Source organism: Hypanus sabinus (genome assembly GCF_030144855.1).
Source record: "Hypanus sabinus isolate sHypSab1 chromosome 1 unlocalized genomic scaffold, sHypSab1.hap1 SUPER_1_unloc_11, whole genome shotgun sequence".
In the NCBI taxonomy this organism is placed as follows: Eukaryota; Metazoa; Chordata; class Chondrichthyes; order Myliobatiformes; family Dasyatidae; genus Hypanus; species Hypanus sabinus.
The window spans coordinates 123,582-195,670 of NW_026778905.1; the positions used below are offsets into that span (position 1 = coordinate 123,582).

Genomic DNA, 72,089 nt, shown 5'->3' on the forward strand with positions numbered 1-72,089 from the left:
TCATCACTCTCTCTTTATTTCCTGTCTCTCTTGTTCTTGTCATTTCAATTTCTTAAATCTCTTTCCATTCTCTCATTCCCTTCATCTCATTCTCTACAATTTCTCAGCTTTGCTTCTCTCTCTCTCTCTCTCTCTCTCTCTCTCACTCACTCTCTCTGGGACCCCGTGCCTCTCCATCAGGGACTCTGCATCTCCCTCTGTCTCTTTGGGACACCGTGCCTCTCTATCAGGGACTCTGCATCTCTCTTTCTCTCTCTGGGACCCCGTGCCTCCCTAGCAGGGACTGTGCATCTTTCCCTCTCTGGAACACCGTGCCTCTCTATCTGGGACTCTACATCTCTCTCTCTCTCTCTCATCCTCAGATCTGCTCTCACACCATTCCTCCCCAACCCCTTTCAAGCAGAGAGTCCAGGACCACAACAGCATCTGGTCGGGTATGGGCAGATGGGAAAGGTAGGGTATGGGTCAGATGGGAAAGGTCGGGTATGGGCCAGATGGGAAAGGTCGGGTATGGGTCAGATTGGAATGGTCGGGTATGGGCCAGATTGGAAAGGTCGGGTGTGGGTCAGATGGGAAAGGTCGGGTATGGGTCAGATTGGAAAGGTCGGTACGGGCAGATGGGAGAGTTCGGGTACGGGCAGATGGGAGAGTTCCGGTACGGGCAGCTGGGAAAGGTAGGGTATGGGTCAGATGGGAAAGGTAGGGTATGGGTCAGATGGGAAAGGTCGTGTACGGGCAGATGGGAAAGTTCGGGTACGGGCAGATGGGAAAGGTAGGGTATGGGTCAGATGGGAAAGGTAGGGTATGGGTCAGATGGGAAAGGTCGGGTACGGGCAGATGGGAAAGGTCGGGTATGGGTCAGATGGGAAAGGTCGGTACGGGCAGATGGGGAAGATCGGGTATGGGTCAGATGGGAAAGGTCGGGTACGGCCAGATGGGAAAGGTCGGGTATGGGTCAGATGGGAAAGGTCGGTACGGGCAGATGGGGAAGATCGGGTATGGATCAGATGGGAAAGGTCGGGTACGGCCAGATGGGAAAGGTCGAGCACGGGCAGATGGGAAATGTCGGTAAGGGCAGATGGGGAAGATCGGGTATGGGCCAGATGGGAAAGGTCGGTAGGGGCAGATGGGAAAGGTCGGTAGGGGCAGATGGGAAAGTTCGGGTAGGGGCAGATGGGAAAGGTCAGGTATGGGCAGATGGGAAAGGTTGGGTACGGGCAGATGGGAAAGTTCGGGTACGGGCAGATGGGAAAGGTAGGGTATGGGTCAGATGGGAAAGGTCGGGTACGGGCAGATGGGAAAGTTCGGGTACGGGCAGATGGGAAAGTTTGGGTACGGGCAGATGGGAAAGGTCGGGTATGGGTCAGATGGGAAAGGTCGTTACGGGCAGATTGGAAAGGTCGGGTACGGGCAGATGGGGAAGATCGGGTATGGGCCAGATGGGAAAGTTCGGGTACAGGTCAGATTGGAAATGTTGGGTACGGGTCAGATGGGAAAGTTCGGGTAAAGTCAGATTGGAAAGGTCAGGTATGGGTCAGATGGGAAAGGTCAGGTATGGGTCAGTTTGGAAAGTTCAGGTATGGGCCATATCAAGGCAATGGGTCCTGGGCCCAAGAGCATATCAAAGCGGCATGGCCTAGGTCAAAGAGCGAAACATGACCCACTGTTAGGCCGATTTAAACTCTGGGCCAGATTGAACACTAAAGGTGTTGGGTGAGTGTTCAGCTCGCTGCTCGGTGAGGGTCACTTGTCTCTGCGGTGAACTGAGATTGCAACCTGCAACTAACGGCCTGGATCGACTGTGACCGGCTTCGTGACTGTGGACTCACTTCTGTAACTTCAGTTCTGGATGACATTTCCCTACTTTTACAGTTTGCATAATTAGTCAAGTCACTTTTTATTGTCATTTCGACTGAAACTGCTGGTACAGTACGTAGTAAAAATGAGACAACATTTTTCAGTACCATGGTGTTACATGACACAGTACAAAAACTAGACTGAACTACATAACAAACAACACAGGGGGAAAAAACAACTACACTAGACATACTCCGGTCGTGAGAGCCCGAATGCTTTGGTCCCTTTTCCCAGACGGCAGGAGGGAGAAGAATTTGTATGAGGGGTGCATGGGGTCTTTCATAATGCTGTTTCCTTTACAGATGTAGCATGTAGTGTAAATTTTGCGAGAAGAGAGACCCCGATGATCTTCTCAGCTGACCTCACTATCCGCTGCAGGGTCTTGCGATCCGAGATGGCGCAATTTCCGAACCAGGCAGTGATGCAGCTGCTCAGGATGCTCTCAATACAACTCCTGTGATGAGGATGGGGTGTGGGAGATGGACTTTCCTCAGCCTTCACCGAAAGTGGAGACGCTGCTGGGCTTTCTTTGCTATGGAGCTGGTGTTGCGGAACCAGGTGAGATTCTCCATCAGGTGAACACCAAGAAATTTGGTGCTCTTAACGACCTCTATCGAGGAGCTGTCGATGTTCAGCGGGGAGTGGTCGCTCCGAACCCTCCTGAAGTCAAAAAACATCTCTTTTGTTCACATTCTGAGACAGGTTGTTGGCTCTGCACCAGTCCGTTAGCAGCTGCACCTCCTCTCTGTAAGCTGACTCGTCGTTCTTGCTGATGAGACCCACCACGGTGGTGTCATCGGTGAACTGGATGATGTGGTTCGAGCTGTGTGTTGCAGCACAGTCGTGGGTCAGCAGAGTTCAGAAATTAGTGCTTTTGTCCCCCACATTGGGTGTTTGACGGTCTTTTTCTAATGGGGCCCATTGGGATTCTTTGTTTTGTTGCTGCCTGTAAGGAGAGAAATCTCAAGGTTCTATACAATGTACATACTTTGATAATAAATCTACTTTGAACTTTGAACCGTAACCTGCAAAGAACGTGACGACAGAGCACCAACGAACATAAATATCATGAACACACTCTGCCAGATACACAAATATTTTGGCATCAATACTGTAAATACTGTGAATACCAGTCCCGTAATGTACACTCACTGGCCACTTTATTAGGTACCCCTGTACACATGATCATTAGTGCATATATCTAATCAGCCAATCATGTGGCAGCAACTCAATGCATAAAAGCATGTAGACATGGTCAAGAGGTTCAGATGTCACCCAGAACAAATCTCAGAATGGGAAAGAAATGTGATCTAAGTGATTTTGACAGATTGTTGGTGCCAGAAGGGGTGGTTTGAGTATCTCAGAAGCTGCTCATCTCCTCAGATTTACATGCACAAGTTTACAGAGAATGGAGTGAAAAGCAAAACAGAAAAATATCATTCAGCGAGTGGCATTTCTGTGGGTGAAATGAGAGAGGTCACAGGAGAATGGCCAGGCTGCTTCAAGCTGACGTGAAGGTGACAGTCACTCAGATAAACGTGTGTTGTAACAGTGGTGTGCAGAAGAGCATCCCTGAACACCCAGCACCAGCAGACCACGAAAGGACACCCAGTCACCACTTTATTATGCAAAGGAGGAACGGAATAAAGTGGTCTCTGAGTATTTATACCCGAATTATGGTACTGGTGTCATACTAAATATCATAATGGTGAGCCAGCTTACCGAATACCATAAATATTGCGACCTCACTGCATGAAGTACCATAAAGACTGGGAAGTAACCTCACAAAATACTGTAAATGCTCTAAACACACAGTAATACACCACGAATATTGCAACGAGCCACACCGTGTCCTCTCACCGAATTCTGCAAATATTGTGGACACAGAGCACTGTTGGTCGTAAATATCATAATTGAAGAGCAGGAAATAGCGGAAACACTGATGATGTCACACCAAACGCTACAAATATTATGAACCGGGTCCTATAAACATTGTGAAAATAGTGCCGTTCACAAGTTAGAGTGGCTACCGTAAATATCAGGGACACGGGGCAACAAAAGCCGTAAATATTGACCGGGTCAATCGCAGTGCTACTGTCACGTGAGCGCCAATACCGTAAACATTATAAACAGCCCGCGCTAAAGATGATCACTATTGGTACAGTGAAATTGTACCGTGGTTAGACTGGAAAGAGTACAGGGAAGATTATCGAGACATTGCCGGGACTGGAACGGCTGAGTTACAGGGGGAGGTTGGACAGGCTGGGTTTTCATTCCTTGGAACGGAGGAGATGGAGGGCGAATTTATAGAAGTGATGATAGGCATCGATAAGGTGGGCGGTAACTGGGTAGGACAATCGAAAGCTAAAGGGCACGGGTTTAGAGTAAGAGAGGAAACATTTAAAGGGGATCCGAGGGACAAATTCTTCACACAGATGACGGTGAGTAACTGGAACGAGCTGCCAGAGGAAGTGGTTGAGGCAGGAACATTAGTATCATTTTCGAAGCGCTTGCATCGATATGTAGAGGGGCAGGGGTTGGGGAATATGGGCCGAATGGAGGAAATCGTGATTAGCTGGTGGCACTGTGGTCGGCATGTATTGGTGGGACCGAAGGTCCTGTAGCCGGGCTGTATCGTTGTGACTCCTCGCTGACCCTGTCCAATCTTCTCTCTCTTTTAACACCGCTATACAACCCCACCCTTCGTTTCAGATTCCTACATCTGCCCACTCACACAACCTGTCCAAGTCACCCTGCATTCTCCTAACATCCTCCTATTTCACACTGCCACTCAGCTGCAGTTGCAGTTTAATATAGATAAATGTGAAGTTATCCATTTTGGTGGTAAGAACAGGAAGGCAGATTACTATCTGAATGGTGTCAAGTTACGAAAAGGGGGAGCACAACGAGATCTAGGTGTTCTTGTACATCAGTCAATGAAAGCAAGCATGCAGGTACAGCAGGCAGTGAAGAAAGCTAATGGCATGCTGGTCTTTATAACAAGAGGAATTGAGTATAGAAGTAAAGAGGTCCTTCTGCAGTTGTACAGGCCTCTGGTGAGACCACACCTGGAGTATTGTGTGCAGTTTTGGTCTCCAAATTTGAGGAAGGACATTCTCGCTATTGAGGGAGTGCAGCGTAGGTTCAGAAGGTTGATTCCCGGGATGGCGGGACTGTCATATGTTGAAAGATTAGAGCGACTGGGCTTGTATACACTGGAATTTAGAAGGATGAGAGGGGATCTGATTGAAACATATAAGATTATTAAAGGATTGGACACGCTAGAGGCAGGAAACATGTTCCCGATGTTGGGGGAGTTCAAAACCAAAGGCCACAGTTTAAGAATAAGGGGTAGGCCATTTAGAACGGAGTTCAGGAAAATCTTTTTCACCGAGAGAGTTGTGGATCTATGGAATGCTCTGCCTCAGAAGGCAGTAGAGGTCAATTCGCTGAATGCTTTCAAGAAAGAGTTAGATAGATCTCTTAAAGATAGTGCAGTCAAAGGATATGGGGAAAAGGCAGGAACGGGGTACTGATTGTGGATGATCAGCCATGATCACATTGAGTGGCTCGAAGGGCCGAAAGGCCTACTCCTGCACCTATTGTCTATTGTGCTCTTTCACTTTAAAACTATACCTTCTCGTATTTGACTTCTCTACCCTGTCGAGGAAGACACTGTCTGCCTACTGCCTTCTGTGCCGTTAAAAGTATCATGAAAAGTTCAATTAAAACCTCCCCTCAGTCTCCGCTACTCCAGAGAAAACAACCTCATCCCCTCCAGTCCAGGCAGCATCCTGATGAACATCTTCTGCACCCTCTTCAAATCCTTCCGATACTGGGCGAGCAGGAATGAACACAATACTCCAAGTGCGGCTTGACCAGTTTTAAACAGCTGCGACTTAACTCCCCGATGTTGTTCCTTTTCGTGTCTAGTGGCGCATCGGGCGGCATTTCCCCCCGTTTCTGTAGCGTTTGACTGGTGTTTCAACCCAGCCCAGTACGGATAGAAAGCTACAAAGTGCCGGCCGGATTCGAACTCGGGACCATCCGCATCTGATGCCACCACACCACCGGCCGGATTCGAACTCGGGACCATCCGCATCTGATGCCACCACAACACCGGCCGGATTCGAACTCGGGACCATCCGCATCTGATGCCACCACACCACCGGCCGGATTCGAACTCGGGACCATCCGCATCTGATGCCACCACAACACCGGCCGGTTTGTCGTCCACAATATTAACGGCATCGGGTACCGTAAATGTTGTGGAATACAGTTCCGGTATCGTAAATTGTCGGCCGGTCGGGCACAGAAATATCATGAAATACACAGTAATGAATCCTGTCAATATAGTGGAACTCACCATAATGAGTATCGCAAGTATTGTGGATTAGAGCGCTCTGTACCATAAGTATCCTGGACACACGGCAATGAGTAAATATTGTGGACACACAACACTTAGTACCGTAAACATTGTCAACACTCTGCATTGCGTACCGTAAATATTGTGGATGCAGCTCTGAGTGACGGAAGTATTTGGAACACTCAGCACTGAGTACCATAAATATTAGAAACATACAACGTCAAGATGTAATTATTCTTTTTAGCTCTCTCAAGGGGCTGCTCCTCAGGTCCTGGCTGCACACCGGCCCTAGGCTCCTCATCTCCGGTCACCCGGTGTCACCAGGTGCGGATAACGGCCCAAGTGCGGAGCGAGAGACACTGAAACAGGTCGATAGTTCACAGACTTTAATGCGAACAGTGTTAAAGGAAAAAGAAAACAATAAACGCCAGACCAAACAGGACCGTTAACTAAAACTCTCAAATGGAAAATGAAGCCTACACTGCAGCTGGAAAGAGCAACTATGAATAAAACGAATACCTCTCGTCTTCAGAGCCAGTTGACCCGACAGTCCAATTTCTCAGGCAAGGCTGAATGCAAGAGGCATTTTGGGCCAAGACCCTTCATCGGAGTCTCAGCTCGAAACCTCGACTGTTTACTCTTTTCCATCGATGCTGCCTGTCCTACTGAGTTCCTCCAGCAATCATGTGCATTACTTTGATTACTAGCATCTGCAGATTTTTCTCTTGAATAAGAAGTTGGTGTTCTGGCACCACTCAGCCCGATTTTCAATCTCCCTTCGATATGCTGATCCATCACCACCTTTGACAGTGGTGTCACCAGTAAACCTGAATATGACATTGGAGCTGTGCTTAGCAACACAGTAAAGTGAGTAGAGAGGGGGCTAACCACACAGCCTTGTGGTACACCTGTGCCGATGGAGTTTGTGAAGGAGATGTTGTTGCCAGTCCAAATGGACTGAGGTCCAAATGAGAAATAGTGGACCCAGTTGCACAAGGACGTATTGAGGCCAACGTCTTTGAGCTCACTGATTAGTTTTGAGGAGATGCTGGCACTGAATGCTGAGCTGTGTCGATAAAGAGCATCCTGATGTTTGCATCTTTGCTGTCCAAATGTTCCAGAGCTGAGTGAAGAGCCAATGAGATGGCATCTGTTGTGGATCTGTTGCTCCAGTAGACAATTTGGAGCAGATCCAACTTGTTTCTCAGGCAGGAGTTGATATGTTTCATCACCACCCTCTCAAAGCACCACATCACTGTAATGTACATGCTGGTGGACAATAGTCCCTGAGGCAGGTTTGCTGATTCTTCTGAAGCACCGGTATAATTGAAGCCTGTCGAAGCAGGTGGTACCTCAGGCTGCTGAAGTGAGAGGTTAAAGATCTCAGTTGATCAGCACAGGTCATTAGTCTTGTGTGTTGAGACCTCTGGTGCTACAGGTTATATGCTGATGGAAACTGAGCAAGGTTTTCTTCAAACAAGCTTGGTTGAAGTCCCTGTCTATGATTTGAAATGCATTGGAATGGACTATCTTTTGTTTGGAGATGGCATCATGTAAACTCTCAGGCACTTGATTATAGTTACTGCTAGTAGCATGTAAACTGTGGTCAGGATTATGGAGGAGAACTCCTCTGATCAATAGAACAGGTAGCATTTGATCATTAGTTGTTCAAGTTTGGAGGAAAATGAGTTGGACAAAACTACTACATCGGAGCACTACCAAGAGTTTATCATGAAACACACACGATCACATTTTGCCTTTCCCGATTCAGCAGTTTGGTCCATACCATAAATTGAGATTTTTATCACGTTCATACACTTAACTTTGCAGCAGCATCTGTACCTGCACTGTAGCAGAAAGCGATGGACCACGTGCTGCAAGGCTGCCTGGGTACTCAGTGTCACCTGGGTGATCACTGTCACCAGTCAGGATGACAAGGAGCATCTCCAAACTCTCAAGACAGTGTTAAATAATGAGGATTATAGGCTCACGACATGATGCAACAAGTTTATTAAATCAAGCATTTGGGGTGTAAAAAATACAACCAGTACTTGTATGGGAGAGATTTTAACCTCATTACTGGTCACAAACAAGTGTCCATCTTCAATACACAGAAGGGTGTTCCAGTAACAGCAGAGCAGCAAACACAGAGATGGGCTCTGTTTCATGAAGGACACAGTTACATGATTGAATTCAAGAGGATGATTAATCATTGAAATGCTGATGGATTGTCCTGTTTACTCTTGAAAAAACATAGCTGAGAAATTTACAACAGTAAACACTCCTCTTGATATAACACAAATCAAAAGGTGCCCTTTTATGCCAGAGATGATCAAAGAGAAATCAGAAAATCCCCCATGCTGTCTCAAGTCTACCAGGCCACCCAAGATTCAGCAGTTTGGTCCATACCATAAATTGAGATTTTTATCACTTTCATACACTTATTTTTGGAGTAGCATCTGTACCTGCACTGTAGCAGAAAGCGATGGTATGTCCCCCCACTTTTTACTTGCACTGGGATGATTTTGCTCTTGACAGAGGTTGCCTTATGTGTGGATTGTGAGTTCCTGCACCTTCCTGGCTAAGAGCCAAAGTGTTAGAGGAGCCTCTCAGCCAGGATGCCAGTCATCTCGATGTGGGCAAAATGAAAGCGTTGGCTTGAAGCTTTGTCTGGAGGCCTGGGATAGATCAACGGATCGAGCAGTTTGTTATGCATTATTCGGGATGCCGACATGTCCAGAAGAATGGAGTCCAGAGCTGTCCGAACCACTTCCTGCGGTGCCAAAGTCAACTCTTACAACCACCAGGGAGGAGGATCCAGAACTTGAGATTGTTTCACAGCCACAAGTTTCTCCCGCCAACCAGAGTGACCCCACTCCTCCCATCACTGTTACAAGTACAGTGGCTGATTGACTTCAAGTTGTCAAGTCATCACTTTTTATTGTCTTTTCGACCATAACTGCTGGTTCAGTACACAGTAAAAATGAGGTAACGTTTTTCAGGACCATGGTGCTACATGAAACAATACAAAAACCGCACTGAAACTATGTAAAACACAAAAAAACTACCCTAAACTACAGACCTACACAGAACTGCAAAAAGTGCACAAAACAGTGCAGGCGGTACAATAAATAATAGGCAGTACAATAGAGACAATAGGCACAGTAGAGGGCAGTAGGTTAGTGTCAGTCCAGGCTCTGGGTGTTGAGGAGTCTGTGGGCTTGGGAGTAAGAAACTTTTACACATTCTGGTCGTGAGAGCCCGAATGCTTTGGTACCTTTTCCCAGACAGCAGGAGGGAGAAGAGTTTGTGTGAGGGGTGCCTAGGGTCCTTCATAATGCTGTTTGTTTTGCAGATGCAGCATGTAGTGTAAATGTCTGTAATGGCAGGAAGAGAGACCCGATGAACTTCTCAGCTAACCTCACTATCCGCGCAGAGACTTGCGAACCGAGACGGTGCGATTCCCATATCAGGCAGTGATGCTGCTGCAGAGGATGCTCTCGATACATCGAACGTGGTGAGTATGGGGAGTGGGAGATGGACTTTTCTCTGCCTTCACAGAAAGTAGAGACACTACTGGGCTTTCTTGGCTGTGGAGCTGGTGTTGAGGGACCAGGTGAGATTCTCCGTCAGATGAACACCAAGAAATTTGGTGCTCTTAATGATCTCAACGGAGGAGCCATCAATGTTCAGCAGAGGGTGGTCACTCCGTGTTCTCCTGAAGTCATCAACCATATCTTTTGTTTTGTTCACACTCAGAGACAGGTTGTTGGTTCTGCACCAGTCCGTTAGCCACTGCACCTCCTCTCTGTATGCTGACTTATCATACTTGCTGATGAGACTCACCACGGTCATGTCATCAACAAACTTGATGATGTGATTCGAGCTGTGTATTGCTGCACAGTCGTGGGTCAGCAGACTGAACAGCAGTGGACTGAGCACACAGCCCTGGGGAGCCCCCGGGTTCAGTGTGATGGTGTTGGAGATGCTGCTCCCAATCCGAACTGACTGAAGTCTCCCAATCAGGAAGAGATGAGATCTCAGGGTACTTGGAGGTACGTGATCAAATAGACATACACAGCATGATTTCATCAAGTGAAAATCTCGCCTGACTAATCTGTTGGAACTCCTTGAAGAAACAACAAGCAGGGTAGACAACGGAGAATCAGTTTGTGATGGGTACTTGTACTTTCAGAAGGCCTTTGAGAAGGTGCCACAGATGAGTTGGCTTAACGAGCTATGAGCTCATCAATTTGCAGGGAAGATTCCCACATAGATTAAGCAGTGGCTGATTGGCAGGAAACACAGTGTGGGAATAAAGGGAGCCTTTTCTGGTTGGCTACCAGTGGCCAGTGGTGTTCCAGAGGCGTCTGTGTTAGACCAATTCTATATCAATAATTTGGATGATGGAATTGATAGCTTTGTTGCTTAGCTTGCAGACGATATGAAGTTTGGTGGAGATACAGGTAGTTGTGAGGAAGTAGAGAGGCTACAGAGGATTTAGAAAGATCAGGAGAATGGGCAAAGAAATGGCAGATAGAAAACAGTGTTAGGAAGTGTATGGCCATGCACTTTCATGGAAGAAATGAAAGGGTTTGATTATTTTCTAAATGGAGATAAAATACAAAACTCGGAGATACAAAGAGATCTGAGATTCCTTGTGCAGGAATGCCCAAGGTTAATTTGTAGGTTGAGTCTGCGGAGAGGAAGTCAAATGTGATGTCAGAATTATTTTCAAGAGGATTAGAATATAAAAGCATGAATGCAATGTTAATACTTTATGAAGCACTGCTGAGATCTTACTTGGAGTATTGTGAGCAGTTTTGGGCCCTTAATATTAGAAAGGATGTGCTGAATCTGGAGAGAATCAGAGAATCCTTTGATCCTCAAATTTTTCCCCACACACCCTTCCATCCCCTCCTCCAGCACACTCCCTTACTCCCCTCTCTCTCACTCCTCCCTCCAGCTCATTCCCTCAGTGAAGCTGCAGATCTCCAAGGCACACAAACACGTGATGACACACACACAACATGTGACCATGTACTCACTTGTCTCAAACACGCATGTGGAAGAGAGACATATAATAGGTTATTAACTGTCCAGGGCTATCATGGGGTATCAATGCCCTGAAAACAAGCTTCTTGCAGCAACAACAGAGTTTCGAAACAGACACGATAAACATAGATTAATGTAACCTCAAATTAACATACATTTAATCAACAAAATAAATAAAACAGACTGTAGGAATGGTGTAGATGAGAGAAAATCTGGTTTAACATTGGGTTAGGGTTTTCTGTGTGGGTTCAGGAACCTATGATTGTGGAAGCAAGTTGTTGATCAAACCTCTTTAGGAATAAAAAGGCACACCATGTCCTCACGTGGTACAAACATACATGCTCGTAGACATGAACACACCAACACAGCCAGGCACTCTTATATGGAGAGAAAGGGGTGGGGAGAGAATGTTGGTGAGAGAGGAGAGGGAATGAGGGAATGAGGGAGAGAGGAGAGAGAGGGGGAGAGGAGAGAGAAAGAGAGGAGAGAGAAAGAGAATTGTACAGGACACACACACACTCACTGTGGAGGGGTTGATCTAACCTGCATTGCCTGCTCTCCCTCTGTCTGACCGTTTGGGCTCAGCTCAGATGTTCATGGATATCAAGTGCCACAAACACCAGACACGGGACCCTGGTGATGTTGCTCTGCCCTCTCCAGAGACCTTCAGCACTTCCCCATGTAACCCATCACTCCCCACTTTACCTAACACGGGGTGAGCAAGGCTGACCAACAGGAAGAACGGACTGACACTGATATCCCACAAACACAACCTCGCTCAACCCACCCACATCTCCGGTGTCCCACATCTGCCATGAAACAGCCAAGCTTACGATGAGGCATCGTTTAGAAGCTTCCGACAGATAGGTCGGTATCTGTTACCCGGGGTTGTAATGGTCAATATTAGAGGACACGCATTGAAGGTGAGAAGGCAGAAAACATTCACAGGACAGCATTCTTTTCATACAGCAAGCTGAGGGAGTCTGTAATGTTCTGTCAGGGGTGGTGGTGAAGATAGAGGCACTAAGATAGGCATAGGAATGTGCAGGGAATGGAGGGATATGGACATTTTGTAGGCAGAATAGGTTAGTTTAGTTAGGGATTGGGTTTCTAGAATATTTAGCTCACCATAACATCTTGAGCCACAGGGGCTGTTCCTGAACTGTACTTTCCCACATTCTATGTACATTGGAACACATTGCAAAGGTGGAATGGAATTGATTGTAGAAATTATTCCAGTGATTAACACATGGAATCTTGTGTTCTCATGCTTCAAACCTTATTTGCGTTATTAGATGCCCCACAGAATCTCTCAGTCACTTCTCCAACAATGTGAACAATTCTGGGTTCCCAGTGCCTAATCTAACGCGGAGACATCTCGGTGTCACACTGAACACAACAAGTTCCAGCAATGAACTGTGGCTGGAGTTTGCTCAGCAGGCTGGAGTCTATCAGTGTGTGGCAGAGAATGAACACGGGACAGCGGAGAGGGCCATCACCCTCAGTGTGGAGTGTAAGTGGATGCATTGCTACATCTCTAAGTACAAATGCAAAGTCAGTGGACTATTTACCTTTCAATACACAATACACACTCAGTGGCCACTTTATTAAGCTCCTGCACACCTGCTCAACAATGGAAATATCGAATCAGTGAATCATGTGTCAGCAACTCAATGCATAAAAGCATACAGACATGGTTAAGAGATTCTTTTGTGGCTCAGAACAAATATTTGAATGAGGAGGAAATATGAGCAAAGTGACTTTAACCATTCTCTGCAGGCTCGCTGACCTTGAGTGTGGGTGAGGGAGAGGAGGATGTGACCACCTTCTGTACCGTCTGAAACCAGCATGGAGAGGTCATGTTTGCAGTGTCCCTGTGGATGAAAGGTGAGGATATCTCTGAGAAATATTCTCCATTCTGCGGAGTGCAGCCCTAACCTCAGCAATTCCCTCCATCCTCCACTTGAGCTCCATATGAGCAGAGTCCACCTTCCTTCCCAGCTAGATGGGGAAGATCCCGTCGCCAGAGGGGAGTTCATTCCAGAGTCCTGGTGCCAATAATGGTTACGTTTCATTGCTGGTTGTGGGATCTTGCTGTGTCCATACTTGCTGCCCTGATTCCCTTAGGAGCTGGTGGCAACCATAGCTCACAAGCTAAGGAACACAATGGGATGGTGAAATGGGAATTGCACTCTCCACTCTCCTTTAAGACCCCACTGCCTTGATCCCTCAATGTGCTGAGGACAAAGCCCCAGTAACATTGGGAAGGAACACATGGATCTCTCTCTCCCACAATGCGTTGGCAATGAAAAGCCGAATGTCCTGGACATTACTTTAGAATCAGAATCAGAATCAGGTCCAATATCACCGGCACACGCTGTCAAATACGTTGTTTTGCGGCAAGACTACATGGCAATGTACAGTACAATATCTAATTTACAATAAGAAATATATACACAGTGCCTGTAAAAAGTATTCACCCCTCGGAGGTTTTATGAACATGTGGAAAGGCATAATATGATTAGGAATAGTCATCGTGGCCTTGTCAAGGGCAGGTCGTGCCTTACGAACCTGATTGAATTTTTTAAGGATGGGACTAAACACATTGATGAAGGTAGAGCAGTATATGGATTTCAGCAAGGCATTTGATAAGTTACCCCATGTGAGGCTTATTGAGAAAGTAAGGAGGCTGGGATCCAAGGGGACATTGCTTTGTGGATCTAGAACTGGCTTGCCCACAAAAGGCAAAGTGGTTGTAGACAGGTCATATTCTGCATGGAGGTCGGTGACCAGTGGTGTGCCTCAGGGATCTGTTCTGGAACCCCTACTCTTGGTGTTTTTTATAAATCACCTGGATGAAGAACTGGAGGGATGGGTTAGTAAGTTTGCAGATAACACAAAGGTTGGGGGTGTTGTGGATAGTATGGAGGGCTGTCAGAGGTTACAGCAGGACACCAATAGGATGCAAAACTGGGCTGAGAAGTGGCAGATGGAGTTCAACATGGATAAGTGTGACAAGGTTCATTTTGGTAGGTCAAGTATGATGGCGGAATATAGTTTTAATGGTAAGACTCTTGGCGGTGTGGAAGATCAGAGGGATCTTGGGGTCTGAGTCCATAGGACACTCAAAGCTGCTGCGCAAGTTGACTCTGTGGTTAAGAAGGCATACAGTGTATTGGTCTTCATTAATCGTGGGATTGAATTTAGGAGCTGGGAGGTAATGTTGCAGCTATAGAGGACTCTGGTCTGACCGCATTTGGAGTACTGTGCTCAGTTCTGGTCACCTCACTACAGGATGGATGTGGAAGCCATAGAAAGGGAGCAGAGGAGATCTACAAGGATGTTGCCTGGATTGGGGAGCATACCTTATGAGAATAGGTTGAGTGAACTCGGTTTTTTCACCTTGGAGCGACGGAGGATGAGAGGTGACCTGATAGAGGTATACAAGAGAATGAAAGGCACTCATCATGTGGATAGTCAGAGGGTTTTTCCCAGGGCTGAAATGGCTAACATGAGAGGGCACAGTTTTAAGGTGCTTGGAAGCAGGCACAGAGGAGATGTCAGGGGTGAGTTATTTATGCAGAAAGTGGTAAGCGCATGGAATGGGCTGCCGGCAACAGTGGTGGAGGCAGCTATGAGAGGGTCTTTTAAGAGACTCCTAGATAGGTACATGGAGCTCAGAAAAATGGAGGACTATGGGTAATTTCTAAGATAAGGACATGTTCAGCACAGCTTTGTGGGCTGAAGGGCCTGTATTGTATCACCTCATTGAAGGTAAGTGCATTGATTTATGTTTGGGAAGGTTTATCATTTGTCCTAGTAAGGGAGCCTCAGCTATCCAAAGTCAAAGGGGATGTAGGTTATCTATGTTTCTGTGTTCATTGATATCAAGGGAAACTGGAGATTCGCTGACTCAGACAAATAAAATCGCATTGCTTCCATCTGGGGGTGGCGGGGCGTCTGGTGCATGGTGTGGAGACAACATCGCTGGGGGGGTGGGGGGAATGTTGCTCAAGGGAGGGGGGAGAGTACAGTGGGAGGGGTGGTGAGGAGGATGCGCCACATTGTAGAAAGGATAGGAACGAGGGAGCACTGCATTGTGGGAGGGGCGGTGATGAGGACGCATCGTGCTGTGAGAGGGACTGTGAGGAAGGAGTGCCACGTTGAGTGAGGGACAGTGAAGAGAGAGCATTGCGCCTTGGGATAGGTGGTAGGAGGGAACGCCCCACTGTGGGAGAGGCGGTGTGGAAGGAGTGCTATGTTATGGAGGGTCAGTGTGGAGGAAACACTGTACTGTGGGATGGGAGGTAAGAAGGGTGTGCTGAGGTGTAGGTGGGGCAGTGAGGAGGGAGCACTCTGGGAATGTGGTGTGGGTGGGGCAGTGCTGTGCTGCGGAAGGGGAGGTAGCCATTTCCAGGAGAGCTCAATATTTTCGAACAAGCCACAAACATGGGAAGAAGGTGTGGCATTTCCTCAGGAGTGAAGCTCTCTCAGCTTCACCATGTTGGAATCAACATCTGGAGATCTCCTTCTGACCAAGTGTTGTGATGGAAAATAACTGGTTCTTTGTGACTCAACAGTAGAGGTCTGGACACACACAGTTTTAATAATAAGGAATTTATTTACAAGGGGAAGTCAGGTCAACACAAGCAACTACAATATTCTAAGAAAAATGCGTGTGGGGAAGCTTGGGTCGGCTGTACAATACACAGAGAGAGGTCTGGGGACAGGGTACAGTTGCACAAACAAAGAACAAGGGAAAAGCACTACGACAGCTATCCCCCTTGACCTTGGATAGCTGAGGCTCCCTTACCAGGACAAATGATAAACCTTCCCAAACATAAATCAATGCACTTACCTTCAATGAGGTGATCTGGAAGAGAGGGCAAGACAGGAACATGTCTTATCTTTTATAGCATGGGGCTGGGCGAGATAATCCAATTAAGGCGACCAATAATTTAGGTGTGCATTGATTTGTTGGGAGGGACCAAACGTTGATTGGCGTGCGGTGTGTCCTCCGATCCGCCAGGTGGCAGTGCGTCTGTCACGTGGCCGGTATCTCTGGATACACCAAGATCAGTGACATTTGGCAGTATAACATCGACAAATAGCAAAGGTTTGACATCCTCAGTGAGATCCGTTATGCTGAAAAGGCAACTTACCATCCGGTTCAACTATTTTCCAATTGAATAAGCTATAGTTGTAAAGATAGTGGTGTTGGCATTGAGGGATATGGAAAAGGAACAAGGTATTGCACTCATAACCAAACAAAGAAAGATGGACACTTGTAAAACACTATTTGTCAAGCTACTGTGAACGATAGGAGGGCAGAGACCATGTGAGTGTGGAGGGAGTGAGTGCAACGTACAGAGACAGTGTCAGAGAGTGGGCCCAGAGTCTGCAACTCCAACATCATTTGGGACAATTGTCTTCCAGTTTGTCAGAAAACAACAGGAAGACAAAGAGTTTTTTCTTTAAATAATGAGACATTTTGAATACAGACATTCTTTTACCCAGGATTAGGGAATCAATGTTCAGTTTTTGTCGCTTTGCTGTAGAGAAGAATGAAGATGAGGTTTGCGAGGACATTGTCATGACTCGAGGGACTGAGGTATGGAGAGAGGATGAACAGGTTGAGACTTGGAGTGTAGGAGAATGAGGGATGACCTTATGGAGGTGTAAAAAAGTATGAAGGGCACAGGTAGGGTGAATGCACAGTTTAAGATGAAAGGTGAGAGATTTATTAGAAACTCAGGGGGGCATCTCTTTCACCTCGAGTCTGATCCATATATGAAACGAGCTACTGGAGGAAGTGATTGAAGCAAAGATGCCTGGACAGGTGCATGGACAGAGGGATATGGGCTAAAAGTTGCTTGGATGGTACTCTTTGTTGGCATGGGACCAGGTGGGGGGAAGGGCCGGTTTCCGACCTTGTGACTCGATGGAAGTTGTCAGAGTTCACTGTGCACAGGTTGCTGATGGTTAAAACGCAGGTACGCTGGGCATGTGAAGGGAAACACTGCATTGGCACTAATTGTATGGGGATCCAAGTTCAAGGGCAGAGATATCTTGCCAAAATCATACATGGTCCTCAAACATTGACCTGTTCCTCCTTGCACAGAAGGTGCCTGGACGGTTGGAATATCGCAGCCAGCTCTGGGCTCCGTGTGAAAGGGAGTCTACTCGTGGGGTGAACACAGGCTCAGACACTGCCTGTGTTCAGTGATAGTACTGATTTGTTGGATAGTTTGGATAGTAATGGAATCGGTGGGCATGGGGTTAGGGGAGGGAAGTGACGATGTGGTCAATAATCAGTCACATCCATTGCATAGTGGAAAAGAGATGGTCTTGTCCTGATATTATGGGTTATGTGGTTTTCCTGTAGTTCACCCACTTCAAGGTTCGGCCTATTGTCCTCTCAGAGATGTTGTTCTGCACACCACTGTTGTAACTTGTGGGTATTTGAGCTACTGTCGCCTTCCTGTCAGCTGAATCAGTCTGCCCATTCTTCTCTGAGTCTCTCATTAACAAGGCATTTCCCCACAAAATTGCAGCTCACCAGTTTTTATTTTCTGTTTGTTTGTTTTCACACCACTCGCTGTAAACTCTAGAGACTGTTGTACATGAAAATCCCAGGAGATCAGCAGGGTCTGAGATACTCAAACCACCCTGTCTGGCACCAACAGTTATTCCACAGTCAGTCACTTAGATCACATTTCTTCACCACTCTGATGTTTGGTATGAACCTCTTGACCATGTCTGGATGCTTTTAAGCATGAAGTTGCTGTCAGATGATTGGATGTCCCTAATAAAGTAATCACTGAGTGCATGTTCCTCGGAGGATTTGTCTAATGTTACATTTATTAAGAGTGGGATTAAAGGTCTATCAGTTTTACATCACAACTGTTTGCTTCTATTGGATTTCCTACGTCTCCTTGACAATTCACTCCATGTCCGTGTTTCTAATGTCAACATGTCACGCTGCCTGTCCACACTCCCACCTGGGACAACTTCTGTTGGAATGTGCTCAGTGGAGCAGAACACATGCTTCAGTCCAACGACTGTGCATTTTCTCTCTCAGCCACAGCAGGTCCAATTTATGTGGTTTTGGGAACTGTGTGATTCTTTAATGTCAAAGTCAAAGCTGGATGGTGAGGGGTCTTTGATGATGAATGTTGGTTTCTTTTGGCAGCACTCCATGTAAACGTGCCCATTGGTGTGTGATTAATCACAGCATTGAGAGATGTTGCCTCTTGCTGAGAGTTTGCAATTGCTTATTGATGGACAGACACTCTTGTGTGACCAGAAATGTCACAAGGCATATGGGTAATGTCTGAGGTTGCTCAGGGGCACCTTGTCTTGCCTGGTGCACCCTGTCCAGTCCCGTCCAAGGGGAGTAGGTGAGGGTGAATAGATGAGGAAAAGTGAGTGAGTTGCAGGTTGATCACTTCCAAGGGAGTGGATTTTGAGCATCCGTTCATTTCCACATCACTTTGCTCAGTGTTATTACATCTGGGTAGAGTTCGACAGCTACCCTGTCTCAAATTTTACCACAAATGATCCCAACAAAGCTATGATTTCCTGCCATGAGGCATCAACAATTATCGCAGGAGATAAAGAGGTGCAGGAGATAAGGGGGGGGGGGGGGCTGGCTGATGGGGAGAAAGGAGAGGACTAACCAATCTGGTGAGGAGGATGTGATGAATGGTGTGCCACAAAGGGCAGTGTGCTGCCTCAGATTTTCACATCAGAGCCAAAGCAAAAGCTAAAGCATTTACCGCAACCTTCAGCCAGAATGTCTGAGCAAGTGATCCACCTTGTCTTCCTGCAGTGGTCCCCAGCACGATGGACACCTGTCCCAGCAGGTGATCTACTTCACCCCCCTGCGGTGGTCCCCAGCACGATGGACACCCGTCCCAGCAGGTGATCTACTTCACCCCCCTGCGGTGGTCCCCAGCACGATGGACACCCGTCCCAGCAGGTGATCTACTTCACCCCCCTGCAGTGGTCCCCAGCATGATGGACACCTGTCCCAGCAGGTGATCTACTTCACCCCCCTGCAGTGGTCCCCAGCACGATGGACACCTGTCCCAGCAGGTGATCTACTTCACCCCCCTGCAGTGGTCCCCAGCACGATGGACACCTGTCCCAGCAGGTGATCTACTTCACCCCCCTGCAGTGGTCCCCAGCACAATGGACACCTGTCCCAGCAGGTGATCTACTTCACCCCCTGCAGTGGTCCCCAGCACGATGGACACCCGTCCCAGCAGGTGATCTACTTCACCCCCCTGCGGTGGTCCCCAGCACAATGGACACCCATCCCAGCAGGTGATCTACTTCACCCCCCTGCAGTGGTCCCCAGCACAATGGACACCCGTCCCAGCAGGTGATCTACTTCACCCCCCTGCGGTGGTCCCCAGCACAATGGACACCCGTCCCAGCAGGTGATCTACTTCACCCCCTGCAGTGGTCCCCAGCACGATGGACACCCGTCCCAGCAGGTGATCTACTTCACCCCCTGCAGTGGTCCCCAGCACGATGGACACCCGTCCCAGCAGGTGATCTACTTCACCCCCCTGCAGTGGTCCCCAGCACGATGGACACCTGTCCCAGCAGGTGATCTACTTCACCCCCCTGCAGTGGTCCCCAGCACGATGGACACCCGTCCCAGCAGGTGATCTACTTCACCCCCCTGCAGTGGTCCCCAGCACGATGGACACCCGTCCCAGCAGGTGATCTACTTCACCCCCTGCAGTGGTCCCCAGCACGATGGACACCCATCTTCTGCCAGTTTAGTTGACTCCACAATATCAACAAGAGATGACACTGGGTACAGGAAGGACCATGGTTCCTGATGACATTCTGGCAGTGGTGCTGATGCCCTGTGACCCAGAGCCTGCCACCTCCTTAGCCAGACTGTTCCAGGGCAGCTACGTCACTGGCAACTATCCAACAAACTGACTGAGTAGATCCTATCCACACTGAACAGGACATGTCTAACCCGGCCAGTTGCCGGGCAACAATCTGATCACAGAAGCTGTTCCACTAAAGTCACCACAGCTGGGATCCAAACACAGACAAAGGACCAAACTCCCAGGGTGAAGTGGCATTCACTACTCTCGTCACCACAACCACAAAGTCACCTCCTCCCAGGGATGGGGAATAAATGCCATTTCAGCCTATGAAGCTCACTTCCTCTGAGTGAATAATAAATGTTATTTTTTACAGTTTATGTCAGTGATATGAAGGAGAGCACAGAAGTTCTGGTTACTAATTTCACAATGGCCCTGTGATTGTAATTGGTATCTGGTTTATTATTGTACAAGGATACAGTGAAAAACTTTGTTTACATGCCAGCCATTCAGATCATTCCATACATCAGAACATCAAGGTAGTATTAAAGAAAAAACAATTACAGAATGCAGAATAAATGCTACAGCTGCTGAGAAAGTGCAGTGCAAGCAGACAATAAAGTGAATGGCCATGGCGAGGAACATTCGGAGATCTGTTCTTTGTACAAAAGGCCCATTCAGGAGAATCTGAAGGTGGATTAGAACTCACCCCATCAGTCTATAGAGAGATGAGTTGAGCTCCAAGCATCCTAGATATTCAACCCCATTCGGGACAGGGATGGCACCCGAGTGTTCCCCAAAACTGTCAGGTGACAAGTGGCATTTGTCCAACGTGATGCCAGGAAATGACCACCTACAACCAGAGAGAGTCTGACCTGCTACCCCTTACCTCAGCGATGGCCCCACATTCAATGACAATCCTGATGCTGTCCCCCCACCATCAACATCCTGGGGATCCCCAGAGTCCAGAAACTCAAGGGGACCATCCGCATAAACCTTCAGATACAGGAGCAGGTCGGAGACTGGGTACCTGCACAGAGTAACATCCTCAAACTCCTAATGAAATACAGCCAGTGGCGTGCCTCCTTCGTGATTGATTCAATGTGTTGGATCCAGAACAGATCCTCTGAGATGTTGATGCCCAGGAACTTGAAGCTGCTCAGCCTTTCCACTGCTGACCCCAGGATGAGGACTGGAGTGTGTTCTCCCGACTTCCCCTTCCTGAAGTTCACAGTCAGTTCCTTGGACTTGCTGAGGCTGAGTTCTGACATTTCTGATTGTTGTTCTGACATCACGGAGAGGGCCGCACTGTGAAATGGGAGACATACGATCACCTCTCAGGGTACAAAGGATTCTTTGCACCACTACACTCTCCTCACTTCCCCTCACACCCTCTCCACTCCCCGATCCCCCCTCTCTACTTCCTACTGTGTTACTTTCTCCCTCTCCTTCCCCACTCCAACAACACACCACTCCCTATGCACAGACCCTTCACTCTCTCTTCACACCTCCCTCTCTACTTTTAACCCCTTCTTCCCCCACCACTCAGACCCCTATTCCTTTCTCCCCATTCTTACATTCCTACCTCTCTTTCCCTCTCCCATCATATTCCGACACTCCATACCCACTCTGACAACTCTTCCCTCCTCTGACATCCCCTCCCCACTTGGATCACTATCCTCTCCCCACCACATGATGACAGTCACCTTTAGACCCCAAATCCCTCCTCCTTGAATCACTCCCCCTTTCTCTCCTCACTTGGACTCCCCTCTCATCGCTCAGTCCGGCATTGAGTGAAGGGACACCATCACTGGTGGGAGCACACTGAGCCCAGCAGGCCAGACCACTGCCACATAGAGTATTCCCTCTGCACCTGAGGCCGTTGGTTATTGATTCAGGTCTGGGGTTGAATTGTGTGTGGTCGATGTGGGGCTCAGTGGGGTGTTTGCTTCCCTCGCTCAGAGCCGGCTTTCTGGATTCACACGCACCCGTACCCTTGTGCAGGAAATGTATTTAGATTGGCCAGGGCAGGACTGACGGTGCACTGCTCTATCAGAGGGGCCGCACTGTTCAGGGGGCAGCACAGAGGGAGTGCCACACCGTCAGTGCTGAGGGAATACTGAACATCAGGAGCAGCTGTCTGTTTTCAAGGAGACAGTTCTTACCTGGATTATTGTGGAGTTTACACTGGTTCTTTCATCTCATTTCCTACTGCTGTAGGAGACCATTTCATACAAATCCTTTGGCCAGGCCGTTCTGCATTGTCTGTTGGACTAGGGACAGATTTGAGGACAACATTTAACTGGGACATGGTGCAATGAGAGATGCTGGGGTCCAGGTGAGGGGGTGTAGCTGTGGAGGGGATGACTTAGACGGGGAGGAGTGCAGGGGCTGGAGGAGATAACAGAGATGGGAGAGGTGTGTTGGGACCAGAGGGCGTTACAGAGAAAAGGAGAATTACATGTTCCGAAGGAGGTTTCAGAAACTTTTGGGAGGTTTCCCAATACTCACTTGTCAGTTTTCCAGTAGGATTTAACTAACCAAATCACAGCCACTGATGCAAGAAGAACGAGAACTCCTCTCACAGCCAATGAGATGATTGGAATCTTGCATGACTCTCCCTCAGCTGAGACACAAAGAACAAAGAGAATTATCGATATCAATCTCAGGCACGCTGTCGTCAGTACTCATTCCTCAGGTACTGGGTGGCAAACAGGACGTGATTACTGTGATGGTCACTGATGGCTACAGGAACTTTGATGGGGTGAGAAAGGATTGTGAAAGGCTCGATTCCACCAAGTCATCTCAGATACCCCACAGAATGTGTTTGTAAAGCAGGATGTTGGATGTTTGCCCCAACACAGATGGAGTTAACAATTATCCCTCAACCACTAATTAGTTCAATCCATCTTCACAGCAAGGTGGGCATCAACATATCTGAGGGAGGTCTGCATCGGTTGTGGGGCTATTTTTGGGGCAGAACTGAAGGAATGGCCCATTGTGGGAGAGCAAATACTGAGGTGTGTGGAAGGTGAAACCCGCAGAGGAAGAAGAGGTGGGAGAGAGCTGTGAATTTGATTGGTGAAAAAGATAAAGGGCTGGAGAAGGGGAACTCTGAAATAGACCATGGAAGAAAGGGAAGCGGGAGGTGAACTAACACTTGGAAGAAAATTTGTTTTCCAGCAAGACAATGACCCCAAGCATAAAGCCAAAGCTACACAATGGCTTAAAAATAACAAATGTAATTTCCGGGAGTTTCCAAGTCAGAGTCCAGACCTCAAGCCACTTGAGAGATTTTGGCTGGACTAGAAAAGGGATGTTCAGTCACCATCCCAAGAAATCTGACAGAGCTTGAGATGTTTTGTAAAGTAGAATAGCAAAGAATTGCTGTGTCCAGTTGTGTAAAGCTGAAAGAAACCTTTCCACACAGACTCAAGGCTGTTATTGCTGCCAAAGGTGCATCTACTAAATACTGACTTGAAGAGGGTGAATACTTATGCAATCAATTATTTTGTGTTTAATATTTGTAATTAATTTAGATCACTTTGTAGAGATCCATTTTCACTTTGACACGAAAGAGCCTTTTTTGTTGATCAATGTCAAAAAAGTGAAATTAAATCCACTGTGATTCAATATTGTAAAACAATAAAATATGAAAACTTCCAAGACGGGTGAATACATTTTACAGGCACTGTATATATATACTTCTTATTGTAATTTATAGATATTGTATTGTATATTGCCATGTAGTCTTGCTGCAGAACAACGTATTTGACAGCGTGTGCCGGTGATATTGGACCTGATTCTGATTCTGATTCTAAAGTAATGTCCAGGACATTCGGCTTTCCATCGCCAACATTTTGTGGGAGAGAGAGATCCATGTGTTCCTTCCCAATTTTACTTGGGCTTTGTCCTCAGCACATTGAGGGAAATGGCTAAATCCTTGGATCAAGGCAGTGGGGTCCTGAAGGAGAGTGGAGGGTGCGATTCCCATCTCACCGGCACATTTCACCATCTCAATGTGTTCCTCAGCTTGGTGAATGGTTGTCATCTGGTCCCAAGGGTATCAGGGCAGCCAGTCTGTACACAGCAAGATCCCCCAACCAGCAATGCGACAGAGACCATTATTGCCACAGGGACACTGGGATGAACTCCCTCTGACCATGTGATCTTCCCCATCCAGCTGAGAGCACGGCAGACTTTGCTCAGATGGAGATCCAGTGGAGGACAGAGGGAATTGCTGAGGGTAAGGCTGCACTCTGTTGAATGGAGAATATTCCTCAGAGATATCCTCACCTTTCATCCACAGGGACACCGCGAACATGACCTCTCCATGTTGGTTTCGGACAGTACAGAGGGCGGTCACATCCCCCTCTCCCTCGCCCACACCCATCGTCAGCGAGCCAGTCACCAGCTGCCCGTCTGCCACCTGCCACGTCTGGAAACGACCGTGCGTCTGGTTCCCGCTGAGGTTGGCGAGGGGGAGGTGCCAGGTGAGCTCTCCGGGTGGGTTTGATCTGGCCGCACACACACATGTGATGACCTCGGGGGTCCGAGTGCATCCTGAGTCCCGAGAAATCTCAGGCTTATCTGGGAAGAAACAGGCAGGAGATGTTGGTAGCACTGATATATTGTAATGGTCCAGTGTTATTCTGCAGCATCAGCTCTCCTCTGTGGGACACCTCTTTCCATTCTCTGTAAACTGAGGCTGTCTCCATTTTGATGCGTTGGATCCCCCTCCTCCACATTCAGAGATGCTCTTCTGCATATCACTGCTGTAACGTGTGATTGATTGAGTTACTGTCGCCTTCCTGTCACATAGAACCAGTCTGGCTTTTCTCCTCTGACCTTTCCCATTAACAAACTGCTTTTGCCCACAAAACTGCCACTCACTGGGTTTTATTGTGTTTGTTTTTCACACCATCCTCTGTAAACTCTAAAGACTATTGTGCGTGTAAACTCCACACAATCAGCACTTTCTGCAAACATCAGGCTCTTGAACAGAAGTGGATAGTTATATCCATTTAAGTACTCTGTATATCGCTATTTCATGCTCGTTATTTATGAAGATTGATTTATATCTGCATTTGCACGGTTTGTTTACAGTTAACAGTTCCTGATCTTTACAATTTACAGTTACTGCTCTACAGATTTCTTAAGTCTGCCTGCAGAGAAGGAATCTCAGGGTTGTATGTGGTGACATGTATCTACTCTGATAATAAATCTTACTTTGAATTTCGTACTCAAACCACCTTGCCCAGCACCAACAATAATTCCATGGTTAAAGTCACTTTAAAACATAAAAACATAGAAAAGCTACAGCACAACACAGATCCTTCAGCCCACAAGGTTGAGCCGAACACGTCCCTACCTTAGAAATTACTTGGCTTACCTATAGCCCTCTATTTTTCTAAGCTCCATGTACCTATCTAAAAGCCTCTTAAAAGACCCTATCATATCCTCCTCCACCACCGTTGCCGGCAGCCCATTCCACACACTTACCACTCTCTGACTAAAAAACTTACCCCTGACATCTCCTCTGTACCAACTCCCCAGCAACTTAAATCTGTGTCATCTTGTGGCAACCATTTCAGCCCTGGGAAAAAGCCTCTGACTATCCTCACAATCAATGCCTGGTATCATCTTGTACACCTCGATTAGGGCACCTCTCATCCTCCTTCACTCCAAGGAGAAAAGGCTGAGTTCACTCAAACTATTCTCGTAAGGCATGCTCCCCAATCCAGGCAACTTCCTTGTAAATCTCCTCTGCACCCTTTCTATGGCTTCCACGTTCTTCCTGTAGTGAGGCGACCAGAATTGAGCACAGTACTCTAAGTGGGGTCTGACCAGGGTCCTATATAGCTGCAACATTACCTCTTGGCTCTTAAATTCAATTCCACAATTGACGAAGGCCAATACACCATACGCCTTCTTAACCACAGAGTCAACAGCTGCTTTGAGTGTCCTATGGACTCGGACCCCAAGATCCCTCTGATCCTCCACACTGCCAAGACTCTTACCATTAATACTGTCTTCTGCCATTACATTTGACCTGCCAAAATGAACCACCACACTTATCTGGGTTGAACTCCATCTGCCACTTCTCAGCCCAGTTCTGCATACAATCAATCCCGCTGTAAACTCTGACAGCCCTCCACACGATCCACAACATTCCCAACCTTTGTGTTAACAGCAAATTTACTAAACCATCCCTCCACATTCTCATCCATGTCATTTCTTAATATCTACATGCTCAAGCTTTTCAGTCAGCTGAAAGTCATCACTACAATCACTAAGATCCTTTTCCATAGTGAATACTGAAGTAAAGTATCCATTAAGTATCTCTGGTATTTCCTCTGGTTCCATACACACTTTCACACTTGACAGGTCCTATTCTTTCACATCTTATCCTCTTGCTCTTCACATACTTGTAGAATGCCTTGGGGTTTTCCTTAATCCCACCCACCAAGGCCTTCTCAAGGCCCCTTCTGGCTCTCCTAATTTCCTTCTTAAGCTCCTTCCTAGTAGCCTTATAATCTTCTAGATCTCTAACATTACCAAGCTCTGTGAACCTTTTGTAAGCTTTACTTTTCTTCTTGACCAGATTTATTACAGCCTTTTTATACCACAGTTCCTGTACCCTACCATTACTTCCCTGTCTCATTGAAATGTACCTATACAGAACTCTACACAAATATCCCCGGAATATTTGCCACATTTCTTCTGTACCTTTCCTTGAGAACATCTGTTTCCAATTTAAGCCACCAATTTTCTATGAGGCCTGATAGCCTCATAATTCCCCTTACTCCAATTAAACGCTTTGCTGACTTGTCTATTCCTATCTCTCTCCAATGTTATTGTAAAGGAGATAGAATTGTGATCACTATCTCCAAAATGCTCTCCCACTGAGAGATCTGACACCTGACCAGGTTCATTTCCCAATAACAAATCAAGTACAGCCTCTCCTCTTGTACACTTATCTACATGCTGTGTCAAGAAACCCTCCTGAACACATCTAACAAAATCCACTCCATCTAAACTCTTCGCTCTAGACAGATGCCAATCAACATTTGGGAAATAAAAATCTCCCATCATGGCAACTCTGTTATTGTTACACCTTTCCAGGATCTCTTTCCCTATCTGCTCCTCAATATCCCTGTTACTATTTTGTGGTCTATAAAAAACACCCAGTAAAGTTATTGACCCCTTCCTGTTCCTAACCTCCACCCACAGAGACTCCGTAGACACTCCCTCCATGGTGTCCACCTTTTCTGCAGCTGTGACACTAACTCTGATCAACAGTGCCACTCCCCACCTCTCTTGCTTCTCTTCCTGTCCTTTCTGAAACATCTAAAACCAGGCACTTGAAGTAACCAATTCTGTTCCTGAGCCATCCAAGTCTCTGTAATGGCCACGACATCGTGTCTCGACGGTCTAAGCTCATGCACTTTGTTCACAACACTCCTTGCATTAAAATAGACACACCTCAAGCCTTCGGTCAGAGCACGTCCCTTCTCTATCACCTGCCTATCCTCCCTCTCGCACTGTCTACAAGCTTTCTCTATTTGTGAGCTATCCTCCTCTTCCCCAGTCTCTTCAGTTTGCTACCCAACCCCCAACAATTCCAGTTTAAACTCTCACCAGTAGCCTTAGCAAACCTCCCCACCAGGGTATTGGACCCCTGGGGTTCAAGTGCAACCCGTCTTTTTTTGTACAGGTCACACCTGCCCCAAAAATGGCCCCAATGATTCAGAAATCAGAATCGCTGCCCTCTGCTCCAATCCCTCAGCCACATATTTATCCTCCACCTCATCCTATTCCTATTCTCACTGTTGTGTGGCACAGGCAATAATCCCGAGACTACTACCTTTGCAGTCCTGTTTCTCAACTTCCTTCCTAACTCCCTGTAGCCTTTTTTCAGGATCTCTTCCCCTTTTCTACCTATGTCATTGGTACCAATATGTACAACAACCTCTGACTGTTCTCCCTCCCACTGCAGGATACCTTGGACGTGATCTGAAACATCCTGGACCCTGGCATCTGGGAGGTAAACTACCATCTGAGTTTCTTTCCTGCATCCATAGAATCGCCTGTCTGACACCCTAACTATAGAGTCCCCTATCACTATTCCCTTCCTCTTCCATTTCCTACCTTTCTGAGACACAGGGCCAGGTTCTGTGCCAGAGACACAGCCATTGCTGCTTCCCCCAGGTAGGCTGTCCCCTCGCCCCCAAACAGTACTCAAACAGGAGTACTTATTCTCCTTTAGTCATATTCGTTCGCCATTCCAATATTTGTTCTGAACAACAACAGAATCTCTTAACCAGGTCTACATGTTTTTATGCATTGAATTGCTGACACATGATTCACTGATTTGATATTTGCATTAACGAGGAGGTGTACAGGTACTTAATAAAGTGGCCACTGAGTGTGTATTGTGTATCGAATGATAAATAGTCCACTGACTTTGCATTTGTACTTAGAGAAGTAGCAATGCATCCACTTACACTCCACAGTGAGGGTGATGGCCCTCTCCGCTGTACCGTGTTCATTCTCCGCCACACACTGATAGACTCCAGCCTGCTGGGGGGTCACCTGAGGAAACTCCAGCCACAGTTCATTGCTGGAACTTGTTGTGTTCAGTGTGACACCGAGATGTCTCCATTTTAGATTAGACACTGGGAAACTCTGGACGGAGCAGAGGATCGATGTAGGAATCCCTTCCTTCATATTCACCCAGGAATTGTTCACGTTGTTGGTAGAAGTGATTGAGAGATTCTGTGGGGCATCTAATACAGACAAATAAAGAGTTAATTATGAGAACACATGGTGTACAACAAGATTCCACGTGTCGACCACCTGAATGATTTCTACAATCAATTCCATTCCACCTTTGCAATGTATTCCAATGTACACAGAATGTGGAGAAGTATAGCTCAGGAACAGCCCCTGCGGCTCATGATGTTATGGTGAGCTCATTATTCTAGAAACAAAATCCCTAACTAAGCTAACCTATTCTGTCTACAACATCTCCATTTCCCTCCATTCCCTGCACTTTCATATGCCCATCTTCGTGCCTTTGAAACACCTCTAACTTCACCACCACTCCTGACAGAACATTGCAGGCTCCCTCAGCTCGTTGTATAGAAAGGAAACTTGTCCTGTGAATCTTCTTTTCATTTACGTCTTCTCACCTTTGATGCATGGCCTCCAATACTGAACATTACAACCCCAGGTAAAAGATACCGACCGTCTATTTTTGCCCTGATATCTCTACCCAGTCTCTGGAGAAAACAATTTGTATGTCCAACCTTTCCTTATCTCACCTGCTCTGTCATCCAGACAGCATCCTCTTCTTCATCCTCTCCAAAGCCTCTACACCGTTCCTATAATGCGGTGAACAGAACTGAATGCAATACTTCACATGGGGTCTAACCAAAACTTACTTCAGCTCTAACGTAACTTCATAGCTCTGGAACTCATAAAGGAAAACATGCCTTACACCTTCTTTCTCACCCTATCAAACTGTTGGGAGCTATGAACACACATCTCCAAATTCTTCTGATCATAGACCTTGTTAAGGGTCCTGCCATTAACTGTTCCTGTCACTTTACACCTGATCTTCCAAACTGAAACACTGCACACGTGCTGCAATTAATCTCCATCTGCCACTTCTTTGCCCCAATCTGCATCTGATCTGTGTCCCACCTAATCTTTTGGCAACCTTATTCTCTATTCACAACAACACCAACTTAAGATATTTTAATTTAAGAACTGGCAAATTAAAAGGACCCATGAACTGTGATGCTGGGCCTATGGACAACCAGGAGGATCTTTCCTAATCCTCACAACTTCTTCATTCTGTCTGAAGCTTCAAACAATGGCTCATCATAACCTCGGCCATTTCGGAGTAGATGTGGGACACCGGAGATGTGGGTGGTGTGAGGGAGGTTGGGTCTGTGGGATATCAGTGTCAGTTCATTCTTCCTGTTGGTCAGCCTTGCTCACCCCTGTGTTAGGTAAAGTGGGGAGTGATGGGTTACATGGGGAAGTGCTGAAGGTCTCTAGAGAGGGCAGAGCAACTCACCAGGGTCCCGTGTCTGGTGTTTGTGGCACTTGATATTCCATGAACATCTGAACTGAACCCAGAAGATCAGACAGAGCGAGAGCAGGCAACGCAGGTGGGATCAACCTGTCCCACGGTAAGGACCAAGGTGTGTGTGTGTGTGTGCGTGTGTATGTATACAATTCTCTCTCTCCAGGTAAGAGTGTGGGACTGTGTTTGTGTGTTCATGTCTACGAACATGTATGTTTGAACCACGTCAGGGCACACTTACATTGAAATGTAAATCCATGTTTCTGTGCCTTTTTAACATCTATACGTGGTCTGACAACAACTTATTTCCACGGTCACAGGTTCTTGAACCCACCCACATTGTTTTATTTATTTTGTTGATTAAATGTATGTTAATTTGAGATTATGTTAATTCATGTTCACCGTGTCTGTATTGAAACTCTGCAGTTTCTGTGAGAAGCTCGTTTTCACGGCATTGATACCCCGTGATGGGCCATGATAATAAACAAACTAATATATATGTCTCTCCCGCACATGCGTGTTTGGGACAAGTTGTGTATCATGTATGGTCACATGTTGATGTGTATGTCATCACGTGTTTCTGTGCCTTGTATAGCTGTGGCTTCACTGAGGGAATGAGCTGGAGGGAGGAGTGAGAGAGAGGGGAGTAAGGGAGTGTGCTGGAGGAGGGGATGGAATGGTGTGTGTGCAATATTTGAGGGTCGATGGGGAAATGGTTAATGCAGGGGGAGTGAATGAAACTGAGAACAAAGAGAGAGGTGAGGGGAAACGTGTCAGCATAAATCTGTGTCTAATAACACGTCCACATCTTGGAGGCACATCTATAAATAGAGTGTGTACTTGCACGTGTTGTATATCTGTGTGCTTCTGCAGTAGTAATCACATGTGGGTATGCATCACATTTCCTTGTGTGATCACACATGTGTGGAGCTGGTGTAAATGGTCCCATGATTAGGCTAGGATTAAGCTAGGGGATTGTGGGGTGGTGTGGCTCGAAGGCCTGGAAGCATGTATCTCAATAAATAGATAAATAGATTTAGAGAGAACTGTTGGACGATGTCCACACACTCACATTCCACAGTGAGGGTCACTGCCCTCTCCGCTGTCCCGTGTTTATTCTTTGCCACACACTGATAGTCTCCGGCCTGCTGGGGTGTCACTTGTGGAAACACCAGCCACAGTTCATTGTTGGAACTTGTTGTGTTCAGTGTGACACCGAGATGTCTCCACGTTAGATTAGACACTGGGAAACTCTGGACGGAGCAGAGGATCGATGTAGGAATCCCTTCCTTCATATTCACCCAGGAATTGTTCACACTGTTGGTAGAAGTGATTGAGAAATCCTGTGGGGCGTCTAAAGGCAAACAGATGGTTAACAGTGCAACAGTTTCAAAACAATAAAAGATCATAAATCAGTGTTAAAAAGTGAGCGGGGCCTGTCGGGACGTCTGCGGAGCAAGAGATCACGGAGTGAGTGGAGGCAGGTCTCTGTGGGTTTGTGCGTATGAGGAGTGTTTGATGGCTCTGGGCCGATACTCACTGGAGTTTACAAGAATGAGGGGAATTTCACTGAAACTTAGTGAATATTGAAAGCCTAATATTAAAAGGTGTGACATTGTGGGCATCACCGAGTCAAGGCTAAATGATGGATGTGATTAGGAGCCAAATGTCCAAGGATACACAGTGTGTCGGAAAGATTGGAAAGTAGGTAAAGGGGGTGGCATGGCCCTGATGGTAAGCAACAATATCAAATCACTAGAAAGAAGGGACATAGGATCAGAAAATGTAGAATCCTTATGGGTGGAGTTAATAAATGGCAAGGGCAAAAAGACACTAATAGTATTTGTATACAGGCCTCCAAACAGCTGGAAATAGAAAAAGCATGTCAGAAGGAAAATGTCAAGTTAAATATGGGGGATTTTAATATGAAAGTGGATTGGGAAAGTCAGGAAGGTACTGGGTCTCAGGGGAGGGAGTTTGTAGAATACCTATGGGATGGCTTTTTGGAGCAGTTTGTACATAAGCCCACCAGTGGATCGGCTGTTTTGTATTGAGTGCAGTGTAATGAACCTGAGGCAATTGGGGAGCTAGAGGTAATGGAACCCTTGGAAGTAGTGATCATAGTATCATTGAGTTCAGTTTCAAATTTGAAAAGGAGAAGCTGGTATCAGGTGTATCGATATTTCAGTGGAACAAAGGCAATTACAGTGGTATGAGAGAGGAACTGGCCCAAGTTGATTGGAAAAGTAAGCTAGATGGAGGGACGGTAGAGCAGAATTGCATGAAATCCCTACAAGAAATAAGGAAAGTGCAGGAAAAATATATTCAAAAAAGAAAGAAAATCATGAATGGAAAAATGGCACAAATGTGGCTAACGAGAGAGGTTAAGGCTAAAATAAAAGCAAAAGAGATGGCATACTAGAAATCAAAAATTAGTGGGAAAACTGAGGACTGGATGACTTTTAAAAACGTACAGAAGGAAACTAAGAAAGTCATTAGGAAAGAATAGATGAATTATGAAAGCAAGTTGGCAATCAACATAAAAAAAGATACTAAATTTTTTAAAATACATGAAAAGCAGAAGAGTGACACAGGTAGATTTGGGACCGATTAAAAATGATGCTGGAGAAATTATAATGGGTAACAAAGAGATGGCAGAGGAACTAAATGAGTATTTTACATCAGTTTTCACAGTGGAGGACATTAGCAACATACCTGATAGCCAGATGTCTCAGGGAATAGAATTAGGTACAGTCAAGGTTACTAGAGAGAAAGTACTTGGGCCCTGGACTGGATGAGGTGCACCCACGGGTTCTGAAGGAGGTGGCTTTGGAGATCGTGGAGGCATTGGAAATGATCTTCCAGGAATCAATAGACTCTGGCATGGTTCCAGAGGATTGAAAGTTCACAAATGTAGTTCCGCTGTTTAAGATAGGAGGGAGGCAGCAAAAAGAAAACTACAGACCTACTAGCCTGACATCAGTAGTTGGAAAGTTATTGGAGTTATTCCTCAAGGACGAGGTTATGAAATACCTCGAGGTGCATGACAAGATAGGCCCAAGCCAGCATGGTTTCATGAAGGGAAGATCCTGCCTCACCAACCTACTGGAATTTTTTGAGGTAATCTCAAGTAAGATTGACAAGGGAGAGGCTGTGGATGTTGTGTATCTGGATTTTCAAAAGGCCTTCGATAAGGTGCCGCATAAGAGGCTGCTTAATAAAATGAGAGCCCATGGAATTATAGGAAAGATATTGGAATGGTTGGAGTATTGGCTGAGAAGCAGAAAGCGAAGGGTGGGAACAAAGGGATCCTATTCTGGTTGGTTGCCGGTTACTAGTGGTGTTCCGCAGGGGTCGGTGTTGGGGCCGCTTCCTTTTACAGTGTATATCGATGATTTAGATTATGGATTAACTGGTTTGCGGATGAAAAGGGGGTTTCTTCTTTTTTCTTTGTTACTGTGTATGTAATCAAAAGGGTTTTTTTTGTTTTGTTAACTAGCAGGAATGCTTCTTTCTTGCGAGAGAGTGCTGGAAGCTTGTTGGGAAAGGGTTTCTTTGTTTTGTTAAAAGCAGGAATGTTTCTTTGTTGTGAGAGAGTGCTGGAAGCTTGTTTGGGTTAAAATTGACTGATAACGAGAATTGTATTCCTTTGTAAACCAAATGGGGATTAATGTTCTTTCTTCTGACTCTGTAAGCTTTTGTTGACGGGCTTTTGGGCAGATCGGCGTGAGGGGATTGAGAGAGAGGACACAATGCTGTAAGCTGGGCGAGGATCGGACCCCAAGCGGGGGTCTGAGGCCAAGAGGTACTCCGAGGATGGGGGGATGAAGCTAGATGTGCTTGGTTGACCACTCGGACGGTCCAGAGCTGCGAGTCGAGGAGTTCTGAGGGGATCGAATGGTGGCCAGAAGACTTCAGTAATTGAGCTCCAACAGTTGTGCATGAAGTGGTTTGGACTTTGATAGGTTTGGCGCCTTTTCTTTATTTTTTCTCTTCATATATACTGTATCGTTATTAATCACTTAGTTATAGTAACCTTTATAAATTGTACTCATTTAATCGCATATGGTGTCCTGTCTGTTTTTGGGCGAGGCGGGGACATCACACAGCATCCACACCAGCTGATTACCCAGTTTGGTGGGGCCGAAGGCTGCTCCCCCGAGACGAGAACGAGCTGAGCGAGCCTGAGGTGACCCAGGAGGTTACAATGGATTAACTGTTTTGCAGATGACACCAAGATAGGTGCAGGAGCAGGAAGTTTTGAAGAAATGGAAAGGTTGCAGAGAGACTTGGTCAGTTTAGGAGAGTTGGCAAAGAAATGGCAGATGAGAACAATGTTGAGAAATGTACAGTTGTACGTTTTGGAAGAAGAAATAATCGGGCAGATTATTATTTAGATGGGGAGAAAAATCAAAAGTGCAAAGGGACTTGGGGGTCCTCATGCAGGATAGGCTAAATGTTAACCACCAGGTTGGATCCGCAGTAAGGAAAGTGAATGCTAAGTTGGCATTCATTTCAAGAGGAATAGTGTATAAGAGTAAGGAGGTGTTGAGGCTCTATGGGGCACTGGTGAGACCTCAGTTGGATACTGTGTGCAGTTTTAGAGGTGATGTACTGATGTTGGAGATAGTTCAGAGAAGATTTACGAGGATGATTCCTGGAATGCAGGGGATAACATATGAGGAGCGTTTGTTGGCTCTTGGACTATATTCGTTAGAGTATAGAAGAATGAGAAGGGATCTCATAGAAACAATTTGAATGTTGAAAGGGTTGGACAGAATAGATGTGGAAAGGTGGCTTCCCTTGGTGGATAAGTACAGGACAAGAGGCCACAGTCTTAGAATTAGAGGGTACCCATTTAGAAAAGAGATGAGAAGACATTTTTTTAGCCAGAGGGTCATGGATTTTTGGAATTCATTGCAACATACAGCTGTGGAGGCCCAATCATTTAGGGTGTTTAAGGAGGAAATTGATGGGTATCTAATTAGGGTATCAAGGGATATGGGGGAAAAGCTGGAAATTGGAACTAGATGGGAGAATAGTTTAACCCATGGTGGAGTGGCGGAGCAGACTCGATGGGCAGAATGGCCTACTTCTGCTCCTTTGTCTTGTGATCTTGTGAAGCGTTGTCCAGCTTGAAGGGCAGAAACAGGGGATAGTGTGGTATCAGAGAGACAATGCTGAGGGAGTGATGTGGGCAAAGATACAGTGCCGAGCATCATCAGTGGATTGTTGTCACACAGAGGGAGCGCCGCTCTGTCACAGGGACGATACTGAGATAGGGTCACACTGTGGGAAGGGCAGTACTGATGGCGTCTCACACTGTAGGAGGTGAAATACTGAGGAAGAGTTACACTGTTGGAGGAGTTAACTGAGGAAGTATAATACTGTGGGAGGGGCAATACTGAGGAAGAGTTACACAGTGGGAGGGGCAATATTGAGGAAGAATCACACTGTAGGGGGGCAATACTGAGGAAGATTTGCAGGGTGGGGGGTTAATACTGAGGAAGATCACATTGAGGAAGAATCACACTGTGGGAGGGGCAATACTGAGGAAGATTTGCATGGTGAAAGGGGCGATACTGAGGAGGGTCACACTGTGGGAGGAGTGTACTGAGCAAGATTTGCAGGGTGGGGGTTTGATACTGAGGAGGAGTTACACAATGGGAGGGGCGATACTGAGGAAGATTTGCAGGGTGGGAGGGGAGATACTGAGGAAGATTTGCAGGGTGGGAGGGGAGATACTGAAGAAGATTTGCATGTTGGGGGGGTGATACTGAGGAAGATTTGCACGGTGGGGGGTGATACTGAGGAAGAGTCACATTAAGGAAGAATCACACTGTGGGAGGGGCGATACTGAGGAAGATTTGCACAGTGGGAGGGGAGATACTCAGGGTCACACTGTAGAACTCTCTCCTGAAGTTGAAAGCAAGGGCAAAACCTAGCCTCTGCGTTCTAGTTACAGTCGGGAAAGGGGAGGTGGTGCCGGAGGCTGTGGACACATCCGAAATGGATGTCGATGTACCTCTGCACATTTGTGGTCTGAGGGAGACCAGGGGTCACACAAAGGGCTGGATTTACCCTCCGGATAAGCCCAGATGCTCAGAGTGTGTCTCCCCAGAGCTGGAGGATACTCCTTCCGTACAGGAGCCCGCAGCCACAGCGGCATCTGCTGAACGTGCGTCCTCTGGGCTGGTGAGCGGCGCGATAGCACTGGGGGCTGGTGGGGAACAAGCTCTGCCCCATGGTCGGGAGGAGAAGGGCGATGCTTTGGTAAAGCTGCAGTATCTGGAGGACGATGCTGACGGCCGCTACTGAGATTATTTCAGATGGCCCGGTAGGTTCAGAGCCCAGCGGCCCTCAGCATCGGTCAATGCCGGCGGCCCCGTCCGCGGCGGGAGCCCCGCACAGCGAGGAGGTTTATGACAGGTCAGAGATGCTCATTTAAAAGGAGAGTTAGCGGGCATTCTGTATCATTCCGGCGCCCCAATCAGCGCCAGGAGCAGCGCAGAGAGTTGTAAATAAAAGTAGAGAAGGGACAAGCGGAGCGGCCATTGTTGAGAGTGGGCCAGTGGTGAGAGTGCGAGTGACAGGCTTTGGCTCAAAGGAGGCTTCAGCTCAGAAGAGGCATTGGCTCTGGGTAAGTTTCCGGGGAAGTTTCTGTTAAGTTTCCCCTTTCTCTTGCTGTGTCAGGGGTAATTAATGTAGATTAAATGGCCGGTGTGCAGTCTTTCTGCTGGATGTTGAAGTTATGGGAGACCCACAGTCTCCCAGGGAATTACATCTGCATGAAGACCATGTTGGGGATCTGGAGGAGCAGCTGGGGATGACCTTTGGCTTCTATGGGAGAGTGAGGAGATCATCAATGAGAGTTACAGGGAACTGGTCACCCCGAGGTTGCAGGAGGATGGGGTAGTTGGGTGACTGTCAGGAGACATGGACATGTGAAAAGTCAGTTAGTGCAGAGCATCCCTGTGGCCATTCCTCTCAATAATAAGTAAACCGTTTTGGATACTGTTGTGGGGGGTGACCTCCCAGAGGAATTCATGGAGAGCAGGTGTACTGGCACTGAGAATGGGTCCATGGTGCAGAAGGGAAAGAGGGAGTAGAGGGGAGCGGTAGTGACTGGGGAATCAATAGTCAGGGGAACAGACAGGAGATTCTGTGGATGTGAACAGGACACCTGGATGGTTTGTTGCCTCCCAGGTGCCAGGGTCAGGGACATCTCGGTTCACATCCACAGCATTTTGGAGGAGGGACAGCAGCCAGATGTCTTGGTACATATTGGTACCAATGACATAGGAAGGAAAAGCAAAGAGGTCCTGAAGAGAGGATTTAGAGAGTGAGGCAAAAAGCTGAGAAGCTGGCCATCCAGGGTATTAATTTCCGGAATGGACCTGTGCCACGTGCCGGTGAGGGTAAAAACAGGATGATTTGGCAGCTAGATGCACGGTTGAGAAGTTGATGCAGGGGGCAGGGCTTCAGGTTCTTGGATCATTGGTCTGGGGGAGGTACGACCTGTATGAAAGGAACCCGAGGAGGACTAATATTCTTGCAGGCAGGTTTGTTATAAGTGTTGCAGAGGGTTTAAACTAATTTGGCAGGGGTATGGGAACCAGAGGGAAGGGAGCCTGGATAGGACGGATGGCAAAAAAGCAAAGACAGCATGCAGTCAGACCGCCAAGGAGGATAGGCAGATGAGAGGACAAAACTGCAGCCAGCAGGGTGAGTATCAGTGAATTAGGGATGCAGAGTCAAAAACGTAACAAATACAGTACTCAAAGTGTGATATCTCAATGGATGGAGTATAAAAAATAAGGTGGATGATCTTTTTGCACTTTTACAGATTGTCGGGTATGATGGTGTGGCCATCAGTGAATCGTGGCTGATGGATGATTGTAGTTGGGAGCTGAATGTCCAAGGTTACATATTGTATTGGTGGGATAGGAAGGTAGGCGGAGGGGATGGTGTGACTCTTCTGGTAAAGTATGGCATCAAATCATTAGAAAGATGTGACATTGGATCAGAAGATGGAGAATCCTTGTGGGTTGAGCAGAGAAACTGTAAGGGTAAAAGGACCCTGATGACAGTTGCATTCAGGCCTCCAAACAGTAGCTGGGATGTGGATGACAGATTACAATGGGAAATAGAAACGGTGTGTCAAAAGGGAAACGTTATGATAGACATGGGAGATTTTACAAGCGGGTAGATTGGGAAAATAAGGTTCATGATAGATCCCAAGATAGTGAATGTGAACGCCTACAAGATGGCTTTTTAAAACAGTTTGTCATTGAGTTTACAAGGAGATTAGCTATACTGGATTGGGTGTTATGTAAATTAGGCGACTTGGAAGCTGAAAGTAAAGGATTGAGATTTGATAAGAAGAAAGTAAAGTCTGACAGAGCAGTATTTCAGTAAAGGAAATTACAGTGGTATGAGAGAGGAGTTGGCCAAAGTAAATTGGAAGGAGATGCTGGCACACCTGACAGCAGAGCAGCAATGGCTTGAGTTTCTGGGAAAATGAGGAAGGTGCAGGATCGGTGTATTCCAAAAACAAAGAAATACACAAATGGCAAAATAGTACAATCATGGCTGAGAAGGTCAAACCTAATATAAAAGCTAAAGAGAGGGCATACAACAAAGCTAAAATTAGCAGGATGATATAGGTTTTGGTAGCTTGTAAAAAAAAGTTACAGAAAGCAACTAAAATAATCAATATGGGAAAATATGAAATATGAGAGCAAGCTAGCAAACAATATCAAAGGGATAGAAAAAGCATTTTCAATATATAAAGAGAAAAATAGAGATGAACTTTGATATAAGACCATTAGAAAATGAGGCAGAAGAAATAATAACGAGACAAGTAGATGGCAGATGAACTAAATGAGTATTTTGCATCAGTATTCACTGTGGAAGACACAAGTAGTGTGGCAGGTGTTGACGGGTGTGAGGGAAGGGAAGTGAATACAGTTACTGTTACAAGGGAGAAGGTGCTCAAAAAGCTGAAGTTACACAAGTCACCCGGACCGGATGATCTGCACCCTCGGGTTCTGAAAGAGGTAACAGTAGAGATTGTGGAGGCATTAGTTATGATCTTTCAAGAACCATTGGACTTTGGCATAAGACCATAAGGCAAAGGAGGAGAATTTAGCCATTCAGCCCATCGAGTCTGTTCCACCATTCCATCATGGTTGATCCCAGGTCCCACTCACCTCCATACACCTGCCTTCTCACTATATCCTTTGATGCCTGACCGATCAGGAAATGATCAACTTCCACCTTAAATATATGCACAGATCTAGGCTCCACCGCAGCTCGTGGCAGAGCATTCCCAGGTTTACTACTCTGGCTAAAAACATTCCTGCTACCTCTCTTCTAAAGAGTCCTCCCTCAATTTTGAGGCTCTGTTCTCTAGTTCTGGATGCCCCCACCACAGGAATCATCCTCAACTATGATCATCCACCCTCTCTGGTCATTTCAACATTCGGCCTAACTAGTGTCTTATAAAGGCTTAGCATTAACTCTTTGATTTTATATTTTATTTCCCTTGAAATAAATGCCAACATTGCATTTGACTTCTTTACCACAGACTCAGCCTGTCAATTAATCTTCTTGGAGTCTTGCACGAGGAGGGCTAAGTCCTCTTCAACTCTGATATTTGAACCTCTTCATTTAGATGATAGTCCACACTGTTGTACCTTTTACCAAAATGCATTCTCATACATTTCCCATCACTGTATTCAATCTGCCACATTTTTGCCCATTTTTCCAAAAGTGCTGCTGCAATATCATTGCTTCCTCAGCACTACCTATCTCCACCTATCTTTGTATCATCCACAAATCCATCAATTCCATGATCCGAATCATGGACGAACAACATGCAAAGCAGCTGTCACAATACTGACCCTGGAACACCACGAGTCACCGGCAGCCAAGCAGAAAAGGCCCCTTTTATTCCCACTCACTGCCCCCTGCCTGACAGCCATTCTGCTCTCTGTGCCAGTATCTTTCCTATAATGCCATTTATCTTGTTAAGCAACCACATGTGTGGCACCTTATCAAATATCTCCTGAAAATCCAAGTAAATTACATCCACTGCCTCTCATTTGACCACTCTGCTTATCTCTTCCTCGAAGAACTCAGATTTGTCAAGCAAGATCTATCCTATATCTATCTATCCTTTATCTGTCCTACATGTCATCTCCTCAAAGAACTCAGATTTGTCAGGCAAGATCTATCCTATATCTCTCTATCCTTTATCTGTCCTACATGTCATCTCCTCGAAGAACTCAGATTTGTCAGGCAAGATCTATCCTATATCTATCTATCCTTTATCTGTCCTACATGTCATCTCCTCGAAGAATTCCAACAGGTCCGTCAGGCAAGATTCCCCTTTACAGAAACCATGCTGACTTTGACTTACTATATCATTAGGCTCCAAGGACCTCGAAGCCTCATTCCTAATAATGGACTCCAACACTTTCACAAACACTGTTAGGCTAACTGGTCTATAATATCCTTTCTTTTCCCTTCCTCCCATAAAGAGTAGAGTGATATTTGCAATCTTCCAGTCCTCCAGGACCAGGCCAGAATCAAGGGACGCTTCCAGAGGACTGGAAAATCGCAAACAAGGTAGGCAGCAGAAAGGAAATCTTAGAGCAGTTAGCCTGGACTCAGTGGTTGGGAAGATGTTGGAGTCAATTGTTAAAGGACGAGGTTATGGAGTACTGGGGACACAGGACAAGATAGGATAAAGTCAGTGTGGTTTCTTTAAGGGAAATCCTTGCCTCGCAAACCTGTTGGAATTCTTTGAGGAGATGACATGTAGGACAGATAAAGGGGAAGCAGTGGCTGTTATACATTTGGATTTTCAGAAGGAATTTGAAAAGTTGCCACACATGAGGCTGCTTATTAAGTTAAAGCCCATGATTAGAGCATTGGCTGATTAGTAGGAGGCAGCGAGTGGGAATAACAGATCTGGTTGACTGGCAGTGACTCATAGGGTCAGTGTTGGGACCACTTATCTTTATGCTGTATAGGTGATTTAGATGATGGCTTTGTTTCCAAGGTTGCAGGGATATTGAATAGTTTGATAATGAATATTGTTGGAGGGGCAGGTAGTGTTGAGGAAACAGGAAGGCTACAGAAGGATGGGCAAGAAAGTGGAACATGAAATACAATGTTGCAAAGTGCATGGACATACACTTTGGTAGAAAAAACTAAACCTGCAGACTATTTTCTAAATGGGGAGATATTTAAAACATCTGAGATGTCCTTGTGCAGAACACCCTAAAGGTTAACTTGCAGGTTGATTGGGTGGTGAGGAAGGCAAATGCAATGTTAACATTCATTTCAAGGGGTCTAGAATATAAGAGCAGGGATGTGATGCTGAGGTTTTAAAAGGCACTGGTGAGGCTTCACCTTGAGCATTGTGAACAGTTTTGGGCTCCTTATCTAAGAAAAGATTTGCTGGCATTGGAGTGGGTTCAGATGAGGTTCAGATGGATGATTCTGGGAATGAAAGGGTTATCATATGGGGAATGTTTGATGGCTCTGGGCCTGTACTTGCTGGAATTTAGAAGGATGAGGAAGGGGGGGGGATCTCATTCAAATCTTTTGAATGTTGAAAGCCCTAGACAGAGTGGATGTGGAAAGGATGTTTCCCATGGTGGGGGAGTCCAGGGCAAGAGGACACAGCCTCAGGATAGAGGGGTGTCCATTTAAAACAATGAGGCAAAGACATTTCTGTAGCCAGAGTTTGGTGAGTTTCAGGAATTTGTTACCACAGGCCACTGTGGAAGCCAGGTCACTGGGTTTATTTAAAGCACAAATTGATAGATTCTTGATTGGCCATGGCATCAAAGGTTATGGGGAAGAGGCCGGGGAGTGGGGCTGAAGAGGGGAAAAATGGATCAGCCATGACTGAATAGTGGAGCAGATTCGATGGACCAAATGGCCTAATTCTGCTCCTATGTCTTATGGTCTTCTTCACGGATATTAAGGGCAAAATTTGTCAGTAAATATGTAATTTAATTATCCTCATACTGAAATTTACAGACTATCTCTGTGTACTCTGTGGAGTATTGCTGTACCTGTATGATAACTGTTCTCCATACTTACACTGCACAGTTAGTGTGAGGGTCTGCTCCGATGAAACAGATGGGTATCTGACTCTGCAGGTGAGACTTTGCCCGTGGTGTTTGAGCGCTGGTGTCATGGTCAGGACAGAAGTATATGTCAGAGTGTTGTGCCACTGAGTTACACTGCTTGAGACTGATGGTGGGATATCCGTGGGGGTGACCCAGGTTAAGGTGGGTGAAGTTCCATTACACGTGGTGTTGAAGACGCATTTTATGTTCACAGACTTTCCTTCAACAAGTTCTGCAGCGAATATTGTGGGTTTATCTGTGAAATCTAACACAGAAATGGATCCTTTTAGTTCAATATCACAAGATGCATCAGTTCAGATAGAAATCTCAGCCCCACAATAGGAAAGGTGTTTACAGGATGATCCCTGAACAATGAGGGTAGAGTGTTCTGAAAGCTGTTGAGAGGGGAAATGGGAATCAGAGTCCTCCACTGAGAGCCTCAATATCACACAGTCACTGATACATCCAATGGGGTACGTCCTTCCCCAAACAGTGAGACATGGGCCAAGTGGACTTGGACATGGGGAAGATGAGTTCAAAAAGATCAAATTAAATTTATTAGCAAAGTACATATACAGGTTGTTACCATGTACTGTACTACCTTGAGATTCACTTTCTTGCAGGCATTTACAGGAAAAAAGAAATCAAACAAAATTTACAAAAATCTACACAAGCAGACAAAGACTGACAACAAAAAGACAAATTGTTAAATTCAAAAATAACAGTGCTGTCAATGTGAGTTGTGAAGAGTCCTTGAAAGTGAGCCTGTAGGGCACAGAATCAACTCAGAGTCGGGGTGTTTGAGGTTATCCACACCATTCCAGGAGACTGGTGTTTGAAGGGGAATAACTGTTCCTGAACTGGGTGGTGTGGGACACAAGGCTTCTGCACCTCCTGCCTGATGTTAGTAGTGAGACCAGGGCATGGCCTGGATGGTGGATAAAAACACAAAGGATGATGGGAAGAAAGGATGTGTGGATGGTTGGGATGAAGATGGAGAAGGAGTGGAGGGTCAGTGGGAAGATGAACACTGCCACATGCAGAGACAACTAATTCGGCAAGTTACTGCACATAACTCCGAGAGCCTCTCGTGTCCATGTCAGTTGTACTCCAATATGATTAGTAACATAGATTGGCTTTCATAACATAGTAACAATCGACAAGCTGAAAATGCAGAGGCTGCATTGGGAATGAATTGGAAGTTTCCTGAAAATCGGGAGTTGTGACGATGTGAATATGGACCCAAGCCAAGTTTATATTATTCCCCACTGACTGCTGAATGTCTGCTGTTGAGTGACCACACAGAGCACCTACCAGAAACACGGAGCTGCGTAACAGGGAGATAGTTGTAACAATTCTTCCTGTCAAATTCAATCCTGAAGAAGTACGGCCCTTTATCTTCCTCAGTGATATTGTCGATAACCAGGGAACAGTCACCGTCTTTCAAGTCTCCAGACAGACGGGTCCGAGACTGAAGCTTCTGCATCTCCTGACTGTGATCGCTGGAGTGAAACACTATAGGTGCAGAGTTCGGATTGTCACTGTTATACCAGATACCAGTCCTTGAATTCTCATCCAGACGTGACGGATAACGGTAGTGGCATGGAATCCGGGCACACAAGCCTCTCTGTGCTGTCACTTGTGATGGTCTGTCAGCTGTCCACTCATTCGACACTGCGGCTGAGGAGAGAATGAACAATGTTTGGTAATGGACGACTTGTGAACACACCGGACTTGATATCCACCCCCTGTATCTCTCTTGCACAGTGGACGTGGTGTGTACTGAGTGTGGGAGACACAAGGAAACCCACCAGGCCTCCTCACAGTTGGAGGGGACATGTTAGTTGTTTGTGGGGGGGGGGGGGCTCGTAGCAGGTTCATTCTCTGTTCTCTCATTGGCCTCAGGACCGATGAAGTCCAGCACTGTCAGGAAGAATCAACGACAGAGGTGTCATCTAACACTGCAGGAGGAAATGGAGTGGCCAAAACTGGTCTGTGTTCCTCTGTTGGGAATCTCTTCCTGTTTGCTCTACCACGTGTCACTGTCTCTGCTCCTTCCATCCTTCCACTACACTGGATCCATCAGATCTTATGAATCTAGGAATGAATATGGATCATTATTATCTAAGGGATCCCCGTGGGACTCCCACAGGTACAAGGATGCCGACGTGCCTGTGACTGAGTACCACAGACACCGGTGACAGACAGACTGGAACAGGGGCCTGTTCTGGCAGTTCCCACGCTAAAGGTGCAGCTTTCTCACAACCTGTCCCATTCAACAATACAACAATCTCACACACTGTCCTGCTTGTACTACTGCCCAGTTAATGTGCATCATCACTGTATATCACACTACGGCGATTTAAATCTTCTGGAACATAAGAAGCTGGAATTAGCACAATACATCACAGGTAAATCCTTCCCGACCATCGGAAGTCTCCACAACAGGCGCTACCTCAAGAAGGCAATGTCCGTCGTCCAACATCCCCACATTCCACACCATGTCATGTTCTCACAGCTCCCATCAGACTGGATCAATGACAGAGGAAGACTCCCTCCTTCTCATTAACTGCGCGGGATGGTGATCCAGGGCTACTCCGGTTCCCCTCATGCACCGGGACAGGACTCCCTCAGCAGGGCACGGCCTCGATTGAGGCAACAGTTTGAGAGAGTAACCCCACCGGTGACTCTCCACTCACAGGCGATCCCTGTTCTCCAGGGCTTTCCTCCTCCCCAGAGGATGGGTGCTCTGGGCACACAGTCTCAACCGAAGGCAATTCTGCCACCTCACACGACCTCTCTAAAATGGTGCCGCGCACAGCCTGGACTTTGCATGCTGAAGAGAAGCCACCCAGCCAGAGGCCCTTGTGTGACAGGGCTTTCCTCCAGTTCTGGGGAGACATACTCTGAGCATACGGCCTTAACCGGAGGTAAATCCTTCCCCTGGATTGCAGACTCAGAGACACATCTCTCCGTATCTTCAGACCACAGGGATGCTGTGGCACGCTGACCTCCATATCGGAGGCTCCCTCAGACTCGGGCACCACTTTCCGTACCCGGCTTCCCCAGGCCTTTGCTGAATCTCAGACACCATAGGGCCCTTCGAGTCGGGTTCAGGAGTCACCTCCTGCCCCTCTCCTCCGGGGGAGAGGCCTCGAGATGGTTGTTCTTTCTCTTGGCCTTCCTACCAGATACCCGATCCCACCGCTCACTGTCATCTGTGATGCGCCCATCCCCGACATTCACCACCACGGGTGGGTGGGGGAACAGCAGGGGTAGGGACAGGTCGGGAAGGCTCAGCAGTGCTGCCCTGTGTCTCCGAAGTGAAGTTCACAGCCTGCGAGTATGTCCAAACTCTTTACAGACCAGGCATGTCATCTCTGGACTATAATAATGCCCCTCAAATTGCACCTGAAAGCCCCCACCTGCATCCCCACCCCGTTCCAGTTGCATCAGCAAGCGGCGCTGAAATGAGAAAAGGTGATCAAAGCCCTGCAGAGGTGTCCTGTACCACACTGGGGTGGTATTTGACCCTACCAAGAGAGGGCAGCTGGGGAGGAGGGCCGTACCAGGGATATTGGAGGTGGGCGTCGGAAAGAATAACCAACTTCACAAGTACCAGCATCGGCTCCACCATCATGAAAAGCTAACTAACGGCCAGGGAAACATCTCTCCCAGACCGAAGATTGGACCACCCGTCCAGCAGTGTGACCCTCCCTCAGTACTGCCCCTCACAGTGTGACCCTCCCACAGCACAGCCCCTCACTCAGTGACCCACCCTCAGCACTGCCACTCACACAGTGTGACTCTCCCTCGGCACTGCCCCTCACACAGTGTGACTCTCCCTCAGCACTGCCCCTCACACAGTGACCCACCCTCAGCACTGCCACTCACACAGTGTGACTCTCCCTCGGCACTGCCCCTCACAGTGTGACCCTCCCTCAGCACTGCCCCTCACACAGTGTGACTCTCCCTCAGCACTGCCCCTCACACAGTGTGACTCTCCCTCGGCACTGCCCCTCTCACAGTGTGACTCTCCCTCGGCACTGCCCCTCTCACAGTGTGACTCTCCCTCGGCACTGCCCCTCTCACAGTGTGACTCTCCCTCAGCACTGCCCCTCACACAGTGTGACTCCCTCAGCACTGCCCCTCGCACAGTGTGAATCTCCCTCAGTAATGTCCCTCACACAGTGTGACTCTCCCTCGGCACTGCCCCTCACAAAGTGTGACTCTCCCTCAGCACTGCCCCTCACACAGTGTGACTCTCCCTCAGCACTGCCCCTCACACAGTGTGACTCTCCCTCAGCACTGCCATTCACACAGTGTGACTCTCCCTCGGGTCTGCCCCTCACACAGTGTGACTCTCCCTCGGCACTGCCCCTCTCACAGTGTGACTCTCCCTCGGCACTGCCCCTCACACAGTGTGACTCTCCCTCGGCACTGCCACTCACTCAGTGTGACTCTCCCTCAGCACGGCCCCTCACTCAGTGTGACTCTCCCTCAGCACTGCCCCTCACACAGTGTGACCCTCCCTCAGCACTGCCCCTCTCACAGTGTGACTCTCCCACAGCACTGCCCCTCACTCAGTGTGACTCTCCCTCAGCACGGCCACTCACTCAGTGTGACTCTCCCTCAGCACGGCCCCTCACTCAGTGTGACTCTCCCTCAGCACTGCCCCACACACAGTGTGACCCACCCTCAGCACTGCCCCTCACACAGTGTGACTCTCCCTTGGCACTGCCCCTCACACAGTATGACTTTCCCTCAGCACTGCCCCTCACTCAGTGTGACTCTCCCTCGGCACTGCCCCTCACACAGTATGACTCTCCCTCAGCACGGCCACTCACTCAGTGTGACTCTCCCTCAGCACTGCCCCTCACACAGAGTGACCCTCCCTCAGCACTGCCCCACACACAGTGTGACCCTCCCTCAGCACTGCCCCTCACTCAGTGACTCTCCCTCAGCACTGCCCCACACAGTGTGACTCTCCCTCAGCACTGCCCCTCACACAGTGTGACTCTCCCTCAGCACTACCCCTCACACAGTGTGACTCTCCCTCAGCACTGCCCCTCTCACAGTGTGACTCTCCCTCAGCACTGCCCCACACAGTGTGACTCTCCCTCAGCACTGCCCCTCACACAGTGTGACTCTCCCTCAGCACTACCCCTCACACAGTGTGACTCTCCCTCAGCACTGCCCCTCTCACAGTGTGACTCTCCCTCAGCACTGCCCCTCACACAGTGTGACTCTCCCTCAGCACTGCCCCTCACACAGTGTGACTCTCCCTCAGCACTGCCCCACACAGTGTGACTCTCCCTCAGCACTGCCCCTCACACAGTGTGACTCTCCCTCAGCACTGCCCCTCACACAGTGTGACTCTCCCTCAGCACTACCCCTCACACAGTGTGACTCTCCCTCAGCACTGCCCCTCTCACAGTGTGACTCTCCCTCAGCACTGCCCCTCACACAGTGTGACTCTCCTTCAGCACTGCCCCTCACACAGTGTTATCGTCCCTCAGCACTGCCCCTCACACAGTGTGACTCTTCCTCGGCACTGCCCCTCACACAGTGTGACCCTCCCTCAGCACTGCCCCTCACACAGTGTGACCCTCCCTCGGCACTGCCCCTCAAACAGTGTGACACTCCCTCGGCACTGCCCCTCACACAGTGTGACTCTTCCTCGGCACTGCCCCTCTCACAGTGTGACCCTCCCTCAGCACTGCCCCTGACACAGTGTGACTCTCCCTCGGCACTGCCCCTCTCACAGTGTGACTCTCCCTCAGCACTGCCCCTGACACAGTGTGACTCTCCCTCGGCACTGCCCCTCAAACAGTGTGACTCTCCCTCAGCACTGCCCCTCTCACAGTGTGACTCTCCCTCAGCACTGCCCCTCTCACAGTGTGACTCTCCCTCAGCGCTGCCCCTCTCACAGTGTGACTCTCCCTCGGCACTGCCCCTGACACAGTGTGACTCTCCCTCAGCACTGCCCCTCTCACAGTGTGACTCTCCCTCAGCACTGCCCCTCTCACAGTGTGACTCTCCCTCAGCACTGCCCCTCTCACAGTGTGACTCTCCCTCAGCACTGCCCCTCTCACAGTGTGACTCTCCCTCAGCACTGCCCCTCTCACAGTGTGACTCTCCCTCAGCGCTGCCCCTCTCACAGTGTGACTCTCCCTCGGCACTGCCCCTGACACAGTGTGACTCTCCCTCGGCACTGCCCCTCTCACAGTGTGACCCTCCCTCAGCACTGCCCCTGACACAGTGTGACTCTCCCTCGGCACTGCCCCTCAAACAGTGTGACTCTTCCTCGGCACTGCCCCTCACACAGTGTGACACTCCCTCAGCCCTGCCCCTCACACAGTGTGACTCTCCCTCAGCGCTGCCCCTCTCACAGTGTGACACTCCCTCAGCACTGCCCCTCACACAGTGTGACTCTCCCTCAGTAATGTCCCTCACAGTGTGACTCTCCCTCAGCACTGCCCCTCACACAGTGTGACTCTCCCTCAGCACTGCCCCTCACACAGTGTGACTCTCCCTCAGCACTGCCCCTCACACAATGTAACCCTCCCTCAGCACTGCCCCTCACACAGTGTGACCCTCCCTCAGCACTGCCCCCACACAGTGTGACTCTCCCTCAGCACTGCCCCTCTCACAGAGTGACTCTCCCTCAGCACTGCCCCTCTCACAGTGTGACTCTCCCTCAGCACTGCCCCCACTCAGTGTGACTCTCCCTCAGCACTGCCCCTCACACAGTATGACTCTCCCTCAGCACTGCCCCTCACTCAGTGACCCACCCTCTGCACTGCCGCTCACACAGTGTGACTCTCCCTCAGCACTGCCCCTCACACAGTATGACTCTCCCTCAGCACTGCCCCTCACACAGTATGACTCTCCCTCAGCACGGCCACTCACTCAGTGTGACTCTCCCTCAGCACGGCCCCTCACTCAGTGTGACTCTCCCTCAGCACTGCCCCTCACACAGTGTGACTCTCCCTCAGCACGGCCCCTCACTCAGTGTGACTCTCCCTCAGCACTGCCCCTCACACAGTGACTCTCCCTCGGCACTGCCCCTCACACAGAGTGGCTCTCCCTCAGCACTGCCCCTCACACTGTCTGACCCTCCCTCAGCACTGTCCCTCACACAGTGTGACTCTCCCTCGGCACTGCCCCTCACACAGTGTGACTCTCCCTCAGCACGGCCCCTCACTCAGTGTGACTCTCCCTCAGCACTGCCCCTCACACAGTGTGACCCTCCCTCAGCACTGCCCCGCACTCAGTGACTCTCCCTCAGCACAGCTCCTCACAGTGTGACCCTCCCTCAGCACTGCCCGTCACAGTGTGACTCTCCCTCAGCACGGCCCCTCACACAGTGTGACTCTCCCTCAGCACTGCCCCTCACACAGTGTGATTCTCCCTCGGCACTGCCCCTCACTCAGTGTGACTCTCCCTAGGCACTGCCCCTCTCACAGTATGACTCTCCCTCGGCACTGCCCCTCACAGTGTGACCCTCCCTCAGCACTGCCCCTCTCACAGTGTGACTCTCCCTCGGCACTGCCCCTCTCACAGTGTGACTCTCCCTCGGCACTGCCACTCACACAGTGTGACCCTCCCTCAGCACTGCCCCTCACACAGTGTGACTCTCCCTCAGCACTGCCCCTCTCACAGTGTGACTCTCCCTCGGCACTGCCCCTCTCACAGTGTGACTCTCCCTCGGCACTGCCCCTCTCACAGTGTGACTATCCCTCAGCACTGCCCCTCACTCAGTGTGACACTCCCTCGGCACTGCCCCTCACACAGTGTGACTCTCCCTCAGCACTGCCCCTCACACAGTGTGACTCTCCCTCGGCACTGCCCCTCACACAGTGTGACTCTCCCTCGGCACTGCCCCTCACACAGTGTGACTCTCCCTCAGTACTGTCCCTCACACAGTGTGACTCTCCCTCAGCACTGCCCCTCACACAGTGTGACCCTCCCTCAGCACTGCCCCTCTCACAGTGTGACTCTCCCTCAGCACTGCCCCTCTCACAGTGTGACTCTCCCTCAGCACTGCCCCTCACACAGTATGACTCTCCCTCAGCACTGCCACTCACTCAGTGTGGGTCTGCCTCAGCACTGCCCCTCTCACAGTGTGACTCTCCCTCAGCACTGCCCCTCTCACAGTGTGACTCTCCCTCAGCACTGTCCCTCACACAGTATGACTCTCCCTCAACACTGCCACTCACTCAGTGTGGGTCTGCCTCAGCACTGCCCCTCTCACAGTGTGACTCTCCCTCAGCACTGCCCCTCTCACAGTGTGACTCTCCCTCAGCACTGTCCCTCACACAGTGTGACTCTCCCTCAGCACTGCCCCTCTCACAGTGTGACTCTCCCTCAGCACTGCCCCTCTCACAGTGTGACTCTCCCTCGGCACTGCCCCTCACACAGTATGACTCTCCCTCAGCACTGCCACTCACTCAGTGTGGGTCTGCCTCAGCACTGTGGTACGAATATGCCACAACTCTGAGGGGCCGAAGGGTAAAAAGTAGCCCCCTCCTTTTCGAGAATCGCCAGATCGCTATTAATTCGGGTCTGGGACCCAGGAAATGAGAGAGAGAGATGCAGAATCCACAAGGTTTGGAATGTGTCCTGGCCTCAGCGAAACAAAACCCCCTGATAACAGCTATTGTCTCTTGGAGACGGAATTGTGTATTGAGTACTGTACTATTCATTGAAGCCCCTCAGGGGACGACCAGCGTGGGCTGGTTGAGGGATTGCATCATCACAACCTGACTGACATCTGAGACCCCGTGAGTAAGGATAAAGGAGGGTCTGGGGAACAACTCCTTTAGACGCACCAGGAGAAACGCTAGAAATCCCGTGACAGCGTTTAATAGCGACAGCCGGTGGGGGCTCGTGTGCGTCCTCCCTTGCCTGGGATTGGCAGCCTCACTACGGAAGAACGGCTTTAGCTAAAGGAGAGGCCACAAGTGAACGGCCACACCAACGGGTCTCTCGCAGGATCAAAATCATAAAAGTAAAAATCGGCAAGTTTCTAAAAAAAATCTCTCATTCTCTCTCCAACCAAAGGCTGCAGCCTGCATGAACTGAGTGACTTTTATCTTTCCATCGGACAATACATTAACCCCTAGACAATGATAGAGCTATTTCTTATTATTATTATACCCGCACTTTTAGATTTAGTATTGATGACGTATATTATCTGTATGTTTGCATTGATATAATTTTTGTGTATTTTTACTAATAAATACTGTTTAAAAATAGTACCATCAGGCTTCAACGGACCTCTCTATCTTTGCTGGTAAGTGACCCAGTTACGGTGTTCATAACAACTGCCCCTCACACAGTGTGACTCTCCCTCGGCACTGCCCCTATCAGTGTGACTCTCCCTCAGCACTGCCCCTCACACAGTGTGACCCTCCCTCAGACAGTGGTATCTTACCCTTCCGGTTTAAGGGGGAGTTGGTGAAGCAAGGCGACAATTTGCTGATAACAAAGCTGTGAATTACGGTATTAATCACTCTGTTTCCTCGGATACGGTCACAGTAATCGATAGTCTGTAACTTGATCTTTTGAACTGCCTGCACGACCTGGTATTTTTGCGGTGTGAAGTCTGGGAAGTGCAGGACAGTTGTGGCGTGGCCTGTAAGGGTCGAATCGAGACATCTGGACGAGGTCCTGAGAGCGGGGAATAAACCAATGTTTGGCCATTGTTGGGGCAAATTTTAGGCAATTTGATGTGGCAGAACAGAGGCGTTGTGACGGAGGGAAGGCAGAGTGGAAATGATGGGACCTGTGCCTGATGGCGCATCAAAGTTTGGCAATTTCAGTGCCGGGACAGATTGAAAAGGTGAGGGTGTCGGGGCGGGGGACGAAGTTCAGCTCGCTGTTCCCCGACATATCTCAAGATTGTGTATATTCGACATACTCCAATAATAACTGTACTTTGAACTATGAGAACTAATTGCTGATGTGTGATATCGAGAAACTAACCAGCCGAGTTCTGAGAACTGCCCAACACCCGTGGTTTCACACATTTCCACCGTCAGCAAGACTGAACCAACACTGTTGAGTTGTCACTGACTATTCTTATGGAGCCAGTGATGTCTCTGTGAAGCTGTTCACCAATCAGCCGGGCTCTCGCCCCACTGCCTCACACGTTTTATCCCCGAATGATCCAATTCCCACCGGTTAATCTTGTTAAAGCTGCTTCCACTACCCTGATGAGAGACTGAGTTACAGAGAGAGGTTGAACTGGTTGGGACATTCTTCATCGGAGTGTATCATATAGGGTGATCATATTGAGGTGTATAAAATCATAACGGACAGAGACAGGGTAAAAGTTCAGTCTTTTTCCCGGAGTTGGGAAATCAAGACCACAGAGGCACAGGTTTAAAGTGATGGAGGAGAGATTTAATGGGGAATCGAGGAGCAATTTCTTCTCCCAGAAAGTGAACAATATAGAAGACCTTAAAACTATAACACACAGAAGTAGAATGTCACCTTTGAGGTCCTTACTAATCAAAAACCTATCAGCCTCTGCTTTAAATACACCGAATGAATTGGCCTCCACAGCTGTCTGTGGCAATTAATTCTACAGATTCAACACACTCCGACTGAAGAACTTCTTCCTCTTCTAAAGGGATGATCCTGTTCGGAGGGAGTGCCCTCCAGTCTGAGACTCTGCCACCTGTAGGAAACGTCCTCTCCGTGTTCATTCTACGAGGAACAAGCTGTCAGAGGAAGTTAATGAGGCAGGTAGATGAACAACATATGGACAGGAACATCGAGAGATGTGTAGAAGGATATGGGGCAGAGGTGGACAAATGAAGGGTCTCGGCCCAAAATGTTTATTCCCCTTCAGAGATGCTTGCTGACCTGCTGAGTTCCTTCAGCATTTTGTGTGTGTTGTTCAAGATTTCCAGCATCTGCAGAATCTCTTGTGTTTCTCAATAATTTAGATGGGAATCTTGGTCAGCAGGAACAATTTGGGCTGAAGGACCTGTTTATGTGTTGTACGACTCTGGCTCTTTCAGCTAACCAGTCGGACACACAGCCCAGCCCCCTACTCAGCCCTGAGTACCCTGGTTAGTGTCACACCAGCCAGACTAGAGGAAAATCAGGGATTTGCTGCCCGAGCTGCTGCTGATTTACCTTGAAGAAGTGGCAGGAGGAAGTACACCTTTCCGATTGTTCTCAGATCCAGCATATTCTGTCAGTTTTCTCCCCTTAGACTGAAAAAGAAAGTAGTTACAATGAAACTGCCGTGGTTCCAACATCAGTGTGAGGGACAAGAAGATTCTCAGACTGTGCTATGCTATTCCCATCAGTAATCCCACACACTTCTGATTCATTCCTTTTTAATTTTATACAGAACATCTTAAAGGGGGCTTTGAAAACAAGGGCACATGAAAGGGGAACTGGGCCCCAGTGAACCAGAAGGGAACAGGAAACTGACACAAAGTGGTGAAGGAGGTGTTTGACACATTGGACGTATTGTCAAGTCAGATCACTTTTATTGTCATTTCGACTATAACTGCTGGTACAGTACATTGAAAAATGAGTCAACTCTTTTTTCAGGACCATGGTGTTCCATGATACAGTACAAAAACCAGACTGAACTACATAAAAAACAACAGACAAAAACTACACCAGACTACAGAGCTACCCAGGACTGCATGAAGTGCACAAAACTGCAGGCATTACAATACATAATAATCAGGACAATAGGGCAGTAAGGTGTCAGTCCAGGCTTTGCGTATTGAGGGGTCTGATAGCTTGGGGGAAGAAACTGTTACATAGTCTGGTTGTGAGAGTCCAAATGCTTCGGTCCCTTTTCCCAGACGGCAGGAGAGAGGAGTGTGCGGGGTCCTTCATAATGCTGTTTGCTTTCGGGATGCAGCATGTAGTGTAAATGGCCGTGATGGCAGGAAGAGAGACCCCGATGATCTTCTCAGCTGACCTCACTATCCGCAGCAGAGTTAGGGTTTATTGTTTATTAACATCATATATTCACAGGGTTCAGACAGACAATATTTACAAGACAGTAAGTACAGTGTACGCAAATTAAAATATGGTTATTGCAGTCTATAAAACAGTCAATATCCCAGAGGGTGCACTGTTCCTGGAAGTCCCCCATTGTACACATTGCAACCGTGTGCTCCCCCTGCAAGGACAGCCAGGAACAAACGTATTCTCGGAGAAGTGCATGTGGTCTGACACTCCATCAATACTGTCCATTTTTTTCTGAAAGTGCTGCAATCACTCAATACTATCCCACTGACGGTACAGCACTCCCTCAGTACGTTCCCTCTAACAGTGTGATACTCCCTCAGTACTGACCCTCTGACAGTGTGACACTCCCTCAGTACTGACCCTCTGACAGAGTGACACTCCCTCAGTACGTTCCCTCTAACAGTGTGACACTCCCTCAGTACTGTCACTCTGACAGTGTGACACTCCCTCATTACTGACCCTCTGACAGTGTGACACTCCCTCAGTACTGACCCTCTGACAGTGTGACACACCCTCAGTACTGTCCCTCTGACAGTGTGACACACCCTCAGTACTGTCCCTCTGACAGTGTGACACTCCCTCAGTACTGTCCCTCTGACAGTGTGACACTCCCTCAGTACTGTCCCTCTGACAGAGTGACACTCCCTCAGTACTGTCCCTCTGACAGAGTGACACTCCCTCAGTACTGTCCCTCTGACAGAGTGACACTCCCTCAGTACTGTCCCTCTGACAGAGTGACACTCCCTCAGTACTGTCCCTCTGACAGTGACACTCCCTCAGTACTGTCCCTCTGACAGAGTGACACTCCCTCAGTACTGTCCCTCTGACAGAGTGACACTCCCTCAGTACTGTCCCTCTGACAGAGTGACACTCCCTCAGTACTGTCCCTCTGACAGAGTGACACTCCCTCAGTACTGTCCCTCTGACAGAGTGACACTCCCTCAGTACTGTCCCTCTGACAGAGTGACACTCCCTCAGTACTGCCCCTCTGACAGTGTGACACTCTCTCAGTGCTGCCCCTCTGACAGTGTGAAACTCCCTCAGTGCTGTCCCTCTGACAGTGTGACACTCCCTCAGTGCTGTCCCTCGGACAGTGTGACACTCCCACAGTACTGTTCCTCTGACAGTGTGACAATCCCTCAGTACTGCACCTCTGAAAGTGTGACACTCCCTCAGTACTGTCCCTCTGACAGAGGGACACTCACTCAGTACTGCCCCTCTGACAGTGTGACACTCCCTCTGTACTGCCCCTCTGACAGTGTGGCACACCGTCAGTACTGCCCCTCTGACAGTGTGACACTCCCGCAGTACTGCCCCCCTGACAGTGACATTCCCTCAGTACTGTCCCTCTGACAGTGTGACACTCCCTCAGTGCTGTCACTCTGACAGTGTGACACTCCCTCAGTGCTGTCCCTCTGACAGTGTGACACTCCCTCAGTGCTGTCCCTCTGACAGTGTGACACTCCCTCAGTACTGCCCATCTGACAGTGTGAATCTCCCTCAATACTATCCCACTCACAGTCTGACACTGTCTCAGTACTGTTCCTCTGACAGTGTGACACTCCCTCAGTACTGTTCCTCGGACAGTGTGACACTCCCTCAGTACTGCAACTCTGAAAGTGTGACACTCCCTCAGTACTGTCCCTCTGACAGTGTGACACTCCCTCAGTACTGTCCCTCTGACAGAGTGACACTCCCTCAGTGCTGTCCCTCCGACAGTGTGACACTCCCTCAGTGCTGTCCCTCTGACAGTGTGACACTCCCTCAGTGCTGTCCCTCTGACAGTGTGACACTCCCTCAGTGCTGTCCCTTTGACTGTGTGACACTCCCTCAGTACTGACTTTCTGACAGTGTGACTCTCCCTCAATACTATCCCACTCACAGTCTGACACTGTCTCAGTACTGTTCCTCTGACAGTGTGACACTCCCTCAGTACTGTTCCTCGGACAGTGTGACACTCCCTCAGTACTGCACCTCTGAAAGTGTGACACTCCCTCAGTACTGTCCCTCTGACAGAGTGACACTCACTCAGTACTGCCCCTCTGACAGTGTGACACTCCCTCAGTACTGTCCCTCTGACAGTGTGACACTCCCTCAGTACTGCCCCTCTGACAGTGTGACACTCACTCAGTACTGCCCCTCTGACAGTGTGACACTCCTGCAGTACTGCCCCGCTGACAGTGACATTCCCTCAGTACTGTCCCTCTGACAGAGTGACACTCCCTCAGTACTGTCCCTCTGACAGAGTGACACTCCCTCCGTACTGCCCCTCTGACAGTGTGACACTCCCTCAGTACTGTCCCTCTGACAGTGTGACACTCACTCAGTACTGTTCCTCTGACAGTGTGACACTCCCTCAGTACTGCCCCTCTGACAGTGTGGCATACCCTCAGTACTGTCCCTCTGACAGTGTGACGCTCCCTCAGTACTGTCCCTCTGACAGTGTGACACTCCCTCAGTACTGCCCCTCTGACAGTGTGGCACACCGTCAGTACTGCCCCTCTGACAGTGTGACACTCCCGCAGTACTGCCCCCCTGACAGTGACATTCCCTCAGTACTGTCCCTCTGACAGTGTGACACTCCCTCAGTGCTGTCACTCTGACAGTGTGACACTCCCTCAGTGCTGTCCCTCTGACAGTGTGACACTCCCTCAGTGCTGTCCCTCTGACAGTGTGACACTCCCTCAGTACTGCCCATCTGACAGTGTGAATCTCCCTCAATACTATCCCTCTCACAGTCTGACACTGTCTCAGTACTGTTCCTCTGACAGTGTGACACTCCCTCAGTACTGTTCCTCGGACAGTGTGACACTCCCTCAGTACTGCACCTCTGAAAGTGTGACACTCCCTCTGTACTGTCCCTCTGACAGTGTGACACTCCCTCAGTACTGTCCCTCTGACAGAGTGACACTCCCTCAGTACTGTCCCTCTGACAGAGTGACACTCCCTCAGTACTGTCCCTCTGACAGTGTGACACTCCCTCAGTACTGCCCCTCTGACAGTGTGACACTCACTCAGTACTGCCCCTCTGACAGTGTGACACTCCTGCAGTACTGCCCCGCTGACAGTGACATTCCCTCAGTACTGTCCCTGACAGTGACACTCCCTCTGTACTGTCCCTCTGACAGAGTGTCACTCCCTCCGTACTGTCCCTCTGACAGAGTGACAGTCCCTCAGTACTGCCCCTCTGACAGTGTGACACTCCCTCAGTACTGTCCCTCTGACGGTGTGGCTCTCCCTCTGTATTGTTCCTCTCAATGTCAGAGACTCGCACACTTCTGTCCCTCTCACCAAGTGACACTTTCACAGTACCATCCCCATGACAGAGTGATACTTCTGCCCTTCTGCCCCATTTTATACAAAACTACAGAAGATTTATTTCCAGCACTTCCTTAGTACTATCTCTCTGACAGTGCGACACACACTCCATTCTGTCCCTCTGACTGTGTGGCGCTACCTCAGTACGGTCCCTCTGATTGTGTGAATCTCCCTCAGTACTCTCCCTGCGACAGTATGACATTCCCTCAGTAATATCCCTCTGATACTGTGACACTCCCTCAGTACTGTCCCGCTGACAATGAGTCGCTCCCTCAGTACTGTCCCTCTGACAGTGTAATTCTCCCTCAGTATTCTCCCTTTGACAGTGTGACTCTCCCTCAGTACTGTCCCTCTGACACTGTTACATTCCCTCAGTAATATCCCTCTGATTGTGTGCCACTCCCTCAGTATTGTCCCTCTGACAGTATGACACTCCCTCAGTTCTGTCCGTCTGAGAGTGTTACACTCCTGCATTATTGTCCCTCTGATAGTTTGACACTCCCTCAGTACAAACCCTCTGTCAGTGTGACACTCCCTAAGTACTGTCCCTCTGACAGTGTGACAGTCCCTCAGTAATATCCCTCTGATACTGTGACACTCCCTCAGTATTGTCCCTCCGACAGTATGACACTTCCTCAGTACTGTCCGTCTGACAGTGTGACACTCCCTCAGTACTGACCCTCTGACAATGTGTCGCTCCCTCAGTACTGTCCCTCTGACAGTCTGACACTGCCTCAGTACTGTCCCACTGACAGTGTGATTCTCCCTCAGTATTCTCCCTCTGACAGTGTGACTCTCCTTCAGTACTGTCCCTCTGATACTGTGACATTCCCTCAGTAATATCCCTCTGATTGTGTGACACTCCCTCAGTATTGTCCCTCTGACAGTATGACACTCCCTCAGTACTGTCCATCTGACAGTGTCACTCCCGCAGTATTGTCCCTCTGACAGTGTGACACACCCTCAGTACTGTCCCTCTGAGAGTATGACACTCCCTCAGTACTGTCCCTCTGACAGTGTGACAATCCCGCAGTACAGTCCCTTTGACTGTGTGACACTACCTCAGTACTGTCCCTCTGACAATGTGACACACCCCCAGTTCTGTCCTTCTGAGAGTGTGACACTCCCGCAGTAGTGTCACTCTGACAGTGTGACACTCCCTCAGTAATTTCCCTCTGACAGTGTGACACTCTCTCAGTACTGTCCCTCTGACAGTGTGACACTACCTCAGTATTGTCCCTCTGACAGTGTGACACTCCTTCAATTCTTTCCCTCTGGCTGTGTGACACACCCACAGTATTGCCCCTCTGACAGTGTGACACTCCCGTAGTATTGTCCCTCTGACAGTGTGACACTCCCTCAGTACTGCCCCTCTGACAGTGTGACACTCCCTCAGTTCTGCCCCTCTGACAGTGTGGCACACCCTCAGTACTGCCGCTCTGACAGTGTGACACTCCCTCAGTACTGCCCCTCTGACAGTGTGACATTCCCTCAGTACTGTCCCTCTGACAGTGTGACACTCCCTCAGTACTGTCCCTGACAGAGTGACACTCCCTCAGTACTGTCCCTCTGACAGAGTGACACTCCCTCAGTACTGTCCCTCTGACAGAGTGACACTCCCTCAGTACTGCCCCTCTGACAGTGTGACACTCCCTCAGTGCTGTCCCTCTGACGGTGTGACACTCCCTCAGTGCTGTCCCTCTGACGGTGTGACACTCCCTCAATACTGTCCATCTGACAGTGTGAATCTCCTTCAATACTATCCCACTCACAGTCTGACACTGTCTCAGCACTGTTCCTCTGACAGTGTGACACTCCCTCAGTACTGCCCCTCTGACAGTGTGGCATACCCTCGGTACTGTCCCTCTGACAGTGTGACACTCCCTCAGTACTGTCCCTGACAGTGACACTCCCTCAGTACTGTCCCTCTGACAGAGTGACACTCCCTCCGTACTGCCCCTCTGACAGTGTGACTCTCCCTCAATACTGTCCCTCTGACAGTGTGACACTCCCTCAGTACTGCCCCTCTGACAGTGTGACACTCCCTCAGTTCTGCCCCTCTGACAGTGTGGCACACCCTCAGTACTGTCCCTCTGACAGTGTGGCACACCCTCAGTACTGTCCCTCTGACAGTGTGACGCTCCCTCAGTACTGTCCCTCTGACAGTGTGACACTCCCTCAGTACTGCCCCTCTGACAGTGTGACACTCCCTCAATTCTGCCCCTCTGACAGTGTGGCACACCCTCAGTACTGCCGCTCTGACAGTGTGACACTCCCTCAGTACTGCCCCTCTGACAGTGTGACACTCCCTCAGTACTGTCCCTCTGACGGTGTGACACTCCCTCAATACTGTCCATCTGACAGTGTGAATCTGCTTCAATACTATCCCACTCACAGTCTGACACTGTCTCAGCACTGTTCCTCTGACAGTGTGACACTCCCTCAGTACTGCCCCTCTGACAGTGTGGCATACCCTCAGTACTGTCCCTCTGACAGTGTGACGCTCCCTCAGTACTGTCCCTCTGACAGTGTGACACTCCCTCAGTACTGTCCCTCTGACAGTGTGACACTCACTCAGTACTGCCCCTCTGACAGTGTGACACTCCCTCAGTACTGCCCCTCTGACAGTGTGGCACACCGTCAGTACTGTCCCTCTGACAGTGTGACACTCCCTCAGTACTGTCCCTGACAGTGACACTCCCTCAGTACTGTCCCTCTGACAGAGTGACACTCCCTCCGTACTGCCCCTCTGACAGTGTGACTCTCCCTCAATACTGTCCCTCTGACAGTGTGACACTCCCTCAGTACTGCCCCTCTGACAGTGTGACACTCCCTCAGTTCTGCCCCTCTGACAGTGTGGCACACCCTCAGTACTGTCCCTCTGACAGTGTGGCACACCCTCAGTACTGCCCCTCTGACAGTGTGACACTCCCTCCGTTCTGCCCCTCTGACAGTGTGGCACACCCTCAGTACTGCCGCTCTGACAGTGTGACACTCCCTCAGTACTGCCCCTCTGACAGTGTGACTCTCCCTCAGTACTGTCCCTGACAGAGTGACACTCCCTCAGTACTGTCCCTCTGACAGAGTGACACTCCCTCAGTACTGCCCCTCTGACAGTGTGACACTCTCTCAGTGCTGTCCCTCTGACAGTGTGACACTCTCTCAGTGCTGTCCCTCTGACAGTGTGACACTCCCTCAGTGCTGTCCCTCTGACAGTATGACACTCCCTCAGTACTGCCCCTCTGACAGTGTGACACTCCCTCAGTACTGCCCCTCTGACAGTGTGGCACTACCTCAGTCCTGTCCCTCTGACTGTGTTACACTCCCTCAGTACTGTCCCTCTAACAGTGTGACACTCCCTCAGTACTGTCCCTCTGACAGTGTGACACTCCCTCACTACTATCCCACTGACAGTGTGACACTCCCTCAATACTTCCCACTGACAGTGTGACACTCCCTCAGTGCTGTCCCTCTGACAGTGTGATACTCCCTCAGTGCTGTCACTCTGACAGTGTGACACTCCCTCAGTGCTGTTCCTCTGACAGTGTGACACTCCCTCAGTACTGACCCTCTGACAGTGTGACTCTCCCTCAATACTATCCCACTCACAGTCTGACACTGTCTCTGCACTGTTCCTCTGACAGTGTGACACTCCCTCAGTACTGTCCCTCTGATAGTGTGGCACACCCTCAGTACTGTCCCTCTGACAGTGTGGCACACCCTCAGTACTGTCCCTCTGACAGTGTGACACTCCCTCAGTACTGTCCCTCTGACAGTATGGCACACCCTCAGTACTGTCCCTCTGATAGTGTGGCACACCCTCAGTACTGTTCCTCTGACAGTGTGACACTCCCTCAGTACTGCCCCTCTGACAGTGTGGCATACCCTCGGTACTGTCCCTCTGACAGTGTGACACTCCCTCAGTACTGTCCCTGACAGTGACACTCCCTCAGTACTGTCCCTCTGACAGAGTGACACTCCCTCCGTACTGCCCCTCTGACAGTGTGACTCTCCCTCAATACTGTCCCTCTGACAGTGTGACACTCCCTCAGTACTGCCCCTCTGACAGTGTGACACTCCCTCAGTTCTGCCCCTCTGACAGTGTGGCACACCCTCAGTACTGTCCCTCTGACAGTGTGGCACACCCTCAGTACTGCCCCTCTGACAGTGTGACACTCCCTCCGTTCTGCCCCTCTGACAGTGTGGCACACCCTCAGTACTGCCGCTCTGACAGTGTGACACTCCCTCAGTACTGCCCCTCTGACAGTGTGACTCTCCCTCAGTACTCTCCCTCTGACAGTGTGACTCTCCCTCAGTACTGTCCCTGACAGAGTGACACTCCCTCAGTACTGTCCCTCTGACAGAGTGACACTCCCTCAGTACTGCCCCTCTGACAGTGTGACACTCTCTCAGTGCTGTCCCTCTGACAGTGTGACACTCTCTCAGTGCTGTCCCTCTGACAGTGTGACACTCCCTCAGTGCTGTCCCTCTGACAGTATGACACTCCCTCAGTACTGCCCCTCTGACAGTGTGACACTCCCTCAGTACTGCCCCTCTGACAGTGTGGCACTACCTCAGTCCTGTCCCTCTGACTGTGTTACACTCCCTCAGTACTGTCCCTCTAACAGTGTGACACTCCCTCAGTACTGTCCCTCTGACAGTGTGACACTCCCTCACTACTATCCCACTGACAGTGTGACACTCCCTCAATACTTCCCACTGACAGTGTGACACTCCCTCAGTGCTGTCCCTCTGACAGTGTGATACTCCCTCAGTGCTGTCACTCTGACAGTGTGACACTCCCTCAGTGCTGTTCCTCTGACAGTGTGACACTCCCTCAGTACTGACCCTCTGACAGTGTGACTCTCCCTCAATACTATCCCACTCACAGTCTGACACTGTCTCTGCACTGTTCCTCTGACAGTGTGACACTCCCTCAGTACTGTCCCTCTGATAGTGTGGCACACCCTCAGTACTGTCCCTCTGACAGTGTGGCACACCCTCAGTACTGTCCCTCTGACAGTGTGACACTCCCTCAGTACTGTCCCTCTGACAGTATGGCACACCCTCAGTACTGTCCCTCTGATAGTGTGGCACACCCTCAGTACTGTCCCTCTGACAGTGTGACACTCCCTCAGTACTGTCCCTCTGACAGTGTGACACTCCCTCAGTACTGCCCCTCTGACAGTGTGACACTCCCTCAGCACTGTCCCTCTGACAGTGTGACACTCCCTCAGTTCTGTCACTCTGACAGTGTGACACTCCTTCAGTACTGTCACTCTGACAGTGTGACACTCCCTCAGTACTGTCCCTCTGAAAGTGTGCCACTCACTCAGTACTGTCCCTCTGATAGTGTGACTTTTCCTCATTTCCATCTCTCGAATAATGTTCCCTGTTCCCAGTCAGTGGTCTTTCAAAGTACAAAGGTCATTACATGGAGAGAGTGCAGGGTAGATTTAGGAGGGTGTTGATCAGACTCGAGGGACTGAGGTAAGCAGGGACGTTGTGTATTTTGGGATTTATTCTTTCGAACCAAGGAGAAAGTGAGGTCTCTTATCGAGGTACATAAAATCATGAGGGGTGGAGATAGGGTGAATAAACCCAGTCTTTTACCAAGTCCACTGAATTAAGAAACAGAAGGCTCCTGTTTCAGCTAAGAAGGGAGAGATTATATAGAACCTGAAGAGACACGTTTTTCACTCAGTGGGTGTTCTGTACCTGGAACCGGCTGACAGAGAAAGTTCATGAGGCATTACAATTACTTTTAAAATGCTGTCAGGCAGATAAAGTACATTGATCAGAATGTTTTAAAAGGATATGGGGAAATGCTAGCCAATGGATTGGCTCTGTTGGCAAGCACTGGATGGGCTGAAGGGCCTGTTCCTGTGCTGTTTGACTCGACCATCGTTCGACAGTGTGACACTCTTTGAGCACTGACTCTGTGGTGGTTTGTCTGATGTGCGACACAGTCCACTGAGGTACGGTGGCATTGTGGTTAGCACAACACTTTACAGTACCAGTGACCAGGGTTCCATTCCCACTGCTCTCTGTAAGAAGTTTGTACATTCTGTGTGGCTTCCTCATACATCCAAAGACACACTGATTGGTAGGTGAATTGGCCATTCCAAAGAGAAGAAAGGGAAGGAGGAGGGGCATCGGAGGCAGATGATGGGCACGAAGTGAGGGGGGAACCAGAATAGGGATTGGATAGAGAGAGAAGGGGTAAGGGAGAGAAATTACTGGAAGTTTGAGAGATCGATATTCTTGCCATCAGGTGGGAGGTTACCCAGATGGATATGAGGTGTGGCTCTTTCAACCTGAGTTTGGCCTCATTGTGACAGTAGAGGTGGCCATGGACAGACATGTCAGAATGGGAATGGTTATTGAACTGGGTCACCGATGGAGGATCTGCCTTTTGCAGTGGATGGAGCGAATTTGTTCAACAGAACAGTCCCTCAATCTGTGTCGGGTCTCACTGATGTAGAGCAGTGCAGACCGAGAGCATCGAATACAGTCGATGACCCTGACGGAACCTCAGGTGAAGTGACACATGGAAGGACTGCTTGGGGCCTTGATTGATGGAGAGGAAGGTTGTCGAGGGGTAGGTGGGAGTAGGGCAGGTGTAGTTTCTGCCCCTCCTCCCTACATCTTATTTTGGCTCCTGCCCCCTTATTCCCAATCCTGTTGTAGGGTCTCGGCCCAATCACTCTGTTTATTCCTCTCCAGTAGTAACACAGGTGGATGGGACGGTGAAAGAGCAGACAGTATACTTCCCTTCATGGGTCAGTGTGCACAGTATCAGAGTTGGGATGATATGTTGCAATGTTACAAGCCTCTGGTCAGACTGCACTCGGAGAACTGCGTGCAGTTACGGCCATCACACTATACAGAGGAAGTTATTGTGCTGGAGAAACTCAGTGGAGAGTCACCAGAATGCCTCTTGGATTGAGGGACATTCATTTTCTTTTCTCTCTCTTTTTTCCCCTCTCTGTCTCTTGTCCTCCTCTCTCTATCTCCCTCTCTCTTTCTCTAGCCCTCTCACTCTCTGGAGTGAAGGAGGACAAGGAGTGACCTGATAGGAATAGAGTGCGAGGAGAGGCACATACAGTGGGGGTCACTAAACTGCCTCCCAGGATGGAAGGCATCCATTTTTCTGAGATATACAGCTTGTTTTCTATTTTTTTTGTCTCTCTCTCTCTCTCCCCACCTCTTTCAGCTCCCCCTCACCCACACACGCTCACTCCCAAACCTTCTCTGCCTCTCCCTCTTCCTGTCCCTCACTCTCTCCTTCTCCCTCACCTATGCCCTCACCCTCTCCCTCATACTCCCCCTTTCCCTCTCAGTCTCCCTCCCAACATCTCACTCTCTCTCACCCTTTCACCCTCTCTCTCTCTCTCTCTCTCTCTCTCTCTCTCTCTCTCTCTCTCTCTCTCTCTCTCTCTCTCTCTCTCTCTGGAGAACAAGGGTTCTCTCTCTGGAGTGAAGGAGGACAAGGGGTGACCTGATAGGAATAGAATGCTAGGAGAGGCACAGAGAGGGTTCATCACTAGAATGTATTTTTGTCATGGTGAGGTGTCAGCAACAAGAGGATGCAGGGCGAAGGTGCCAACGAGGGGTTTCAAAGGGGGACTGAGAGGAAATTATTTTCTGCCTGTTGATTAATGAATGCATTGTCAGAGGTGCCCCAGGCAGATACATTCAGTATGTTTTAGAAGCATTGGAACAGGCACTAGAATGGGAAGGAACAGAAGGATACAGACCTAAAGTGGGCAAAAGGGCAGACGAGACAGCAGGAGTGTGGAGGGCTGGAGAGCCCATTGCTGTCCTGGATAAAGCCGGGAACTGAGAACCACAACCAAGTCCACCAATGATCGGACTCTGTACAGCATCCCACCGCATTTAACAGGACGCAGAACCCCAAACATTGCATCAATGATCAGACTCTGTACAATGTCTCACATTCACCAGTTCTTGCCAGAGTTGGCTACAAGCATGGAATTACATACCCAGGATCAGTCCACTGCTCGTCTCCAGAGTTAATCAGACAGACACTTCAGGGGTCACTGCCCCCTCCTGCAGCAGTTGCACTGTGTGGATAAAATTGTTGAAGAGAACACTTAAATCAAGAAAGGGAAACAAAATGAGGAAGTATTCACAAATGATTAACCCATTCAATCCAGCAGTGACATTATTTTTGCTTAGCCTAGGGACTGCTGCACTGTGGGATACGATTCTCAGGCAGAGCCCTCCCTCTCTCTGTAACCCCACTCTGGACCACACACCCCTCCCTGTCTCTGCAACCCAACCCCCTCTGGAACAGTTGTCTCATCCAAATTTCAGTCTCTTGATCAATAAATAGGGATGATGAGGGGAATCCAGCTGATCGTTTCGAAAAGGCAAATGATGCGAGACCACGTCAGGATTGAAGGTGCAGCCCAGATAGGTTAATTGGCCATTTTAAACCGTTCCGACTGAACAGCTATTCAGTACAGTCTGAGAGGAACTGACGGGAATTTACGAATAGATTGTGGGTGTTGGGATCACCCCATAAACTGTCAGATTTAGACTCGATGGGCCAAATGTCTCCAAAGTCCTCAGGAGATACGGAATTGTAAACAGACTGGGCTGAGAGTTTGTTGAGCAACAGGAAAGAATTAAATCCTAAAATGTTATCTTTCAGAATGAATGGAAGTACAGAGTGGATCAGATCACTGAACTGTTCCCACAACCGATAGACTCACTTTCAAGGACTTTTCATCACATGGTCTCGATATTTATTGTTTCTTTTCTCTTTTGTATTTGCAGTTTGTTCTCTTTTCACACCAGTTGATTGTCCGTCCTTTTGGGTGTGGTCTTTCATTGATTCTGTTGTGCTTCTTGGATTAACTGTGTCTGTCCGCAAGAAATTCATTCTCAGGGTTGCATATGGTGACACATATATACTTTGATAATAAATTTATTTCAGCTTTGCACTTTTGAAGTGCATTCTCTTTATGAATGTATGTTAATGTCTGGAAATTTTGCACTGGACAGAGTTTCCAAGCTGACAGATGAAGTGAACTTGGAGAAGGGGTGGATCGAGAGGAGGACCATGGGAGGATTCAAGGAGATAAATACAGGACGGGGAAGTAGCAGAGAAGGGACAGGCGTAGGTTTTCACTGAGAAAGGAGAAGTGCTAAATGCAGGGTGGAAGAAAGAAAAGAAGATGCAATTCTGCAAGCTGTACTAGAAAGGAGGAAGACTCGGGGAAAATGTGCTTAGTTCACCACAGGTGGCAAGGCAGGGTGAAGAAGTGATTCGAAAAATGTTTTGAATAGTGGCAGAAGCTGCAGATCACTTTAACCAGCGGGTGATGAATCTGTGGAATTCATTACCCCAGATGGTTGTGGGGTCCAAGTCTCAGGAAACAATTAAAGCAGAGGTTGATAGGTTCTTGATTAGTCAGACTGTCAATGGTTATAGACCACAGACAATGGACAATAGGTGCAGGAGTAGGCCATTTAGCCCCCTGAGCCAGTACCACCATTCACTGTGATCATAGTTGATCATCCACAATCAGTATCCCGTTCCTGCCTTCTCCCCATATCCTTTGACTCTGCTATCTTTAAGAGCTCTATCTAACCTGGAAGCAGGTTGAGAATGGGGTTGAGAGAGATAATAAATCAGCCACGATGGAATGGCGGAGCAGACTCAATGGGCCGAATGGTCTATTTCTGCTTCTCTTCTGGACTTACGGTCACAATGAAACATTCTGAAAGCCTAGTACAGGGGTTCCAAACCTTTTTATGCCATTTATCTCTACCATTACCAAGGGTCCACAGACCACGGGTTAGGGACCCTTGGTCGAATATTTAGTCTGGTCATCATATTTTGGGAAAAGGTCAGTCTGTCTGGTAGAGATAAATTGAAATAATTCCAGGTTCAGGGAGTTAATTTCTGCGGGTTGAGTGGAAGATGATTCTGAGGGTCTCTAGTGATGAGGGTGGAGATTTAGAAAAACAAACGCAGAGAACTAGACACAAGGCTCAACTGTCCTCAGTGGATAACTGCACACCCTCCAGCACACTCATACATCAAACCACGTCCACAGGGACAAGCAATAATTTTAACCTTCACAGCTTTGGGTTCAGTTTCATCATGAACTTCCTTCTCTATTTGAATCATAGAAAGCATGTTGACCGGATGCATCACGGCTTGGTACAGTAACCGCTCTGTCTGTGACCGCAAGAAACTTCACATCACAGAAACAAGCCTCCCCTCCATGGCCTCTGCCTACACTTCCTGCTGCCTGAGTAAAGCAGCCAGCATTGTCAAAAACCCCACACACCCCGGACTCTCACCTCTCCCCTCCCCATCAAGTCAAGTGTATTGTCATTTAATTATATACATATTTACCACCAAACGATCCGATGTTTCTCTGGACCAAGGTGTAAAGCACAGTAGGACACATAACATACATGCACAACAACTTAAAGGATAAAATCTACAGATGAATTAAGAATAAATAAACAAGGTAAATTTGATAAATTAAATATTATAAGGTACAGACTGATTTGTCGGTAACACTTTGAATGTGATACAGTAGGGAGTTCAGAAGCCTCTATGTACTCTGACTCATCATTGCTGTCAATGTTGTGTCATCTGTAAGCTAATTGACACGGTTTGAGTCACGTGTCAGGAGTGTGAATTCCAGTGGACTGGGCACACAGCCCTGGAGGGTACCCGTGCTCGGTGTACTGGGACTAGTGATATTATTGCCTACACAGACTGACTGTGGCCTTTGTGTTAAAAAGTCCAGGATCCAGATACAGAGGAAGGTGTTAAGACCTGATGAAATTAGTTTCCCCACTATTTCCTGAGGTATGATGGTGTTTAATGCTGAAACAAAATCTATAACAGCAGCCTGACATATGAGACCCCATCTTCCAACTGGTGCAGCACAGAGTGGAGGGCAGAGGTCACTGATTGGCAGAGGATAAATTGAAGTGATATTCAAACTGGAAAAGGTCCAATGTGGCCGGAAACAAGGCTTGAATGCGTTCCATAACCAGCACTCAAAGTATTTCATAATGGTTGATGTTAATGACACCAGACAATAGTCATTTCGACAGGTTACCGTCACCTTCTTTAGGAATGGAATGAAGGTTGCCATCTTGTAAATGGAGGGGACAATGAGCCCTTCCAGAGAGATGTTGAATATATCCATCAGCACCTCAGTTATCTGGCTGCGCAGTCTTTTGGAACCTGACCTGGTATATTATTTTTGTGTGGGTTGACTTGGCCAGGGTCTGCCTCACCTCAGCTTCAGCCAGACAGAGATATTCAGCCTGTCAAGGATGGGGGCATCCTAGTCTCTGACCTGGAGGGTAGACTTGTGGCTTGTAGTCGCCTGAACTCCATAAAATCATAGACCATTAGTCATAGGAGCAGAATTAGGCCATTTGGCCCAGTGAATCTGCTCGACCAATCAGTCATGGCTGATCGTCTTTTCCCTTCCTCAGCCCCACTTCCCGACCCTCTCCCTGTAACCTTTGATGCCGTGCCCAATCAGGAAGCTATCAAACTCTGCCTGAAATACACCCAATGACCTTGTCTCCAAAGCTGCCTGTGGTAACAAATTCTACTAATTCACCACCCTCTGGCTAATGAAATTTCTCCACATCTCTGTTTTAAATGAATGTTTCTCTATCCTGATGTTGTGTCCTCTTGTCCTAGACTCCCCCACCATGGGAAACATCCTTTCCACAGCTGCACTGTCTGGGAGTTTTAACATTCGAAATGTTTCAATGAGGTGCCCCCTCATCCTTCTAAAATTCGAGTACAGACACAGAGCTATCAAACGTTTCCTATACGATAACCCTTTCATTCTTGTAATCATACGTGAAATTCCTCTCTAATATCTGCAAATCTTTTCTTAGATGAGTAGCGCGAACTGTGCACAATACTCAAGGTGAGGCCTCACCAGTGCCGTATAAAGCCTGAGCATCACATCCCTGCTCTTATGTTGCAGACCTCTTGAAATGAAAAGTAACATTGCATTTGCTTTCCTCACAACTGACTCTACCTGCAAGTTAACCTCTGCACAAAGACTCCAAGTCACTTTGCATCTCAGAGTTTTGATTTTCCCCAAATTTAGAAAATAGTTGGTAAATTTATTTCTACTATCAAAGTGCATGAAAATGCATTTTCATACATTGTATTTGTCACCCATTCTTCTAATCTATCTAAGTCATTCTGTAATCTCTCTACTTTCTCAAAATTACCTGCTCCTCCACCTATCTTCATATCTTCTGCTAACTGTGCAAGAAAGCTATCAATTCCATCATCCAAATCATTGACATATCAGTCAAACCAGTCCCAACACAGACCCCTCCGGAACACCACTGGAACCAGCCAACCAGAAAAGGCTCTCTGTAGTACTGCTCTTTGCCTCCTGCCGATCAGTCTCTGCTTTATCCATGCAACAAACTTTTCTGTAAATCCACGGGCTTGGAGCTTGTTAAACAGCTTCATGTGTGGTACCTTGTTGAAGGCCTTCTGAAAATCCAAGTACGCAGCATCATCCGATTCTGCTTTGTCAATCCTGCTTGCTTATTCTGCATTCTGCAGCAAGGAAGATCTAAGCTACTCACACAAAATGCTGTGGGAACTCAGCAGGTCAGACAGCATCCATGGAAATGAATAAACATTTCAGACAAGACCGTTCATCTGGACTGAAAAGGAAGGGGGTCAGAAGCTGGGGGAGGGGTTTACAATCTGTCAGGTGATAGGCAAGACCAAGTGAGGGGGTAGATAGGTGAGTGGGGAAGATAGAGAAGAGCAACACGGTATCACAGTGGTCAGCATCGCATATTATAGCAACAGCAACTGAGGTTCAGTTCCTGCTGCTGTCTGTAAGGAGTCTGTACATCCACTCTGTGACTTCATGGGTTTCCTCTGAGTTTCCTCCCACAAAGACGCTCGGGTGAGTACTGTCCCTCTGACAGTTTGGCATTTCCTCAGTACTGACGTTCTGACAGTGTGGCACTCCCTCAGTACTGTCCCTCTGACAGTGTGACACTCCCTCAGTAATGTCCCTCTGACAGGGTGACACTCCCTCAGTACTGTCCCTCTGACAGTGTGACACTCCCTCAGTACTGTCCGTCTGATAGTGCGACACTCCCTCAGGACTGTCCCTCTGACAGGCTGACACTCCCTCAGCACTGCCATCTGACAATGTAGCACTCCCTCAACGCTGACTCTTTGACAGTCAGAGACTCGCTCACTATTGTCCCGCTCACAGAGTGAGACTCTCACTGTACCATTCCCTGACAGTGTGATAGTTCCTCAGTTCTGCTCCATTTTAAACAAAACTACAAAAGATTTATTTACGACACTTCCTCAGTACTGTCCCTCTGACAGTGTGACACACCCTCCGTTCTGTCACTCTGACAGTGCAACACACCCTCCGTTCAGTCTCTCTGACATTGCGACACGCCATCAGCTCTGTCCCTCTGACCGTGCGGCTTTACCTCAAAACTGTCCATCTGACAGTGTGACATTCCCTCAGTATTGTCCCTCTGACATTGTGACACTCACTCACTACTGACCCTCTAACAGTGTGACACTGATTCCATATTGTCCCTCTGACAGTGCGACACTCCCTCAGCACTCTCCCTCTGACATCGTGACACTCCCTCAGCACTGCCCTCTGACAGTGTGACACTCAGTCAGTAATATCCCTCTGACAGTGTGACACTCCCTCAGTATTGTTCCTCTGACAGTGTGACACTCCATCAATATTCTCCCTCTGACAGTGTGACACCCCCTCAGTACAGTCCCTCTGACAGTGTGATACTCCCTCAGTAATATCCCTCTGATAGTGTGACACCCTCAGTATTGTCCCACTGACAGTGTGACACTCCCTCTGTACTGTAACTCTGACAGAGACACTCCCTCAGTACAGATCTTCTGACAGTGTGACACTCCAGCAGTACTGTCCCTCCGACAGTGTGACACTCCCGCAGTACTGTCCCTTTGACTATGTGACACTCCCTCAGTACTGTCCCTCTGACAATGTGTCGCTCCCTCAGTAGTGTCCCTCCGACAGTCAGAGACTCGCTCACTGCTGTCCCTCTCACAGAGTGACACTTTCAGAGTACCGTCCCATGACAGAGTGATACTTCTGCAGTTCTGCCCCATTTTAAACAAAACTACAGAAGCTTTATATACGGCACTTCCTCAGTACTGTCCCTCTGACTGTGAAGCACACTCCGTTCTGTCGTTCTGACAGTGCGACACACCCTCCACTCTGCTCTCTGACAGTGCGGCGCTACCTCAGGACTGTCCCTCTGATAGTGTAAATCTCCCTCAGTACTGTCCCTCTGACAGTGTGGTTCTCCCT

The 72,089-nt window shown here is 48.5% G+C and overlaps 1 protein-coding gene across 1 annotated transcript; it reads right to left on the reverse strand.

The window, feature by feature from the left end:
• Positions 1–20,637: 20,637 nt before the first annotated feature.
• On the reverse strand, positions 20,638–53,608 carry LOC132385377 (myelin-associated glycoprotein-like). The gene is made up of 8 exons (XM_059957412.1): positions 53,527–53,608; positions 43,690–44,055; positions 42,347–42,640; positions 31,299–31,580; positions 28,638–28,919; positions 24,427–24,720; positions 22,642–22,756; positions 20,638–21,438 (listed from the first exon to the last, which is right to left on the reverse strand). Exons 1-8 carry the CDS (start codon positions 53,579–53,581, stop codon positions 21,129–21,131), a joined length of 1,998 nt encoding a protein of 665 aa, XP_059813395.1. The 5' UTR covers positions 53,582–53,608; the 3' UTR covers positions 20,638–21,128.
• Positions 53,609–72,089: the final 18,481 nt, after the last annotated feature.

What these genes read in the sequence shown, in the direction of transcription:
- LOC132385377 (XM_059957412.1), bottom strand. Translation starts at nt 53,581, where the DNA reads ATGCTGGATCTGAGAACAATCGGAAAGGTGTACTTCCTCCTGCCACTT. An exon ending in GGTGTCCCTGTGGATGAAAG is followed by an intron (nt 22,757 to 24,426) that starts GTGAGGATATCT and finishes TTTGTGTCTCAG; the next exon opens with CTGAGGGAGAGTCATGCAAG. An exon ending in TCCTACTGGAAAACTGACAA is followed by an intron (nt 21,439 to 22,641) that starts GTGAGTATTGGG and finishes CCCATTTCACAG; the next exon opens with TGCGGCCCTCTCCGTGATGT.